At 44.0% G+C, this 72,089-nt stretch overlaps 1 long non-coding RNA gene across 2 annotated transcripts; it reads right to left on the reverse strand.

Annotated features, from left to right (window-relative positions):
* Positions 1 to 20,287: 20,287 nt before the first annotated feature.
* LOC134475586 (uncharacterized) lies at positions 20,288 to 52,764 on the reverse strand. 2 transcript variants are annotated; one of them, XR_010046761.1, is made up of 5 exons: positions 52,633 to 52,764; positions 51,062 to 51,165; positions 30,630 to 30,799; positions 30,422 to 30,513; positions 20,288 to 20,983 (listed from the first exon to the last, which is right to left on the reverse strand). It is a non-coding gene; the product is annotated as an uncharacterized LOC134475586 (long non-coding RNA). The 2 variants fall into 2 exon arrangements; XR_010046760.1 differs by lacking the exon at positions 20,288 to 20,983 and having other exon boundaries at positions 28,879 to 30,513.
* Between the last annotated feature and the right edge of the window lie 19,325 nt (positions 52,765 to 72,089).

The raw sequence follows: 72,089 nt of genomic DNA on the forward strand, positions 1-72,089 counted from the left end.
TTTGCTCACTTTTGGATCTGCTTTTGCTTTATATTTGTAATACTAATTTTCCAAAGATGCTTTTGTATTCTACACCCATACATTACTAACAGAATTAACTCTTTAAGAAAATTCTAAGAATAAAATCTGCATCCTTAAGGAGAAGCATATATTACCCTCATGCTGACTGAATGAAATTACAGTGTCCTTATATTTAAGATAAAACATTCTGTTTTGGGATAACTGAAACATTTTTGAACAGGCAATCCTGAAAGCCCTGTCTCAATTTGCTGTCAACGTAACTCATTAATTTGTGGTTTTATCTCCAAGAAGTAGACTGCAGTTTCCATGTGTGACATCTAGTAGACACAACTGTCATTGATAATTTTATTTCTGAGACCTCAATTCTGCAACAGGTAGAATGGGTGCATTTAGTTTAAAAAGTAGCTGGCTTTTTTCATGACTGGGTATCACTTTTTCAAGTGTCTGTAATACAACAGACTTAGGTGGGATAGCAGAAACTTTGACGATGGGAAGGAATAAAAATATGAAAAGGGTACAGAGCAATGAAGCAATGGCCGCACAAGTTTGCATTGCCAGGTCAAGCTGAGGAGCACCGCTAAATCTCCAAGCTGCAATCCAGTGACCCTCCTCCTCTCTGTGACAAAGGCCAGACTGCTATTCACTCCAAGGTCCCCTGGGGCCAGGCTTGGATTGAGGACTGAACTTGCTGTGACAGCTTCAAGCTGAGTTAGTTCACTAGAGTTCTGTGGTCACCAGAGGAAACTCAGTCTTGAAAGAATGGTACCCAGCACAAGTATGTCACTGAGGTGGGTGAGCAGGAAACAAAGAAATGGGAATCTTTGGAGGATGTGTCCACAGAAGGAGCAGAAGCAGGCCCATGGGAAGAAGCAGAAATGATCAGAGCATGAGGGATGGATTTCATCTGAGGACCATCTGTCTCAGGCCCAGTCCAAGAAAAGATATGGTTCAGCAGAGGCAGGGAGCCTGGGAAGGACCTAGAAAAAATGATCATCACACTCAGGATGTTGTTCTATTGTCCTACTTTTTTTTTTTTTTTTTTTTTTTGGTAGCTATTTTTGCTATTTTCCTATCCCTTCATTTCCTTCCTTTCCTGAACATACTTTGGCACACCAAAACATTTGCCCAGCAATCCAATCATTGTTCCAAGTAAGAACGTTGAAAATATTTTATTTTGGGAAGACAGCTGACTTCCTCGGTAAATGCCCTAGGGCAGGCTCAAGCATACTCGCAGCAGTGTCTCTGAAACAAACTCTTTTTTTCCCTCACAGGCCACCATATCTGCTTACTCAGAGGCTCTGAGTTGCAATCAGGGCCTTCAATTCCTACACACATCTCCCAAGATAGGCCCAGGGAACCCTGGGCTAGGAAAATAGAAAAGAAATCAAATAGAAAAAAAGAAGAAAGGGAAGGTGAGAATAGAAAAGCCATGCTGGGAAAGCAGATCTCTCTGGAAGTGGAAAGAAGATATGGGATCCCCAGAAATCCTTCTAGAACATTCCTTAACTTTCCCTCTTCTTCTTTCCCCATCATTTCAAATACTATATGAAGAGCCTGATCCAAAATAGTGATGTTGTAGTCCTCACTGCTGAATAACTTCACAGGAGAAAATCCTACACTTGCATAATGCCAACTACCATGAGTTATTTTACTTTGTGAATTAAAAGTGAGTTGGCCATAAAAAAGGTGTATTTGCCTCAGAGAAGGAACTACTCCAGCTCCCATTGGATCTGAGGAGAAACACTTGGATTTCTCATTCAAGAAAAGTGGTCTCTCTCTTCCATTTTCCCTTCTGTACTTCCAGGAACAGTTCTCAGACCTTTCTACAAGAAGGTACTTAAGCTCATCTGCCATGCTAAATGCAATCCTCTGACTAGATATTTTCCATGTTTAAGTGAGATGAGGTCGTTCCAAGAGAACACATCCCTGATTCTGCTTCCTATTCTTCCTTTGCGTCTTCCTCTGCGGATCTTTAAAGCACATCCAAGCCACATAAAAGCAGATTCCACAATCCTTGACTGATTCCCTTCAGCACCTCTACTTGAATTAAAAACAGAAGCTGTAGAATTCACAAAGCATTTATCTTCTGTACTCTAGGTGCTGTTACAGCTTTGATTCAGAGGTATCTAAAATATTTGATCTGGAAACATCTTGATGTTTCCAGATCATTCTGTGAACTGACTTCCTTGGACATCAGTCGGAGGAGGTGCAGGCACAGTACTGACCAGGTCACCACAGGACAAAGCCTTTCAGAGCCACAGGCAGCATCTCCTCTGCAGTCTGCGGTAAGACATCTTCCTTAATTGTGGTCATGAAACCATCTTCCTGAAGGCTGATGGCTTCGTGCATTGAATTCTTTCTTTTATTCATCTATGCATCCAATAAATATCATCCTCATTATTTTAATTAGATGACCTTGGAACAGCCCAACCAGTTTAAAAAGTATTCCCGTAGTACATGATGTACACAACTCTGTCTGCAAAACTTTGGCTAGAAAAAACAAAGAAAGAAAAGAAACAAAGAAATTTTTAGGTGACTTCTTTCTTTTTCGAAAACTAGGATATGCAGATGAATTTGAAATACAGTTGGGAGACAAGAGTGGAGCTGTAAGATAAAAGTAGGACAGACACACCAAGTGGAACATGGAATAAGGTGGTTTGTGGGGTGGAATCGAGTCCTTGGCAACATCCTTTCCTTTTCTGTACATGGTCCTCACCGCACCCAAGAAGGGGGTGCAGGTGCTCACTCACATCCTCCCCAACTCTGACTCAGAATCCATAAGACCCCAGGAGCATGCTCTTGTGCCTAGGAGGAAGCTGTCAAGCGAGCTCTGAGTTTTTATTTATGTATTTTATTTATTTGAAACCTACAGTTTGTTCTTTATATTCAGGCACTATATATATATATATATATATATATATACAATGGATGTCAACTGTTGAAAGAAATCGGAGACAGGAGATAACGTGAACATTTGAGTCTCAATTTCTACATCTCCGGACAGTCATCAAGCCAAATAATGTCCAGCTCCAAATGGCCAAGTGAAGAGCTGAAAAGCTCGGGAAATAAATGAACTGCCTGCTTTTCATTACCCTCCTGTCGCAGGATGGGGATACATCTGGTTTTCTGATTACGCTTTCCCGTAGTAAAGAAAATTCTAGCCTAGCAGGTCAAACCAGCTGATGGCTAGCCAGCTCCAATTACTGACCTGACCTGCCTCTAACCTCAACAGGAAAAAGAAAACCCTTTCTACTCATTCTTAGAAACGAAATATGGGTGTAGAAGGTAGTTGGGCTTTTTTTCTTGATTAATTAAAGTTGCTTATTCAAATTGTGCTTTGGTACATAGTCTTTAATTATAAACAAAATAATGCCTGACTTCCTCTATAAAACAACACTCAAAGGCCAAGAGAAAGAAAGACTAGACCCTTTTATTCTAGTAATAAAAAACAACAAAAGCACAGCACTTTCAATATGGCATTTGGAACTTGATTTGTTCTATTTAATGAATAAAAGATAATAGTATTTCTCAAAGCAGACAGTGTCTATTTAGATAAGGCTTTGTCAGAGTTTTCTAATGGCCTTCACTCTATGGGCCATTTCCAACTTCCAAACAAATGTCACCATGATTTTCAATGAACTTAGCTAAATAATACTTTAGACTTCATTGGTATAACCGGAAATACGTTTAGCTGATCTACTTGTAGCTGTCTCAAAAAATGTTCCATTGGGTCTCCATTATGAAGGGCTTGAACAATAATCTACCCTGTAGTCTGCCAACATTTTAAAGCAACAGAAAAAATACTGTTCTCTCTGTCAAGAGCAGGCCCTCGGTTCCCAGGAGAATAAGTATGATTCTACCATTCCTCTTCACAGCCTAACATTTGAAATGCCACTTCTTTCTTAGTGAATATCATTTTCATGTTATCTGGAGTCTTCTGCAACTGGCAAAATTTGGTTTCTACGACCTGTAAATGTTACTCCTTCAGATGGTTCAACCTAATTCTAAAAATGTACAGTAAGTGATGAAATCATTATAATCCATATATCTAAACAGTCATTTTAAAAAGAATTTGAGTAAGCTTACTGGTACATTTTAGGTATATGCAATGATCACATACATTTTGGGAATTTGTACCTGGGCATGACATACCTTGATTTGTCTTTTTCTTCAAAGAGCCATTTCTAAACCTGTGAGCACAGATGAAGTTTGGAAATGAATATTCTCCAACCACAAATGATGAATCACTAAGAGTGTTCCCACTCTCCCACTCTACCAAACCCTATCAACGTCAGTATTTCTCTAGTAATTTATAAAATAAGCAGGCATCACCTCCTGTTCCAAAAGAAATATTCAAATAGTAATTTTGATTTCTATTCTGTTCTATTCTTGGGAAGCTAATATTAGTTTGAGTGAGACAGTGTACCCAGGAAGAGAATGTAAGTAACAAGACAAGAATTGCCCCTTGAGTCTGTAACTGAATATGGTCCCAGAACCTGGATTTACTCTCCTTTGGAACATTTAAGTCACACCCAATAAATGCATACTGATTCTCTGGAAGCTTTTCATGACAATACACCTGAATAATTCATAGATACTTGCTTATTTATGATAGATTTTAATTAAGTTGCACCAGGAAAAGTACTAATTGTGCATTCATTGTATGATATCTGGATCTCCGTTTATTGGAGTAGATTTATTTCAGTTCCACTTCAACACGTATGCTGGTAAAGCGTTAGGTATCAAGGTCTCCAGTGACTGCTATGAAGTCTGAAAAGTTTTGGAGATCCAGAAAAGACTGCACTACCTGATCAGCACAGTGCAAGTCAGTAGAGGAACTCGGACAAAGATTGCCACACCCAGCAAGCCACGTGGTGCCATGGAAGGTTACTGAGGATGCATGCAGGACAGGGGTTACAGAGCACAGCTGATGAGGGTGAATCTCACCAGCCACTACTTCGGGTGAGGCTTCTGGCAGAGTGCCTGTCTGATCGCACTCCTACAGCCCCCAACTTCACAGCAGAAGCCTCCAGCCACCAAGGCCAAAGTCCCACGCTGGCTGCCCCCCTGCTTTTCATTCTGTTGTTTGTTGATCTGGAAACAACCTCCTTTCCATCCACTGCATGCTGTGTAATTCAGAGTACGCTCTTTGTTCCTTCAGGTCCCCCATGCAAAATGGACTGCTCCCACACCCCATTCGGATGCTTGTCCTGACCGTGAAGGACTTTCTCACCCAAGGTTCACCTCATCTAAAAAGAATGTCCCTTTCATGGTGAAGGCACTGAGAGATGGCATGTTTTCAATCAAGTCTACATCCTTTCATGCGCTGAGTATTACATCCAGCAGAGCCTGAAGATCCAACACAGTCTTAGGAACAATTACAATCACAAAAATAAAGTATCAACAATCACGAAAAAAACATAAGACAATGAAATATGGTTGGCCTTACTTAGCAACTTAGCAGCTAGGCATGCCTGCTCCAGTCCCGCTGTGAGTGGTGCCATGCACCTCTTGGTCGCTCTGGTGCCCGCCAAGTGTGTGTGGAGTGGGCCACACTTGGGTCCTCTTGGTCCCCCGGCTCCAGGCCTCCTTTCTTGCTACATCTTGCCCTCCCTGCCTTTGCTCTTCTCCCAGAGTTTCCCAGAAACCTCTCTGTCATCCTCTCCCATGGGCTCCCGTCCCCTCAGGCCTCAGTTTCCCCCACACATATCCCACCGTGCTGCCTCGGCTCTTATATGTTGATGTTCTCATGATTAAGGCCTCCAGATCTTCTGTCTCACCAATGTGTGAAGCTCACCTAGGCACTTGAAAGACCCTCACCTCACAGTGCCCTTTCATAGGACATCTTCATCCTGAGAAGGCCCCCACTGGCAGCTCCACTAGGGCCACCCCAGAGAAGGCCAATACCAATGCTGACTATGTCACCCAGACTCAGCATCTCAAGCCAAGAAGTGGTGGTTGTGGCCCCTCCCATCCCTTCTTCCCTCAGCCAAAGCTCGAATTACTCAGGTCTACCATCTCCACCACTAAACCTCCTGGGAGAGCCCCTGTCTGCTGGGGACCACCTGCTGGCCCAGGGCACACAGCAAGGCCATACCCCACACCACTGACCTAGGGCCTGAAGATATGAGGGGATGATGGGCTGTTCTGCTGGCCAGTCTGTGTCCTTCCCTAGCAGAGGGGCAGCCTGAGAGTATCATCAGGGGTGCCTCCACCATTTTATCCCTGACCAGCATCCAACATTATCTTGTTAATATTCGTTTACTTATTTTTGTTTATGTTTGTGGTACTGGGGATTAAACCCAAGGCCTCGGCACTGAGCTATATCCCCTGCCCTTTTTTCAAACGTTTTATTTGCTAAATCATTAAGCTGCCCAGGCTGGTCTTCAGTTTGCAGTTGTGCTGCTGGGATTACAAATGTGCATCACATCCTCTGTGACCTGTCCTGCAAGAACCTCGGGTCCAGCCCTGGCAACCCTCCCACCCCCCAGTGTCTCTGACTTCTGGGGGTGCATGGAGTAGCTTCACTCCATAGGAACCTCACCTCTTCCTTCATCAAGTGAACTCTTCAGCAGCATTCAATTATCCGAGACTCAGACGCATGGTCAGGAAGATGATTCCAGCTCTGGGTAGGAGCATGGGATGCATGTTAACTGCTTGCTCACGTTTATTTTATCAAACTGTAAAGCTGAATGTGTTCTTGCCCCAGAGCACTGGGGATGAAGGCTGGAAACATCCTGCTGTGACAGGGTGACACGCACCAGCATTTGTTTCCCTGAGCTCCATCCAGGGGATGCCACCTGCACCCTCTGCTCCTGTTGTCACCATTTGGTCTGTCACTGGATGCTGTGAGATGCCCCAGAACCACTGCCCGCCTTGAGAATGGGTGATCACACTGATAGGTTTCTCTCCACCAGCCCCTTCCTCCTCATCCCCATCCCCAGCACAGGGTGCAGCAATGCTAGTGCTGGGCACACGGTTATAACCTGACGTGATGAGGTGGTGTCCTCTGACTTAAGAATAGGCTGCTAAAAGCATAGATCACGTAGTGAAACCTTTGGATTCCTGTAAGCAGGCCCTTTTTCATATATAGCATTGTAGATCCATGAAAGGAAATAAAATCATGATGTTATTTTACTGGGTTTGCAAAGACTGACTTGGAGCAGAGTCTCTGCTCAAAGAGGACAATAACTCATCCTATAAACTAATAACAATAAAGAACATTGCTTTAGGAAAGTATGTTCTTTATTTCAGTGAGGAAAATGGGCAATTAGAATCAGCCTATTGCATTGTTTCCACTTCTATGCAAAGGAAAGAACACCTTAGCCAAGTGGATCATGTTTCCATTGATACTGTCCCCAGCATTAAGTGACATTAAATCTGGCTAAAGCCAGGGGCTCCAGATAATGCCTCACACCTGAAATCCATCCTCCCAGCTACATGATGGCCAGTCGCTGGCCGTGACCTTGGTGCTCTGTGAGATCTGTGCTTGATTAAAATGTGCATTTTAAACCCTAAATGAAACCGACCAATTTTAAATTTCTTTCCTCCTCATCCAAACCACACAACCAATTACATCTGCATTTTCCTTCAAAAGCCTCGTTTTCCAAAGAGCCCTGCTTGCCTTTATCCAAGGATTATGACGAGAGGCAAAGAAACATAAGCTTGATTCTCTGGGAAAGAACTGCTAAGTAATTAAAAGTTTCACTAGCAAAGTATCTATCCATCACTTTAGGACAAAGTTTGGCTTCAAGCAAAGAACCAAATTAAATTAAAACCCACAAGTAATTGGTTATAAATGGTATTTATTGAATCTTATCCCTGGTCTTTATTCTCTATGATCAGTGATAACATTCTTTTAAATTCTCTAAAGTAGATTATCCTACTAAACTAAGCCACCTCCCCTCTCTCACACACACACACACACACACACACACACACACACACACACACACACACAGGATTGTTTTTTCTTTTATTTTTTTTCTGGTTATTCAACCAAAAGTCTTATGAATAAAGTATTACACGGTCTGCTGGAACATGATACATAAAATGAAGCTCTCCCTTTTGATATTAGTAAAGCCCAACTTAGAGAAGATGAGAATGGTGATTTCAGGGCCCCTTGACCAGTGGAGAATGTGCCCAGCCACCTATGTCATTAGCCTCTCCAAGTTGGAGGTGTTTATGTTTTTAAAATCATGCATTCCTCTATAAAGAATAATTGCTTTTTATATTTGCGACCATAATGTTGCCTTTGAAAGTATTTTAAATGGTATGTTGAATTTCATTCAAATAAGGAGGAATCTTATAAAATGCTGAAAGTTCCCTTCCATGGGAATAACTCCTACACAGTGAGTACACAATCGTAAAGTACCAAAGCGCAGCTCTCGGGGGATAGAGGCATACGCAGTACAAGGTGAGGCAAACTGAAGGTTACAGACCCATAGCAGATGGAACAAAGGAACTGAAGAAAATCTACAAGTTGAGGTCTATTTTGTTTTGTTTTGTTTTGTTTTGTTTTGTTTTGTTTTGTTTTGTTTTGTTTTATCGTGTTTTTTGTTTCTTTGTCCTGGGGCTTGAACCCAGAGCCTTTGCACTGAACTACATCTCTAGGACTTTCAAAATATTTGAGAAAGGTCTTGCTTGGTACTAAATGGCCATGGTTGTCCTCAAAATTATGATCCTCCTGCCTCAGAGTGCTAAAAGTAGAGGCATGTGCCACCATGCCATATTTATTTAAAGAAAAAATAATAAAATGAAAGCGAATCATTTCACCTCTATATTTCAGAGGTAGTATCAGGATCCAGGAAGGCCCCAGAATCCAGGGCATCTTCCAGGGTCAGCATGCAGACCTCCTCAGCTGTGGGCCCTGCAGGGATCCTCACACTGGTGCTGTCCTTGGTCCACACCCTGTCCCCGCATGCGCCCATGGCAACGCCCTCATCTACTGCAGCCTTAGCCACTGTGCGCTCTTGAGCCAAACCTGAGACTCTACACCTAGCCAGCTTTGTGGAGCCCACATTCTGAGCAGCGCCCCTTTCCTGGGCAGTGGCTCACGTGACAGCCGGTCCCTCAGGTCTGTAGGCCTGGGCTCGCACCTCCTCTCCCGATGGGCCCCGCCATGTGCTCATTCTCTTCCTCCTCCTTTGTGCCAGGCAAAAGCCCAACCCAGCTTCTGCTCATGCTGGATTTTAGGTAGGACTGGAGGTGAATCCCACAGACCCATGCAGGTGATGGGCCTCTGCCCACCTGCACAGCCACCAAGCTCCAGGCCCAGGATGCTGCCAGTGAACCCCACAATTTCTCTGTCTGCCTCTGCCCCATCTTCTAAGAGACTATGCCCCACCTTCACTCTCCTCAGCATACAGCACTCACCGCCTCCCTCCCTGCTTCCAGGAAGCCCTGGATCCCTTTTTCAGGGAGGACAGCAAAGCATTCAGGAAGAACTGCCTGCCACTGTGCCCCACCGGCACTCATCACTCTCGTGCCCTGGGCTCCCCTGTTTTCCTAATAGCGCAGCCCCCTCCTAGTCTGGGAAAAGTCTGCTTCCATCACCTGTCACCCGTCTAGGAGCTTCCTAGTCCTCGCTTCTCCTGCTCATTTCTTTGTGTGACATCAGCAGGATGAATGGCCTGGGATCCTACCAATGCAAAGCCAAGCAAAGCCCGGCCCTCCTGTGGCATCTGCCTGGCTCTTATCCTTCCCCAGCAAATCCTTTGTTCTTCCTCTCCCGGAGGGATGTCTGAACACCTGCCTGCTGCCTTGCCTCCTCTGAGCTCCTCTTCCCCCGGCACTCACACTTCAGCCCCAGGGCTCCAGCTATGTTCCCCTCCATGGCCCCAATCCTCTTGTCTATGTGCCTCCTTCATGAGCTGGATGTGACCATAGAGTGCAAAGCCCCACTCCCACCAAAGACTGCTGTGTGTTTTCCTGTTGCCTGGGTTTATTTCTGGTCTTCCATAAATTCTCAGAGAGAAACCCACTGTCTTTAATTCACTGCTATTCAGAAGAACAAGTGGCAACAAATCCAGCACCCCTGGGTGAGCTGATGAACCCTTCAATGCAACTCTTCGATTCCTCTGATCCTCTGTGCATCGTCTTTCTCCAGTGCAGTCCATGCTTGTGATCAACCTATCGCTCTGTATTGTTGGCTCATATGTCACTGCGCAGACACTGTTGTTCCTTGTGACAGAGGTAGATAGAAGTGGACTTGGCCCATTCTTTTGGTTCCATAGGCATTGGGGTCCCTAAATGACAGAGCTTAACTGGTGGATTTTATTGAATTGAAGGCATCGATCAAGATACCAGGGCAGAGGGAAGAAAAGAGAGATGGACCCCGGCTGGTGAGTAGAGCTCACAGGGAAAAGGGTATCGAGGGAATGTAACTGCCGGCAATTCCCTCTGATTACACAAAATGGAGATGCTATTCTGCTCCACTTTTTGCCACTCAAACAATGTGCAAAAGGCTTTGTTCCAACTCTGGTTCTCCTGCTTTCTGGAAAATGTGACAACATACGGCACTTTGAGACAAACACAGCCAGGAGAGTGAAAGGGAGAAAACCCAAAGGGTTGGAGATCAGTTGAAAACGCTGAGGTTGAAAACTCAGGACTGCTTAGCCTCTGGGAGAGGAGCCCATGAAATCTCGTGTCTGCTGCCCTCCAGTACCTTTCCCAAGAAAGGCTGTGGGCTTTATGCTGTGGCAGAAATCAGCAGTCTGTAAAAATTATAGGGAGATAGGTTTTAGTTCCAGAACAGAAAACAATTTCTAGTGATGAGAGACACTAAAAACAGAATGAGCCATCACTGAAACACCAGAGATGCCCAGTCCCAGGAGTTTTCAAATGAGGCTGGGTGACACTATCCGGGCCCCCAGGAACAACCATCCTGAGCTTGACAGTCACCTGTCACCAGCTAGCTGGTGCCCTGCAAGATCCCCAGCGTGGGAGCACAAACCAGCCCGGGTTTGTGCATCTTTTCCCAGTTGGAAACAACCCTCCTGGAGGAAATAATCCCAATGGATCATCTTAAAACTAAGATCAAGAGAGAAAGAGGAAGAGCAAGAACAAATATGGCAGGGAAAAAAATCTCTGGATAAATGAAAAGTACAAATGGTTAAAAATGATGACTTGAAGAATGTTTGGTTTTCTAAAAAAATTTAGACACTGCCAGTCATGCAAGTGTCCTGGAGGAGGCTGAGGCAGGATCAAATCCTCGCTACACAACTTAGCAAGTTAGTAAAATCTTATGTCAAAACTTCAAAAATGCTGTAAAATTAAATAAAGGGCTGGGGATACAGCTCAGCACTAGAGTGGTTCTGTGTTTCATTCATCTGGGCTAAAAATGGAGGTTTACATGCTAACTATATGGATAGACAAAGAAAAAGCAGATGACAGAAAGGAAACGGATGCTGTCAACACCCCCATCCTAGGTCACAAGCTGAGGTCACCAGCTGAGGAGTAAAGGCCACCTCACAGACTTGGCCTCCAGCAACTTCAGAGTATGAATAGTGAGGACAGCCTGAAAAAAACCACCAGGGTGCTCACCATTGGGTTGTCCATGTCACAGCCCCAGGTGTCCACATTCAAGAGAGGTCTCTCCAGCCAGATGCTCACCTCCAGTCCAGTTTCTTTGAAGACATCTGGAAAGTTCTTCCTGGAAACCTTACCTTGCATTCAGACTCTAAAGTCCCTTCCTTCCACCCAGCACTCTTCCCGGCCACTTCCCCTCTGCTCCCCTTTACAAGAGACTTCCCTGGGTGACTTGTCTCCAAGCCCAGCCCCCATGCTCAGTTCTTGCTACTGGCACAATGACAGAACAAGGCCACTCTGCATGTTTAACCCCCGATGTTTTGCAGACACAGCCTTTTCTAGAAACTGTGAAAGAAGGCAATGCCTGAGGCCTCCACCCTTGAGGAAAGGGTAACATTGTCCTCTGCGTACAGGAAAAACCCATTGCTTGTCCAGCTGTCCCTGTGCCAGGAATGGGGCCGGCCCTTGCAGACTCTAACAGGCCTGCGATTTCTCCTCTCATTGAGTTTACAACCTGGTGCAGGTGATATAAAAGTATAATGGGGTAAATGTGTCCTCCGGAAAAGATAAGCCCAGTTTCACAGGTCCTGGTGAAAGTGTACTGATTAGGAAATTGCATTATGTGGGTGCAATTAAGATCAAATTATGATGAGGTCATACTCTCCAGGGAATGGGCCTCATCCAGTGACCAATGTCTTTCAAAGCTGGGTGAAATTTGGATATCAACCTCTGGAGAGGAAAACGCTGGGAGGACATAGACACACACAAGAGGGAAGACGCATGAATGGGGACTGAGGGCCTCTGGGGAAGACGGAGCCAGAGGCTGAAGTGAGGCATCCACAGGCCAGTCAATGACCAGGGTATCAGAAGTGAGAAGCAGCTGTGGAACGAATTCTCCCCAGCGCCTTCAGAGAGAGGCTGCCCCTGCCAACATCTTGATTTAGTACTTAGGACTTTGTCCCCAGAAATGGGAGCCAATAAATTCTCTCTGTTTAAAAAACTATAGTGCTGAGGATTAAACCCAGGGACTTTGCCCTGAGCTACATCTTTATATTTCCCCACCTTTTAAGACTGTGTGTGCCTAGGTTCCCCAGGCAGGGTTTGACCTTGCTATTCATACAGAGTACTGGGAGGACAGGCGTGCTCCATCCGGCCAGGCTGAGTTCTCTTTTTATGAGCCTTTGGTTTGTGCTATGTGAAACAGCTCTTGGAATCTCATACAACAGATAATGTGGTGACCAACTATGAAGCCTGGCAGTGCTGTGAGAGAAAGATTATAAGGACCCACAGAGGAAAACTCAGCTTTGGTGAAAAAAATCTGCTTTCAGGTGATAGAATCCAAAACAAACTGAATTAAGGGAGAAAAGAAACCGTCTCACCAGCTTCAAGTTCAAAGGGCAGAACAGTGTGCAGGATTTAAATAGTGACCTCAGGTCCCCAGCTCTCCCTTTGTCTCCTCCCACCTTCTTCCCAAGCATGCTTCCAGTCCAGAGAAGACTGGTCCCTGGCAGCTCCGGCTTCCCCTGTCCCTTCCTTACCCCACTAAGGACAGAGGCTGCCTCTCTTGGGGTCCATATCCAACCCTGTAGAATCGGCTCATCTATGCAGCTTTAAGAGGAGAAATGGGCCTTCGTGATTGCTATGGTTTAGATCTAAAATGTCCCCCTAACATGCCTCATGTGTGGAAGAGGACCAGACCATGGGGACAATATATTCAACTGCAGATTCATCCGTGAAAGACTCCATAGTTAACATCATCTTAGGAAATGGGCCCCAGGGCCAGTGCTTGGAAGGGTATATACTTTTCCCTCACCCCCTGCCTCTTTCTCTGCTTCCTGGCCACCAGGATATGAGTAAGCAACTTTTATCTGCATGCCTTTCTCTGATACCATTCTACTTTGAAGCCAAACAAGCATGAATCAACCCACTGAATCCATGAACCAAATAAACATCCCCATCTTTAAACTGAGGGTGAGTTCCGGGTATCTTATCCCAGCAACTGGGAAGTAACTATCACAGTAACATGCGTCCCCACCAGGCATGACTCAGGGAGCAGGTTAACTCACTAATGGGATGGACAAAAAAAATTACAATGGAATATTACTCAGAAAAAAAAATTGAAAAAACACTTGTAAAGTAAAAAAAAAAAAAAAAAAAAAAACAGGAAGTGGTGCTGGTCAGGTAAAACCAAAAGAGGTCCACAGCTGCTACCTCAATTCCCAGGAAGACCTGGGATTCATGGGAAGTTCCAGCTGCAGTCATAAGGATGCTAATAGTGGTCAGATGGAGGTTGAGGCGGACCTGTCCAAGCAGAAATTGAGAAATGTCCAAGAGGCCCTCGCCTGGGCCTTCACAGTGGCCCACACCTTCTTTACATCCCTGTGAGCAAAAATTCTACCCCCCACCCCGATCCCAGAAGAAGCTGCAGACCTGATTTTATTTTCCCCCTTGGAAATCTCACTCTGGACCTTTTATTTTTCAGTGGGCAGTTTTATCTTCAGCTTCTTAGGGAAATAAGCGGGAACAGACCAGCTTCCCACCGATAGATTCAACTCATTCCCGCTGCTGTTTTTCTCATAGTGAACGTTCCACCCTTCACCAACTCTCGAACTAAAAACGTGGTTCTCATGGTTCTCTTTATGACACTACCCTTTCTATGCCACACACACTTGCACACACTTGTGCACACACATACACATACATGCATGCACACATGTAATCATTCAACAAGTGGCTTTGATTCTGGTGAATTAGTTTCTTGAATCAGTCCATTCTCTCTTGAAAGCCTCCCAGCTACATGCAGACTTTGATCCTTTAAAAAGGTGCCCAAGAACAGTTCCCACACCCATATCTAGTCCCCCACACTCACTGCCTTAACTCTTCTGGCTCCCGGTGACCAAGAGGCTAAGAGGGACCCCAAAGTGGGGTACCAGGTGTCCTCCAAGGCTCTGCACTCGAAGCCTTTCCTGGGAACACTTTCCACCTGTGTTAGTTTTCTGGAACTGTTATGACAAATGCTTCAAACTCCAAGGCTTAAAATAGCAACCTAAATTTATTGTCCTGCTGTCCTGGAGATCAAATGTCTACGAAGGGAACCTCCCAGGAAGTTCAAGCCAAGGTACAGGCAGGGCTGAATTCCTATCTGGAAGCTCTAGCTTTTCTGGCATCCAGAGGACTCCGCTTTTCTAAGTTCACTGCTTCTCCACCTCCAGAGCTGCACATCCCAGGATGTGTCCTGGCACATGTGGCATTGACCCTGTGTCCCTTGTGGACAGCACAGAGTGTCAGACTGCTGCGGGTCCACCTGAATTCTCCTGGAGACTCTTCCAATCTGGGGTCTGTGATTACTTACACTGATTCCTGATCCCTCTCTGTCATGGAGCTGAACACAGTCAGATGGGTTTGGACTGTGTTCTGCCAACCAACACTTCACATCTGACTTCCCAGGAGTGTCTCTACTTCTCCCTCTCCGGTTTCTTTCACAACCCTTCCCGGAATATCCTTGTACAGACCACGGCACTTCAGGACCTGAGGTCCCCAGGACTCAATTCCACTCACACCCCATCTTGGGGAGCCTGTGCGTCTACACCAAGTCCCTTCTCCATCCCTTCAAGCCCTGCTTGCTCACCTGCCACACTGCATCTTTCCTGAGCATCACTGTGCGCTCTGTCTCAGTGTCACCAGCACAACCCTGCCACCGAGTAAGCCCTTAACTCTTCCAAAGAGACCTGGTCAGGTTGCTCGATTTCCAGATGAAGGATTAAGCCACACGTTAAGCTGGACTCTGAGGTTCATTAACTGCAGTCTTCTTTTGGTTTCCCATCTGTCATCAACCGCTTCTCATATCCCCGTCTTCCTTTTTCTTTTGTGAAAGCACAAGCATACACAGTAATGATTCCCTTCCTTGTAATTCAATGGGTTTTCTTACTAAGGAATCCACCTTCAGATGTTCCTTGTAGACTCCTAGCAGTAGCAGAGAAAGTTGCCAGGCAAGCCTTGCATGCTGTCAATATTTATTTACATCTAAGTTTTGTTGACTGAGTGATAGAGACTGTAAGCCTTTAGGGAAGAGTTCTTGTACAATGTGCTTTATTTATTTATTACTATGCCAGGAGCAGCCTACAAAGAGGTACAGTGATTACAATACGGTATTTGTACAAATCATCTCATGTCTTCATAATGATAACATTCATGGCAAGTTCGATTATTTGCCAAGACAGCTATCACTTAAATTTAACTTTGTAGAAAAAACACCAGACTATCAAGTTTCAGGATACAGTGTTAAACATGAGATTCAGTTGGGGATTATTCTTTCCTCAACTGCCAATATTGTAACACTTCACTGAACTCAATTTATTAATAATGGATGGATTAATAAAATTTGAGGATATAAATAATTAACATTAATGATTATATTAGCTTTATACTCCTCAAGGAATAACTATTAAGCATTTTAATAAAATAGAAGTTTATACAATCTGAAGAGAACCCAAAGTATTGGACTTATTAGTTCTCTAAAAATTGAGCATATATTATAAGATTTTTATAAAACTGTCAATATGTATCACATATTATAATATAATCCAAGAGCTAAATGCAATTAGTACTATCAGCCAGGTTTAAAGTGAACATACAGCTATAATCATGTGGAGGAAGACTGTGAATAACCTATTTAAAATAGAATTATATCCAGAAACGTTTCTTTTGGAAAAGTAAGCTCCTCAGAGAACATGACTGTGGAGCTGAACTGGGCATTACATTATTTAACAACCAGGAAGTAATGAGAAAAATAATTAACTCCATGAGTGAATTATATGTCTAATCTATAAAGGGGGGAAGTTCTCAGAACAACAGTGGGTATAATGGAGAACTTTGTTCAGAGTGAAATGTGAGATGTACTATTGGGGAGGTACATTGAAGAAGTCATGTGAAGCCGGTCATCTGGACCTCACAAGTCACTCAACATCCATGTGATGGACTAGCTACCATTGCATACAGCGGACCTGCCCACCGCTCTTTGAGCAGAGCTCCCTTCCAGTTCCACACCCAAGTGATATAAAGGGGTGAGATCCTCCCATGACTCACTCGCTTTCTCAAGGTTGAACATAGGACTTAACACTCAGTGCCATAAAGTTTTATCTTCCCATGTTTGATTTGTTGCTCACCTGTTCACAAGGTATTGCTGACAACTATAGTGGCTACTTAAAGTTTTTTGTAAATGACAGTGAAAGACACATTTCCTTAAACCCTCCTCAAAACATCCTTCTGCACTTTGAACACTTACTCTATCATCCTTCCACTTTCTGAAGCAACTACAGAAGTTCTCTTTCATGAATGTCTTTGACTAACACTATCTGGCTTCCTCAGTGTCCTGATTAGATTTAAAATCTTTACTTCCATGGTCATTTTGACTTTGGGGAGCAGCCAGAAATCTCACAGTGGTAGATCAGGTAAATGAACTAGATGAGGGCCTGCCCTCACATTTTCATAAGCCTGCCTTTCTGCTGATCTGCCCTTAGCAGAAGCATTCACTGTATTTTTCTTTCACAACCTGGAGACACCCTCAGGAAAGGGGACTTGCACAACTGCTACATGGCAAGAATAAGACAAGTGTGTTCAAGGCGAGAGGAGGATTTTGAAGGTGATCACTGGCAATGTGTCATTTATTATATTTTTTAATTTAAGTATTCACTGTATATTTTGACCACATCCTACATGCATCCTACCAGCCTCCTCCTTGGGCTGTCCATTGCATCTGTTATGCCCAGCTTTGTGCCTTTCCTCTCTGCACAGCAATCTGTGTACTTTGTAGCTTTGTAGATACAACTTGCTGGGTTTCATGCGGGTCATCAAGAGGGAGGTCAACTTGATCCTGGCAGGCTTAAACTTTGGCGCTCATCAGAAATGAAAAATGTACCATATCCACAGCAGAAGCCCTGGAAAACAACAGCGGGATCTTCTACCAGAGCAAACCAAAGAATCTGAGAAAGGTAGTGCATACTGGAGAAGGAAGTGAAAACCTTGCCCACCACAAGCACCTTCCATTTTTAAGAGTCAGTCAGCAGTCAGCACCAGCACCCTCTTCAGGGACTGCTACGTGCTTCCCAGGGACACTTAGCAGGCCAGCGGACTTCAGGCCCCATGGCAGCTCCAGCGCTCACGCACTTCCTCTCCAAGAAGCTGCAAAGGTCAGGAATGTGTTCTTGTGCAGTAGACTTCACCTTCCCTACAAGCTGTTGAGCTCAGATCTCAGCACACCAACTGTATTCTACCTGAAGGCATGTAACTACATAAGCACGGCTCTCAGAACAAAGCCTTAACGTAGTTCAAGTCTTGAGGAATTTCTGGATTTTCTTGTTCCTAGTCTATAGGATTAGTAACTGGTAACTCAAAAGCCCTTGGAAAGGTCTATGTTGGATTCTTTCTTTTTCTTGCAACTCCCACAATGCAGAGAAAGCTACAAAGTGCACAGAGAGCTACGCAGAGAGGAAAGGCAGAGAAACAACAGGTTACCTAAGTCCACATGGATCCATTGTGTCCCAAGGAGAATCTCAAGGATTTTCTCCAAGATTTCGCCAAATCTATAATATGCAAACTCAGCACATTAAAAATATCCTTTGCCTGCAGGCAAGACCCTGCCTAAGCTATTATTAAACATCTTCAGAAAGGCCTCTCCAGCTTTTTCAATAGCTGGGTTCAGTACTTAATAACCCTCACCATCAGCCAAGGTTTAAATCTCACTTAAGCCCTGCTTCCTGCTGTTTAAGCTGAGGAATATCCTTCTCTGAAGAAATTTTAAAGTTGGGAAGTAACTCATCAGCCCCGGTATCAGCCTAGTGCCAGACATGGAAATGTCTGAAGCCTGGTGCTTTCACAGACAGGTCAGCATCAGCCACAGCTTCTACAGAGACAGCCCCGGAGACTGCCGTGAAGCAGCAGTGCTGTAACCTGTCTTTCCTTTCCAGCTCTCGGCTCCAAGCCTGTGCTCTCTGCCAAGCAGCACCCACTTCCATTCGGCAAGCAGGGTTCAGAGAAGGTGGTCTGAGCTACAACACAGCGCATGCTGTGAATGACCTCATGCTCCCTAGAGTGGGGTGAGACACCCCGCACGGGGCTTGTCCAGGCACAGCGGAGCCTGCAAACTGTGGTCCTCCCCATTTCTCCTCAGAAACCACAGGAGTCACCTAGCTTTCCGCTAATCTAAGTTACCTTGTTCTGAAGAGTTTCATCTTTTGTGCTTTAAAATCCCCAGAAGTCAGCCAGACTGGCCTCCTGAGGTTGGCTTTTCTTCTGCTGAGATTTTGCTCAACCTTCACAATGCTCCAGAAGACCTCACATCTGCAAACCAATGTTGCTGTGTTACTCACCAAATATAAGGACCAACAAGTGATGCTAATAAATGAAGCGATGCACCCATATTAATGCAGGGCAGTTTTGTGCAAATCCTTTTAAAGGGGAGACCTCACCTACTTCCACACAAGCCTCAAAGAGAGCAAATTTAACAAATCCTTCCAATAGATGCTAAATACCATCAACACATGAATCATCTTTAAGTCATTTCCTTAACAATGATTGTATTTGGAATGGTACAAATTACTTGGCTATAAAAAAGGAGAGAAATGCCAGCATCGAGATAAACTCCTTGGCCCCATCAAAGTCAGTGTGGTTGTCACTTCATACACGCTCAGCAGGGGGACAGTGGAGAGAGAGGTCCTGTGAATGCTTATACCCATCACTAGTGAAAAATTGCTAGTCTACACTGCCAGGTCTGCTCACCAAGCAGAGGACCCCTTTCCTAAACCAAAGGCGTCCTCACTCCGAGAAGCCCTGTGAAAACGGTGTCCCCAAACTCTATCATTATCCATGGTTGGGGTGGCAGAAAATACTGCCCTCCCCGCAGTGGTGCCTCATTCGCAGAGTCCTTGAGGTGTGCATCATACAGCACACCTAGTGAAGTAAGGACTTTGAGATAGCAGAGTACCCTGGGTTACCTCAGCGCTACCACAGAGGTTCCCACAAGAGAGAGGCAGGGACCAGTGGTAGGGGAGATCTGACAGCGGAAGAAGTGTTGGGTGGACTGCTGGGAAGAAAGGGCATGAGGCAAGGGATGAGGCCACGAGCAATGCTGGGGAGTCAAGGGGACACTTCTTGCCCTGAAGCCCCAGGAAGCACCTAGCCCAGCACCTTGACTTTTGTCCAGTGTGAGTCTGGACCACCAGCATCACAGAGCAATAAAGTGTCACCTTAGAAACACCTCTAATGAGGTATAATTCACTTAGAACACGGTTCACCCACTGGAAGGTGCAATCTAATGGCTTTTACTTCATGGTGCAATCACCAGCACAGTCACTTCTAGAACTTTTTCTTCTTCCCAATATATGTTGTTAGGAGCCCATGTTTGCAGTACAGAATGAGCCCATTCATTGTGGGTATTTGGTCTATGTACATAACACATCTCAATTATTTTATGCCCCTTCTCTTCCTGTTGCTCTCTCCTCACCATCTCTTGGCTCCCTCCCATTTGTAAAACTTCTGTCAGTATGAAGGGAACCCTGAGGCAGCAGGTGGTCAATCGTCTGTCTGCTTCCTTCCCTCACTTTCTCCACGGCTCTCTCCTCCAGCCAGAGACTCACACCTCTCTCTCCATCTGCCTTCTGAAACCACTAACTTGGAGATTCTCCATTGTACCAGCACCAGGAAACTAAAGCAACTGTCATAAGGACTGTTCCAAAAAAAAAAAAAAAAAAAAAAAAAAAAACAGTGATTTATACAGAGAAGGGAAAGCTGTCTTTTGCAGAGAATTAAAGGTTTTCATGAGACCTCGCTTTTCTGTTGCATGCTACAACTTTTATTCTCTCTGTTTAGCGAAGTCATCATTCTGAGCTCTCAGATCTGCCCACAATGTCTGAAATAGCAATTTTCCCATCTCCTCACACTCCTGGAAATAGGAGGCACTAAAGCAGAATTCTATTCAAGGACATACCATCAAACTTTCTAGACAAAACATTGTATTAAATCTCTCCATTTGTCCAAAACTTAGAAATGCCAAAAGATAACCCCTGAGAGTCTAAGCTGGTGACCTGTAACTCACAGATGGGTTTTGCAAACAGCTTTCCCAGAACCCACTCCCACTCTTTACATCTTGTTGGGGTCCCCTTGGTGCTAAGTAGAGTTGAGTAATTGTGGCAGGGACAGTGTCTTCCATGACCCTGATTTTGTCTCACAAGTGTTTGTTATGGTTTATATCTGGATGTCCCGTGGAGCCCCCTGCATTCATAAGAGGAGCCTTCAGAAAGGGCCTGGATTGTGGGGTTTATAGAGGACTTGCTGCTTGGGGTGAGGCTTCTTCTGCAGACACCCGGGATGGTAGATTCCCCTCACACACACACCTCCTCTGACGACTCTGCTTCTTGATCATTATGCCATGAGGAGGCTATAAAAGTGGAGAAAATATCATACTTTTTATATTATACATAGTTTTAAAGCTATTTAGAAAATTGAACCATCAGATTATTTTTTAAATGGAAATAGACGTCTCTAGCATTTATTGTAGGTGCACAGTAACTGTTTTATATGGATGAGTAATCTGAATTTTCAAGCCCTGAAATGAAATCATGCAAACATTCAATTACATGGAGATCTTAGAAATCGCCCACTCCCCATCTATCCTGGTGCCTGAAATAGCAGAGCAAGGTCCAAGAAACTGCTCCAGGATCAGGAAGCCAGGCTGTCCAGGCAAGGACTGAGATGACAGCCAGGTCAGGGGCAGGAGAGCAGGTGACCTGGAGTCACTCCCTCCCTACGCCATGTAGTTTTTCAAAAGCTCAGAGAGACTAGGAAGGAGGCAGCCAGTCACATCAATGATATGTGGGGAAGCAACCACTTGTTTGAATTCCTGGTCTGAAGATCACGCTGAATTTTCCCAGCTCTCACATTTGGCATGACTGTTTAAGACTTCAGCCTTCCTTTTCTGTCTTTAAAGACAAGTAATTATTAGCTTACATTTGCTTTGGACTATCCTTACATGCAGGTTGGGACCCACACGTATGCGTGGCCCATTGTGATCATTTTATCCCCACCCCCACTTCACTTCTCCTCCTCCCTGTCACCCTCCCGTCTCCCCGGAGTGCATCCACCCTGTTCTTACCATAGCTCTTTTATTCTACTCTTTAAATTATTTATATTTTGAGTCTCTCTGGTAAAATAGTTCTTTCCATATTTGACCTCCTGTGTTTGATTTATCTCAGTGTTAGTTTTCAAAATCCATCCTTGTTCCTACAAATAGCTGAAATTTATTCTTTATGGTCCCATGGTGTATACTATCTCCATTGTGTACAGATACTGTATTTCCTTTAACCACCCTTCTCTTCACTTATCGGCCATTTCCATGGTTCAGCTATCATCAGCTGTGCTTCTATAAACACGGGTGTGCATTGCTGTTAATACAGTAACTTTAGCTCCTTTGCAAAGATACTCAGGAGACGTATAGCTGGGTCAAATGGAATTTCTATTTTTAGTTTTCTTGTTTGTTTGTTTGAGAAATCTCAATATCGATTTCCATTCCACTGGTTTACATTCCTACTAACAGTGTAGGAAAACTCCTTTTCTCCCCATAACCTTACCAATATTTATTATTTTTTGAGTTCTTGAGAATGACCCTTCTGAATGGAACAAGGTAGAATATCAGCATTGTTTTGATTTGCATTTCTCTACTGGCCAAAGATGCTGAAATTTTTTTTCATGTATTTATGGACCATTTGTATTTCTTCTGAGAAGTTAGACTTTATTCTTTCTACTGTAAATCAGGAAAATCAACTTTTCGTGTTTACTGAGCATTGACCTTGTCTCTTTCCAATATTTTGTTCTGCTTTTATCATTGTCTGGACATACCCTCAACTCTTAGCAGTGAACAGAGTTAACTGGCTCAGGGTCTGAGCAACCTGCTATTAATTCCACTCTAACTTTAGCTGAAATACTGAAACTGTGGAGTTGTAAGTAATAAATGAGATGGCGTATCATTTGAACAGCACTATTTTGCATGTCTGTTATTATTGGAAAAATTCTATGGTGGAAATTAAATGAGAGAACAAATGCAAACACTCTATAAATGCTAAAGGGTGATATAAATATTAGCTATTTCTATGTAGCAACATAAAGAGTAAAATTGATCACATTTTAGTAAGAGTCAAAAAGTCATATTAAAATTGCATTCTGCATGACAGCATTTCTCTTATTAGATAATGCCGGGTAAAATCCAAGGGCACATTAACTGGTAGCTAGGTAAATAATTATGTTATGGTTACACCATGGAATACAACTCAACAATATACAGGAACCCTAATAGATGCAATCTCATGGTGAAATCTCATAAATGTCATATAGAATGAATGAAGCTCAAAGGCCATGTGATGGGCAATTTGTCGTGTCCCCTTAGCTAGGCTGTGGGGCATAACCACCTGGCCAATTGCCACTCTACATGTGGCAGGGAAGTTGTTTTTAGATGTGGTTCCGTTTTCAGTGGACTTTAAATAGAGATGATTACCCGTGCTGAGGATAGTAGTCCACCATGCTGGGAGTAGACTTTTCCAAACATGTGAAAGCCTTAGTAGAAAACTCTAGCATCCCATAAGGAAGGAACTTCTGGCCTCCAGGTGACTTTGGGTCTCAAGAATGTACCAACAGTGCTTGCCAGAATTTCCAGTTGATGACTAAGGCCCCAGACACCTGTGAATCCTCCCTGTAAAAAAAGCTACACACATGCGTACATGGGTACACACACTTTCTATTGGCCCTACATCAGCAGATCTGTGACTCACAAGGTTACATGATATAATTCCATTTAAATTAAATCCTAAAAATGAAGACTACAGCGGTGGCAGAAAACCCAATAGAGGTTCCCCAGCCAGGAATAAAATTTCTGGTGTTACAGGAGTGTGCTATATATTTGTTTTGATGGTGCATGCATGATTATATTAATTACCAAAAATTATCAATCCATGCATACATATACATGCTTAAAATAGATGAACTTTATTATGTTTTGCATTAGCTTAATATTACTAAAGGGAGGAGTTATACTGTAAGCCATTTGGTAAATCAAATGTGAATCTTTTTATATCATGCATAAATTTAATTTCAAATTATTTCACATATATTTTATTTTTCATGAATATAGAAGTACCAGGGCCCATTGAATTGGGCTTGTTGATATTTATTAAACATTTTCAAGGTGAGCAAACCTGCCTAATATACCTGTCCAGACACCCGTGAGTAAATCACATATTCCTTATTACGAACAAGTTAATGAAAGGCATAATGCTAATAAATTACATCCACTATAGCTGGTATTTTACTCCTGATTTATCTACTGTCACTCTCTTGAGTAAATGGGAATTTTTATGTAACAATAAAAACTTAATAACTAATATATCAATCCACGGTAAACATCTGCCAAAGGCAAGTGACATGAGCACAGCCCCTAAAATACCAGGGAAGGACAGCAATCGCAGAAGTAAAAGTGTTTATAACTTCAGATGCAGCACCTGCATCCTCAGTTCCAACGCAGCCCTTTTATCTCTGGCTCTGAAAGTGTTTCAGGGTAGTTTGGAGTTATCATCAAGAAATCACATATTCAGGACAAAGTGTTTGACAAATGCATGGGTGCCAGAAAGAAAGAGCTAAAAGCCTTTGCTTGGAAGTCACCTCTGCTCTCTCAGTGCCCTTCTGTCTCAACAATTCCACGATAACAAATCGGTCTACCCTGGGTTTGCCACCAGATTTTCTAGATAACAGTCAACTGACAAAATCTCTAGACAGAGCCCTGAATAATGATCACTCTGCAAATGGGCAATTCATGAACCCTCTGCTTCCACTATGGCTGCATCCACCTGCCTCTGTGAAAAGCACCATTTTCCGCACCAGTATGTTTTATGACACACAACAACTCTTCTCACTGGCAATATGGAATGAGGCGGGAAAACAAGCTTTAGAGACAGATCTGGATTATTTGTTGATGTATTTCTATTAATGCATGCTTGCCTTCTGTACCTTTGTAAACATCAACACACTCTGCCCCAAGTTCTTCTGCTGACCCCTTTCCATTAAATGAAGACTTATCTCCCTCCTTAGCAATCTTTTATTTTGCTCTTTATGTATAATTCTCTCACATATGAGAAACCATGTGATATTTCACCTCATGTGTCTGATTTATTTTACCTAATATTATGTCTCAAGATGAATCTATTTTCCTGCAAACTATCCCAGTGGAGTAGGATTCCATTGTGTGCAAAGCAAGCATGGCACTTTTGGTCTGTGAACTCTCAGAGAAACGGTTCAGCCGTTCTCAAACTCAGGTTCTTAATTTGTGAGACATGAATCATTACACCAACCACGCATAGCTGTGTGAAGGCGTCAATGATGTACATAATGGCTCTATTTTTAATTCCCAACACACTGCAAGATCTCAACAAAAATGAAAGTTATTACTGTCATTCTTCTGTGTCTTAGCCCACCATTGCTGCTATAACAAATTGCTGGGAAATTTATAATGAAAGAATTTACTTCTCATAGTGCTAGAGGCTGGAAAATCCAAGACCAAGTCTCCAACAGATTCAGTGCCTCATGAATTTTTGCTCTATGCTTCCAACTGATTCCTGTATCATTCAGAGGATGTGAACACTGGGTCCTCACAAAGTAAAGAGCCAAAAAGAGACAGCATCACCCCCTCAGAACTCTTTAATAAGGGCACTAACCCCATTCATTAGGGCAGCATCCTCATAATTCACTTACCTGCCAAACACACCTCCCACATCATAATACCATCACTCCAGAGAGTAAGTCCCAGTATATGAACTCGGAAGGAACACACACCTGTAGCTTAGCATTCCCTTAAAAGCACTTTCTTTGGACTGACTCCTGGAATAATTGCATTCTCTTAAAATGGTAGTCCCAGACATTGTAGGTCCTAATACATTATAGTTATGGTCATTTGGAATAGAAGACCAATTTTTGATGGAGCTGTTCCATGTAACTAATGGTGTCTCTCTCCTCCAGGAGGCCAGAATCTACTTCCTGAAATGCAGATCTTTATTTTGGGTATATGATGCCCCATCTCATAGGCTTCTAATATGCCAATTTAAACCTTTATTTTCAGAGAGACTAAATTAACACCTGCCTGTGAAGGTTGCAAATGAGAGTACTCCTGGTGTAAGAAAATGTGAGAGGGCTGGCAGGTGTCAGTAGGGCTGATAGATTTTTAGATGTATTAAAAAAAGAGGCTGCAATTATACTGTCTCTGCTCATGTCTGGTAACAGTTCTGGCTTTCTTGTAATACAATTTGGAGATCATTTTGGTTGTTTGAGGTGACTGAATATTTTTCTTTTCTGTAGTTATTTTTTTCTCAACTAATACATCATTATTCCTCAGCTGAGAAAGGTTTTAACCTTATTTTTTTTCTCCTCCTCCTCCTCCTCTTCTTCCTCCTCCTCCTCTTCTTCTTTTTGTCCTGGAGAATAATCTTATTTTCCACACTGAAGTCCACTCTTTGAAAAAACACCATACCATGGGCATCATTTCAATCTCTATCATCCAGGATGTTGGATTTACCTGGCAAAAGCCCCAGTATTAGGACTAAAAGCTAATCATAATATCAAAAGTGTTCGTAAAGACACTAGGTTCTCTCATGTAGAGTCTTACATCTAAACGGATATATAATAACATAAATGTGACAACACACACACATTTCTATGGTGTTACTGCTTGGGTAACTAAAAATCCTATGTTGAATCCTAAACCTTAAGGGAATGCTATTAAAAAGTGTAATCTTTTTAGGTCATGAGAAGAGAACCCTCATAGATGGGATTCATGTTTTTACAAAAGTGGTCCCAAAAAAGCACCTCTCCTTCCCACTGTGCAAAGACACAATCAGAAGCTGCCATCCCAATATATGAACTCGGAAGGAACACACACCCATAGCTTAGCATTCCCAAGCTGCCATGAATCAGAAAGTTAGCTCACTAGATGCTAAACCTGAATTTTGGATTCTTGGACTCTGGCATTGTGCAAAACAGATTTCTTTTGCTTCTAAGCCATGCAGTAAGTGACATTTTATTATAGCAGACCAAGTAAACAAAGACATAAACATGCTGCAAGCTCTTTGAAAACCAGTGAATTCACTTTCTTTGGGTCCCAAGCACTGGGGAAATACCTGGTGTCTAATGGACACTTGATGAAAGAACATGTAAAAAAAAAGAAAAAAAAAAAAAAAAAAAAACAAAGAACATGCGAGCCATGTTTGACATAATCACCGAAGAATGACGTAACAGAAATAAGCCTCTTCTGTCAAAGAGAAGAGTTTGGAAGAATGTGCAATAGAAGGATCAATAACAAATGAGTATGTCACTGCTGGGCTCCTTTCTTATACTACAGTTTCTCTGAAGAGCTCCCAACTGCTTTGCAACTGGCGTGGGTCTCAGGACACTAAATTAATGGGCCAAAAAAAAAAAAAAAAAAAAAAAAAAAAAAACTAAAAAAATTTTTGAAGCAGTGGAAAATGAATAGTAATTGTTACCCTCTTTAAAAGCCAGGAGAAGGGTGGATTCAGTCTTTGATGTGATGGGTGTTCATCACCTTATTTTCAGGATAATTCTTCTGGTGGGTCTTCTATAAATTACCCGCACAGTGAAATTCACAAACACTGAAGTCATATGGAACTTAGAATTCTTTGATTTTCAACAGCCAAGTTATACCCATTTAGAAAGTTCTCCTCTTTCCCAGTGTTTTTTTAGGGCAAGCTGGATATAAGCAGCTGTGTCTAGGATGTGGTATTTTTAGCTCTTCTTGTGTTCAACCACTGTGATGTCTCAGGCTTGGTGTCACATAGACAAACACAGCTGAGTTTGCCTCATCTGGAGAAGAAAGAAAACCATCTTCTTCCACCAGGATGTACACTTTCATCTTGTGTCTTAACCAGTACCTTGCACGATGCCAAAGTAAGAGATCCTGATAAATCTAGGATATGGATGGAAGGACATGTAAAATTAAAACTACTTTTGTCTGGAGTCTTTGGTGTTTTGTAATTTATTTTAAAGGGTTTAGTGTAATTTTAAGGGCTAGTAATGAGGAAAGCAAATTCTCCTTGTTGCTATTCTATTATATATCCTCAACACCTTACTCTACATTATGGGTTTGACATACCAGGCCAACAAAAAGTTTGAAGACTAATCACAAAAACATGTGCAAAGTCCAAGAGACTAAGCATACATATAGAAAATGAATTAGAAAATGTTTTCATATGCAAATATTTGGGAGGTGGAATTTTATTTAATTAAGTCATTGTGGTTGTTGTTTCTAAGTAGGACTCTACAAAAAAAAAAAAAAAAAAACCCTGATATTTTGGAGGGACCCTTTGCTGGGAAGGGGCTTTGGGATAAAAGTTATCGCTATCTGATATTAATCAAATGTTATTTTAATGTGAAAGCAGCTGAGGAATTTCACCTCCAACATTTACTGGTTTTCTTCTTGCTAAAGCTGGAGCATTGCAGCACTGCAGCTTCAGTTTCCTGACATTGGCATCAGCAAACAGCAATGAAATATCATAGTCACTTGGGTCATTACAAAAATAAACCCTGTAATTTCAGTGTTTAGTCAGTAAATGAATTCAATAATACGCACACGATAGTTTTCAAGGGGGTCATTTGGACTGTTTTTCTAATAAAATAGAGCCAAACTGTTGGAAGAAGCTGAAGGCCGCCTTCCTTAGACTGCACTCCTGGGACAGTCGGTCCCATGGTGAACGGCATTCGGGTTCTGATTCCTAAACGCCTGAGGTATTTGTTTTAGAGCCAGACACCAATTTCATGCTTCTTTCCAATGTTCAAGAAGAAGGTGGCAGCAACTATTTCTGCATGTATTGTAGTGCTGGTCGCGTAGCTAACAAGTCTACTCATATGTGAAAATCCATCTTCAAAATTCCATTTGTGAGCTGCAGCTTGAGTTGGTTTTATTTCTCTTCCCCGCCCCCTCCAGAGGAACCTGCTCCACCAGTTTTTACTAAATCCTTGAAAGAATGTTTTGTGACACAAAGAGAAGATTGTGACACAGGACCAGATAGGCAATTATAAGATAAAAGGTAAGTTTGTCTTTGGTTGTAAAATTACATACAATAGAAATACAGTGTGTGGCTGGAGGTTCTCTTACCCTGGAACTCTTAGGAAAGCAGAGGGAGCCGCTCACCTCCGAGGGCACTGGAAACATGCTGGGCTTGTAACCCAAGCTAATGAAAACAAGGGAATTTACAGCCCAGGCTGCCTTCTAATACCTGGGCTCCGCGGGGTGTCTTCAGATCTGCTTCCTTTGGTGCCCTCTGAGTCTGTGGGTGGGGGGTCCACGTAAATGCCGAGCTTCCTTAATGCTAGTTTCTGTCACAACCTCGGTGTACTTTGAGTTGTACTTTGAGAGTTTCTTGTTAGTGCATTTAATTTCCTCTCTTTAACAACACTAGTATGACCCGAATGCCAGAAGCTGCCACAGTGGACACTCAATTATCGCCTGACAGACGAGACCCCAAGCTGGTCATGGCTTTGCCTTCATTTGCAGACACCACTTATCACCGTGAATCAAATTTTGGAGGCGACCTCTTCATGAAAGTTTTTTTTTTTCCTAATATTAATCAGCACACCATTTCTTTCATGGCATTAATGAAACTCTTTGAAGGCTTTTAAACTTTTTAGTTAATTGTTTTCAAAGCAAGGCCAAGAAAGATAGCTTCTGTGTCAGATGATTAACATGACTTACAAGCAAAGATCTCCTACTGGGGAAAGGGTGAAAAGGGCAGATTCTGGAGGCACAAGGAGAAACCAGGGCTGTCTTTCCTCACGACAGCCTTTCCCACCCGCTTTGTGTAGACAGATCTGGGTCCTGCGGTGATACCCCCACGGATCACATGATGGTCCAAGCTGCTCTGAGATAAGGAGTCTTCTAGCCCTCCATAGCAATAAGAATACATCAGTTTCAGCAGCCTAATTGTTCAAGCAATGTAATTGTTCACATCCTGAAGTTCTCTTAGAGTTAAGGCTTCTTTCCTCCTCGCTCCTGGTCCCAGCCTGGGATGGAAGCTGTATGGAGAGGGATTTGGCTTCTCTGCCACCTCAAAGCCCGCTACGTTCTCATGCCACCTCTGTCCTCACTCAGCTGCTCTCAGCTCCTCCCATCTTGGAGAGGATGGTGGAAGAGGAGGAGGGGAGTGGACCTCAGAGGTCTGTGTGCCTCTGACCTAGGGTTTAATCCAGGCTAAACTTCTTGATGTGGGAAATGTCTGGTGAGTTTTTTGGAGACACAACCTCAGTGGTGATGACTCCCTTTGGTTCCGCGAGTGAGATCACAACATTCTACTTCTGGCTGCTATCACTACAGACACCACTCTGCCCCTCCAAACTCTTTCTGCTGGCAGCAAGTACACCCTGAGGTGGTCACTACAACCACAGCCCCTGGGCTGGGTCCCTGCCCCCCTGCCTTGCCTCCGGTCTTCAGGCTTTCCTTGTAGGACTGGCTACCTAACTGGCAAGATTTGGTGCAAAATGAACTTGTAGAGTCTCCTCCTAAAACAAAATAGTTAAGTGTTTCAAGATAGTAGAATAGAGTATCCAGTCAATAGGCCTTTTCAAGTATGGGGCCACTGAGGGTCCACTCCTCACTGGCTCCACACGGGTACCTACAGCCCCTCAGCAACGAGGTCTCTCAGGTCTTCCACATCACCCCAACATTTCCTCAGACAGAAGTGGCTCCTCTGGGTCGTCTTGACCAAGAACAAGTGCAGGGTAGCCCCCAGCAGCCCTGCACTTGGGACAAAGGGAGGAGAAGGTGGACACTCACTGTGTCTAAGGAAGGCATCTCCATGTCAGTAGCAGCAGCAGTTATGCCAGCAGATGAAAGGGATCTCACACATCCAGGTTGATGACTGCAACCTGTAACACAAAATACTGGTAAGGAGAAAAATCATAACAAATGTATTTCATATAAACTTCACATGACACAGGAGCCTTCAGAAATGGAGACTCCAGACAAACACGGAAAGTCATACCTATTTGAAGGGAAGAGTGGACGGGTGGCAGAGCTGCAGCTGGACATGGTGTGGGCCAATGGCAGTAAACAAGGAGCTTGGCCAGGTTCACATGTGTACCTTCTTTGAGTCCTCACTCTTTCCTACTGGGATGGAGAAGACCTTTCTCAAACATGGACCTTGGAACCGCCCTAAAAAGAGGTCACATAATTATTTCATGGTCTAGTCCTTGCTAAATGCCACAGCTCATGTGGCCAGACAGAATGCCCTGAACCTTCTTTTACCCTCCAAGTTCTGGGAGTTTGTCAGAAATCTAGCAAACAAAGAGTCTGCAGCCCCAGAGTGCACAGAATCACCTCATGATGTCACTTAGAGCTCTCCCTGGGTGCAGACTACCTTCTCCAGGGTCACTGGGAGATGTGACCAGCCCTGAGCCAGGCAGCACCCCTCTTCATGGCCACAGATGGAGACAGCACCAAGAGTGTGGAAAGGAACCCCTGGACAGAAAACTCTTCTGTTCCCAGCAAGCAAGAGGGAAGTGAGGTCCACTTCAGAACCTGGTGGCCACCATCCAATGACCACAGAATGGAAGTTCAGGATGGAAGTATAGAGCCCGCCACCCAATCCCACCTGCAGAACCCTCGCATCCAGCCACTTCCACCATGTGGAGTAAATGAGCCCGGAGGCTTCCTTTCTGCCCAAGCTGATTTGACTTAGGTTTTCCATGACTTATAACCAACAGAGTCTTCACTGTCGAAGCTACACACTCACCATTGCTAGTGTAGCATTTCAGGTTTTTCTTAGCAATAATTAATACAAACACAAGCTTTAGGCAGTATTAATATGCTGTGCGTTTTCACTGTGATTCCACCTATGGTGTCCAGCTGTTTCATTATGTTTCAAGGCGAGGCAACCATATCATTCCTTCACAGTGGGCAAAAGGAAGCCCACACTGCTTACAGAACTGTCCAACTGTCCAACACAATGGTGACAAATACAGAATGTCACTGACCTTGTCGAATACACATCCAAGAAAATATCAATGAACTAACATGAATGATAATTATAATTCATCCCTGGATGCTGATAAACAAAGTGGCATCCTTTATGTAGCCTGTGATGTTCTCCTTTAGTAACATGCATAACTTTTTTTCAAAGAAGTGTTTATAATGGTTGTTTTTTTGTAAAATCAGGGCTTTGCATTAGAACTGCCTTTTTGAAAACATGTGAAAGATAAATGAAGAAAAAAAATTGTCAGCAAAAATAGCATAAAGGATATTTGAATGCTGGACCCTGAGTCTCCGGCCTCCCAGTGAACTCTTGTGTTTAAGGAGAAACTGAGGCAGAGCTTGGTCCGAGGTGCCTCCCCCCAGCGCACTGGTATTGGCATGTAATCTTCTCCTCACCCACGGGTGCACTTCTGCAGGTGGGAGCAAAGTGAAACCTTATAGAGGCAACAGACAAGGACGGGAACAGCAGAGCAGCATCACATCCGTCCTCTTCTGTGCCTGGAGATGCACTGCCCCTGCTGCTCTCAACCACAGGCCGATGTTTGCTTTTTGTTATTTTTTTAAAAAGAACTGGAGAAGACCACAGTAGTTTTGATAATATTTGAAGTGTTCTGCCGCTACATTCGCGAGCTGCACTTTCTTGGAAGTGCAGAATGAAGAGCAGGAGGATGTACCTTCAGGCACGGACGGCCTCAGAAGGCCGCCAGAGCAGGCTGCAACTGAAAACTTGCACATTTCTGAAGATGCCGACAGGTGATGTGGATAACACCCCCACTTGGGGCCAATTTCTCCTGCGGTCCATCCACAAGGAGTCTTCTGTGAAGTCTTTGAGGGAAGAGGGAGAAACATTGTTCCTGGATGATGGGCCAGAGGTGTCCTCAACAAAATGTTCCAGAAACAAACAAAAATGAAGGGATTGTGAATCACAAGGTTCCCGTGAAAGGTCTCTCAATGGCATTCTGATAACAGATTGATTGATAGATAAATATAGATAAAATGATAGAGTGATAAGATGGTAGAGTGATAGAATAATAGATAGATACATAGATGGGTAGTAGATAGAGTGACAGAGTGATAGAGATGGAGCTGTCCTCCAAACAAGGCAATGTGATTCTCACGAGTGGGACCACAGATTTGAAAACATCTGCTGAAAAAGCAAAAGAAAACGAACGCTTCAGTCTAGGTGCAGATTTGGCAGAGCTATAAAAAGTAGACTAATGTGACCACAATGGCAGGATCAACTGTCAAGTTAGCCAAGCAATCTCTGCCTGCAAGCCTGTCCCCTACACGCACAAGTTTCCAGAATATTAACTGGCCACTGCACAAGGCTAGCTGGTCACTCTACATGAGCCCCTTATGCCAGCAGAATGGAGGTTCAGTGTACAAAATTTATTCAGTCACACTCCATGTCTCTTCAACCTCATTTCCCCATGTGTCATATGCCATCCACACACACAGATTCATACAAATTCCTCTCCTCTCACAGTCCAGTTGAGCTGGAGAGCTTGCCCCTGGGCCTTTGCACATAACTTCTCCTCTATTCAGAGCTCAGCCAGTGTTTTCTATGAAGCAAGAGGCAAATATTTTTGGCTACTTGCTATTGAAGAACACAGGCTCTGTACCACTGCTGTTATTGGACATAATTTAGTCAGCATAGCTATGTCCCAAAAAATCTTATGAAAGCTGCAACTTGAGTTTCATGGAATTTAGATGTGCCATATTGTGCCATATTGTGTACTTTTTTTCTTTACCTCCACCATTTCACTATATAAAAACCATTTTTAACTCCTAGCCCACACAAATCAGGCAGTAGCAGCTGGCACACAGACCACCCTCATCCACCCCACTGCCACAGCCTGACATTGGCTCACCGATGTGGCCTGCAGGCCTGCTCTCCATGTGGTCCACAGGGCTTTTAGGGCTGAGTGAGCACCACCCTGGCCAGGGCAGCTTGTCTCACCAGTGACATTTACTTTAGTGCTTTGAGAAGTGTTTACCGTGCTTGCCCTGCACCAGGAGTTTTGTAACCCACCAATGCCAAATGAATAAATAACAGCATAAAGTGCAAAGAAATTATTTTTTCCTTTCCTATTTTTTCTTTTTGATTCTAATTTTTAATTAGTAACTTTTTGAAGTACATAATAGTTACATTTATCATGGGGCGTTGGTCCATGTACATGACAGATATTCATTCCTTTTTCATACCTTTCCCCAATCCTCGCCTCTCTCCCTAAAATGGTTTACATCTAGATGTCTGCCTAAACCTTATGCGGTTATAGGTGGAGCTTCAGGGAGTATGATACTGGTTTGGTCCACTGATAGGATTCCCATAGCTCTGGGTGTGACCTAGTAAATTTTTTGGAGAAGGAAACCTGCCCTGCACATGGGTGGCGCTAATTGATAACCTCATAAGCTGAGTAGGATAAAAAGGGAGAGAAGAAGAAAGGCTACTGCTTCCTGGCTTCCCTGACATGGACCATTCCTCCTCTGCATGCCTCTCTAGCAAGGCCCCCTGCCATGGAGCCAGCTGACTATGGACTAAAACCTCTACACACCGTGAGCTAAAACCTTTCTTCCTTTAACTTGTGGATTTCGGCTACAATGGTACCTCAGTTCACAAACTTAATTCACTCCACATTTGTGAGGAAGACAGTGGTAGCTGTGTTCATCACCCAGTGCAGAGTTCATGAACAGAAGCAAATTTTTGTCAAACACTTCAGTTTGCAGAATGAATTGTTCACAAACAGAAATGTTCATGAACCAAGCTATTATTATATTTTGTTTCAGCAACAAGGTGAGAAACTTCCCTCTATGTCTTGGTGTCCTTCCAATTTGCAAAAGATTTATCTCCCTATTCCTTGTTACATATGTTTCGCTTTGTTCTTTATTTTTTTGCATTTCTCATATAAGTGAAACCATGTGACATCTAAACTTGTGTCTCTGGTTTACACTTAATATTATGGTCTCCATATGCATCCACGTTCCTACGAATGTCTCAAGTTTACCCTTCTTTATGGCAGAGTAGTCCTCCACCATATGTCTTGTGAGTCATTCTTCACTGAATAAAAGGCACCAGCCACAGCTGGACTGGGAGACAGTCTGCCTGGGGAGCCGGGCGCTGCCCATGTGGAACTCAGGTTCTGTGTCCTTGATAATTGCCAATATAACCTGGATCCAGGTGTGGCCACAGGACTCATACTCCAAACATCCCACAACTGCTAGGTGTCAGGATTCCAGCTGGGAACGGGACAAAGATCCTCTTTTCCCCAGGGACCTTGCAGCCTGGTATAGAAGAAAGATTGCAACAGCTGGTCTGATGCAAAAGAAGACTGAGGTGATGGAGCCCTGAGCACAGGAAGCTGGGGGTGGGAGGCAGGGTGGTCCGGAAAGTGCCATGCACACAAGGCTCAAGTTGACCCCCAGACACAGAATAGGGCAAGGTGTCTCAGCAGGAGGAACAGCTTGTAGAAGGCTCAGAGGTGGCAGAGAGCGAGGGAAGATAGTTCAGCACCTCTCTATGAAAGCCACAGTGGGCCTCCCAGTGTCCCAGGCCCTAGCTTCAGCAGTGAACCGAGCCGGCACCAGCCCCTGCCAGCCACAGCCACCTCAGGTCTTCCCTTCAGCCCAGCTCCCTGCTCTGTGATTCCTGGATCACAGTGCTTTGCATTCAGTGAGCGTCAGTGGGAATTCCCACCTTTCCTTCCTTTAGCTCCACGCACTCTAAGGGCTTCACTCACTGCAGAACTGCTGGCTAAGCACCATGTGCCCGCTTTGTGTGAGGCATGGGGACCAGGTCACTATGAAAGAGACACAGAGCCTCACATTGCAGTCTTGCACAGCGAAGCAGGGGCAAGAAGAGGGGGCCCCACGCACAGGGATAGTGAAGGAGTTAGTGATGCCGGAGGCACTGTGAGGGGAAGGGGCGGTGGACAGCATCATAGGAACACAAGGTTGAGGCTGCGAAGGACTGGGGTGAGAGCACACCAGGAAGGTGACAGCAGAGGCGGGGGGCAGAGGGACCTGGCCACAGTGTCTCTAGGAAAAGGGGACAACCAATGTGTAAGCCATCAGGGGGCAGGGACTGTCACCCATTCCCTCAGCCAGGGTGGCATGGCAAAGCACAGTGAGAGACAGATCAGAAATGAGGAAGAGGGTCTTTGGGACCCTGACCCACTGCAACTTTGTTTCTGACTAGACAAAGGCATCAAGAGGGGAGGTTTTGAGAGGTTCACAGCCTAGCCTGCCAATGCCTTGAAGGAATTTGGGGCCTGGGGAGACACCAGACAGCATGGGGAATAGGACAGAGGCGAGGAGGCGAGAGAGGCATCCTGCTCAGTGACCCTGCAACTCAGGGCCAGTGCAGGAGGAGGCACCGCTGTGGTGGCTGCGTGACATCAGCCTCTCCGGAGTGTGCCTATGCGATTCAAGGATGGGAAGACAGGTGACACACAGAATACTTGCAGGTGGGGCCACCCTGGAGGGAGCAGCAAGAAGGTGGGTCACTGGGAAGCAAATGTCTCAGACTCCTAGACAGGGACAATGTCGGCCCTGAGAATATGTCTGTCACTCCAGAGAGCTCTCCGCTGCGGTGTAAACTTGGGCGACTTTGGTGTGTAAACAGAAGACAGAGGCACCAGACAGGTGAGGTCACCGAAGGGGATAAACCACGACAAGAGTGGAGGCCCCAGGATGGAGCCCAGAGCCTTTGACGTTAAGAGTGATTTATTGTCACTGTTGCTAAACTAACTGACTCACTGTCTGACTCGGGTAAGAGCAGCACAATTGTTCAATAATGCATTTGCAGCGAATGTCTTTACCTTTCTGATAGCTCAACAAACAACAATGCCTGTTATTGAGAGCTCATCTTGCGCTGAGAGAAAAAAAATATACAGCTTTCAGTAGTTACCCTGAACAGAGTGGTAGTCACAAACTCACATTCAAACACACACACACACACACACACACACACACACACACACAGTCTTTCATACCTGTGGGTTCTAAATCCAGGAATGCAACCAGCCTTGGACTGAAAATATTCTGAAACCAAAACTGCATTTATATTGAACACGCAAGCTTTTTTTTTTCTTTCCATAATACCTTAAACAATTCACAGTTAACAGCTATTTGCACAGAACTTGTACAAGGTTTTATATTTACCCTAGAGATATTTTAAAGTACACAGAAGGACAGGAACAGGTTATCTGCAGATATGAGGTCTTGTATCCAAGGGACTTGTTCCTGCTACCAATCGCCATGGACATGGAGAGAAGACTGTATTTTCAAAATATAACTATTTCACAAAATAATGGTGAAGGTTCTGTTCAGAATTTCAACTCTATTTACAGACTAATAAAGCAAGATACGTGGTACAAAAACAAAAGCTAAGTCTGAGAGGAAGGGTTGCTGCTTGAGGGACTTTGGGGGGCTTTGGAAGGGCATTGAAACCCATCTGCATTTGGAATCCAAATCTTGAAGTCTAGGAGGAGACAGAAGCACCCCCTCTCAGCATGGCATCACACTGTCTATGCCCAAGCCCACAGCACTTGTAATGATTTTAATCTAGTTTTTGAATATTTGAGAAAAATACATTTTGCACACTGAAACAAGGAACATCTGATAATGATGCAAAAGCACAAACACAAGTAACTGCCAAAGTATGAGTGTTTTACCCAGGCCAAAGAGTAGGCAGGATTGCAAAGTCATGCCCCACAGCTGCAGCTGGGATGCCCACACTCAAGGCCACATTCCCTCTCACCACCTTGCTGCAAGGCCACCTCCTGTGACAGGGTCCAGAATCCAGAGAGGAAGGGGACAGACAGAGGGATGTCTGAGAGTCTGCAGGAATTCCAGGAAATTCCCTGGGACTTCAGAAAAAACCTGCAGCAGTGCATAGGCTCAAGGAGCCCTAAAACCTCCTCCAGTCCTCACCATTTTGAACCAAGTCTCCTTGCTTTTCCTTCCCCCTCTCCCTTCCTTCCTGTCAAATTGCAGCCCCACAGCTTTTACTGCAGCTGAAGATTCTTCTTACCAGAAGACAAGATGGGCTCTTTTTTGATTGGAGAGCAGAATGCTCTTCGACAAGAAATTAGAAGCTAAATCCTCAGACTGTGCTCTGCCCCGTGGCTGCGGTCATGGGGAGCTCCACATCTGGGGACCCACGCATACATACAGTAAGTGGATCCTCCTCCTGAAGCCCTGTGGGAATGTCGCTGTCCTGTCCACGATGACAGTGCCAAGAAGCCCAGTGTGGTTTCCACCGAGATCATAATGTTAAGTGAAGTAAATCGAACACACATGCTTAAATATTTCATGGTTTCTCTTAGGTACAAACCTCAACATATAAATAACTTAAAGTGCAAGATAAAAGACATCACAGGACACAGGAAACAGAACTTTTGCAAGTGGGAAGGGCACCAAGAGCTGGAGGGAGGGGGGAGAGCAGGGAGGCTGAGGGGACGAACAAGGAATTGAGGTGCGTTAGTACGCATAACAAGTCCCCACAATGGACATGATCCTTACATAGTGCAAATGTGTACTAATAAAATAAAATGGAACAGCCAGGGGTGGTAGTGCATGCCTGTAATCCCAGCACTTAGGAGGTTGAGGCAAGAGGAGCATTGCCAGTTCAAGACCAGCCTGAGCTATAAAGTGAGTTAGTTCAAGGCCAGCCCGAACTGTATACCAAGACCTTGTTTCAAAAAGACAAAAAGTAAATAAAATAAAATGGAAGAAAAAGTAAATAATGATAATAATAATAATGTCAAAAGTATAGTGGAAAAGAAAATCTCCTGAGGTGAAGAAGGCATGTTACCTCTGGAAATAAAGGTTTAGAGAACACGCACGAGGTCCTGAGTTTGAAGTGCACACAGCAAGCAAGACGAACATGTTAGAGAATGTTGAAACTGCTCACCTCTTAGCTTGCACCATAGATTTTAAAGGTCTGTGTTGTTACAGTTTGGGGAAAAGAGGAGAACCAGCCAGGTTCAGGGCACTCCTTTCCTCCAATGAGAGGAGTGTTGTCAGGACAGTCCTTAGACTCAGCCACTCACTGGCAGAATTTCTTGATACCCATTGCTGAGTCACAGCCTCAGCCCCTCCTGCCTTTTGTGACAGTCACTGTTTTCACAAATGTGAGCGCATTTCTCCTATCTATGAAATACACTCTGGCCACACAACCACGCACTAGGATTCCCGTTTCAATCAGATGCAGATAAACTAGGATTGGGGCATGGGGATCTTCTAGGGTGCCTTCCCCATGGTCCACAGCAGGAAGTTGGCTGTGGACTGTTCTTGGGTGTTCCTGGGATGAGGCCAGCTTGGAAACCACAAGTCTTGCACGGCTTCCCCACACATTCTACTTTACATGCTTGCTGGGATGGCAAGTGCTGTTTCCTTCTTTAAGGTGTGAATTAAAAATTAGCAATTGTAAATTAACCTAATAAATTTTCCCCATGATGTAGCTTCCTCCATAATTCTCAGGCATAACTACGACATTTACTTTATTGAATTCCTTCAACATTGGATAATTAACTGGTGCTATTTTTAATAAATGTCTTGCCATAAATGCAATCTGCATTGTAAATTTTGAAAACACTTCGATTTAAAAGCATGAGCTAGTTTGGATTTTTCTATCTAATCTCTTTAGTATAAAATGTCTGTTCCTAAATCTCCTCTCTATATAATAGTCAATAAATAGCATAGAAAATATATTTCATTGACTCCTTTTGTGCTTGGATGTTTTTCTTTACTTTTTAATATCTTCTTACTCATTTTGGAGCAAAGAGAAATTTTCAGAGTCAAAGACACAGCCTTTAATTTTAAAGAAATGTTCCTTGCTTACAAATCTCATGTCACAGTTGTAGAGAAAGGACAAGACAGCTTGGTTTTCTGTGCTTTATCCTGACCACAGTAACTTCTGAAATTTTACTTTGGGGGCCCTTCCCCATATATCAGGGAGTCCTCTGGAGCTGGGGGCTGGGACACCCGCCCCAGGATCCTGCGGCCAGGCCAGCTGGAGGTTGCTACAAAGAGCAGTAAACCCTGATTACAACATGCTCGGTGAACATTTTCCCTCTGACACCTCAGGGCTGTCTAATAAAACTCCCCCAGCGAGGTGCAAGAGGCTCTGCTGATGCAGGCACCGCCTGGGTGAGTCACCCCACACGAGGTGCAATCTGCTGCCCCTGAGCGTGGTGGTGCCACCTGGGCCCGATTGCCACTTCCAAATACGGAAGGTTACTGTTCCCTTCCTCTAGCAAAGCTTTGCTTCTGATGGAGAGCAGGGTGTGAATCCTGGCTTCCCTGACACCACCTCGTGAATCCCAGCCACAGAAACTCCAAGGGCTCTGGTCCTGGGTCGTGGTGGCTTTTGGGGTTGAGGTGGGAAGACTGACCCTGGGGCGCCCGCTGCTGCTTGGTCCCCCCCAGCCTGTTCACCTCGGGGCCCCCTCTACTGTCTGCTCCTTGCTGGCCAGTTTGAAAGCCACTCAGGTATCCTTGGGCCCAATGTGACAGGCGCTGCTAAAACTTCCAAGGTAACTGCCTCTTACCTCACACTGCCTTTCTGAGAGCAAGCAGTTTATTCTCAAAGCATGCTTAGGCCTTGACAGCCCATCCGAAAACTTTTTATCACTAAAGTTATCTTTTATCCCCATGGAGATCTCCTCTCTTCTATTTTATTTTTACTTTTTTTTTTTTTTTTTATCTTTTTGAGACAGGGTCTCCCTGTGTAGTTCAGGCTGAATTCACTTTGTAGCACAGGCTGGCCTTGAATTCACAGCAAATCTACTGCCTCAGCCTCCTGAATGCTGGGATTACAGGTCTGTGCCACTCCGACCTCATCTTCAGTTTTTACACTGCCAGGCGTCAGATGTTATTTTTGCTTCATGTTCTCAGTTTCATCCCAATAGTTAGCTATACAAGACTTCCTTCCTAATCTTTACTGCAATTCACTCATCTTTGCAATCTAACAGCCCTGAGTCTATGGAAGTAGAGAGCTGAGTGCTGTCCACAGAGGCAGGAGGGCAGAGGAGAGGGGTAGAGAGAGTGTTGATGGCTACAGAGTCAAGCCACACCGCTGGAGTCTGTTCCAGAGGCTGCCGTGGTCAGATCTGCTATATTGCATACTTCAAAACGGCTACAGAGAGGATTCTGAATGTTCTCGTCACAAAGAAATGACGACTGTCTGAGATGAAAGATAACCTTAGTGTTCTGGGCTGACCAACACACAGGAGCAAAAGTACCCAAACTGCCCACTCTAGCCCACCTACCAGAGCTGTAGAATTATCTGTCAACATTTTAGTGACAACAGCATGCCATTTAAATAAATCACCTATGCATTCACATTCCTGCCATGCTGGTGCTCCCTGCTGTGTGGCACAGAACTGTTTTTGGGAACCAGGGTATCCACATCTGTGTTTTCATCCAAACTCTTTTCTTGCTGACCCCATCTGCAGTGCAGAGTCTAGTTCTGGGCCAGAGAAGCTGGATTTGGGAAGAAGTGCCAGAAGTTTCTTCCTTGCGTGAAGACTTTTGTGTTTTCTGGGGACAGGTTTCAAACATCTGCACAGACCTGGAGCTTTTGCTATGCTGCGCCTTTCTGACACATGCATCAAGCATGGAAATACTTCTTTAGCAACTTCTGTAACCAAGGGCATGTCCTCCATATGGAAAAAAGTGATGGGCAGGAATGGGAACTCTGTGAGATGTCTGTGGCGGGAGGTGCCCTGAGGCCCAGCCCTACACATGCCATTTATTGTCCTTTCCACATCTTCTGCCAACTGCCCAATCTTCCTGAAATGTCTTTTCTTAAACTCTCCTTATGAGTTTGTGGGCAGCTTATTTCAACTTCCCAGCCTTGCGTTTCTTTCTATACAATCAAGCAGTTGATATGTGAGAGCATTAAATATGGGCTACCTGGAACCATAGCCATCAAACGCTTTTCATCTTAGGCAAATTAGCGTCTCTCTCTCTCATTGCTGAGACCCAGTACCTGACATGTACCCCTCAAGGAGAGGCTGGTTGTGGCTCACTGTTTGCACCAGTTTTAGTCTGTACTCAGCTGGATCAGAGACAGGACAGCAGAACAGCTGCCCCTTCCTGGAAGACCAGAAGTAGAAAAACAAAGGTGGAAATCAGGTGAAGCAAAACTCTTCCAAGTCACACCTCTAGAGGCCTGCCTCCTTGACCAGAGGCTACCTCCAGCACAAAGCTCTGACCCCTCAAATCTACCCTCCAAAGGTCCCGTGAAGCTTTTGTGGGACATGTAGGTGCAAGCCATAACCAAAAGCCCACATGACCACATCTAACATCCAATGCTAAATCATCAGTGTACTTCCAGAACAATCCACAGGGGAGAAACATTGTACAATCACAGTTCTCTGGGCTTTTGTGTTTTGCTAGAGCCGACTCATGGTACCTTCTTGGATCTTATAATTCGGTTTTCATACACACACTCATGTGTTCTGAATGCCCATCTCATCTCTCACCTTTTACTTGCACCAAGAAATGATGACCAATAATTCAGTCAGCTCTGTAAAAATCAAGAGGAGGAAATCTTCTTGGGGAAGAGGATCTTCAGAAACAGAAAGTACTGTATAACCTAGCATGAGTATGTTTGTCACAGTGCTCTGAACCAAAATTTGTAATGCGTCGAACAGTTGAAAATGTGCTAACCCATGATTTGAACCAGTGCATCACATGATATGCTTGGAAATCCACAAGGAAGCATGTGCCGCCCTGTGCACTGTGGTATCTTCTGCAGTGGTCCTAGCCACGCTTGACCAGTCAGAGGGGAGCATCTAGGTAAAACATGGGACAAACACAGTGTGCCACTGTCTGATACGTAGCATATGTAAGAGCTTGTGTTCTTATGGTATGGTGGGAAATGGAAACTGACCCCCCCCCAAAAAAAAAAAAAAAAAAAAAAAAAAAAAAGAAATGGAAACTGACATCAGGGTAATCCTGGAATTTGACACTGAACCACGTGGGAGCCACACTGCATCCCATCTTTGGACATGGGTGTGCAGGTCGCATTGGAGGAGCTCTCCCCAAACTCATGAAGGTGGATACCGCGTTTCTACGAGGAAAAGAAAGAAGGACAGCACAGGGGCAGCTAGAGAGAGTGCACTTTCATGGAGAAGCCTGCTCTTTGGTCCTGTCTTTTCTTTTGTGAAGAGGGTCGATGCATTCATCTTTTTCTTTTTTTGACATTCTCCTTCTGGAAATGCACAAACACAGCTGTGTGGCTCTTTTTCTTCCCATGAAAAGTCTTTATTACCTAAGTTTCTCTGTACTATAAATCACCACAGATACTTTGTTTTTGTTGGTATGCGTTTCTGCTTCATAATGTTTACATTCCATGTGTGGAGTTGGTATCTCACACCACACACCTTCACTTGTTTTTTAATCTCCCTCTTGTCTTCTGTCTCCCCTTTCCTCCATCTCTTGATCCCCTTGCCATTTGAAAAAAAGAATTTTCTCTCTACGTCCTATTATTTATCTTTTATTTTGCTTTCTACTTATAATTTGGGCTTACTCGTGTAAAAGAAACTATGTGGTCTCTAAGCATGTGTGTTTCATTTCTGGCACTTAACATTAAGCTCTCAGGGTGCTTCCATTTCCCCACAAATGACTCAAGTTTATCCTTCTTTATGGCAAAGTATTGCTTCATGGTGTATGGATACCACATTGCCTCCACCCACTCATCTGCTGATGGGCATAAAGCGGCTTCCAAGATTTAGCTACTGTAAGTTGTGCTTTTATCAACACAGGTGAACATGTATCACTGAAACATGATGTCAAGTCTTTAGAAGGGGCAGAGCTGGGGGAAAATGGAATTTCTGGTTTTAATGCTTTGAGAGATCTTTATACTGATTTCCACAGTGGTTATACTAGTGTACATTTCCACCCACCATATGGAAGAGTCCCTTTTCCCTGGGGCCTCACCAGCATCTGTTATTATATGACTTCTTGACTCTGACCGTTCTTTCTGGGGTGAGATGGAATCTCAGTGCTTGCATTTCCCTAATGAACACAGATGTTGAACATTTCTTCATGATTTTATTTCCTGTTTGTACTTCTTCAGGGAAATTTCCGTTTTGTTCATTTGCCCACATTTTTAAGTGGGATTTTTATTTTGGCAAGTTACCTTTTTGAGTCCTTTCCATATTCTAGATATTTGTCCTGTGTGTGAGGAATCGCAAGTGGAAGTTTTTCTTTTTTTTCCGTTCTGTAGGTTGTCTCTTCATGCTGTTGGTTGTTTCTTTGGAATTAAACAATTTAAAAAGAAGCTTTTTAATTTAATAAAGTCCTATTTGTTGACTTGGCACTATTTCCTCTGCAACTGGAATTCTGTTCAGAAAGTCCTTGCCTAGGGCTATGACTACAAGTGTTTTACCTATTTTATCTTCCAGGAGGTCAAGAATTTCTGTTTTAACCTTTGGTTCCTTGATCTATTCTGTATTTAGTTTACTACACAGTGAGAGATAGGGCCTACATGCAGTCTTCTGCATGTGAATAGCCCATTTACCTATGGGTATTGAGAGGTGTTTTTTGTTGTTATTGCTTGTGCCTGATGTCCCTGAAAGGCTCATGAAGCCATAAGCAGGCCTTCTTAGAGTTGGCTAGATCTAGAGTTTCTGCTGCTGGGACCCAGGGTGTGGTGTAGGGTCATTTCACAGTGTATAGCTAGGGCTAAGTTTGTGAATGCTACCTGGCCTGAGCGTGGGAAGCCTGGGTAAGGAAGAAGGGACAGAAAGGACTGTGGTCATGTCTTGTCACTTGCTGATTGCTACTTCATTGCTGGCTACCTTCTGCCTGCCCTGCTTTGCCATGAGCTGTTGTCCTCTGTGATGTCCCTCTGCTGTGCCACCCTGCCTTAGAGCCAACCAACTATGAACTGAAACCTCCACAACATGAGCCAAATAAACCTTCCCTCTAACTCTGAGTGTTGGCTGTTTGGTCTCAGCAATAAGAAAAGTTACTAGGGCAGTAGTTATAGTATCCTTTAATATTTTTTGCACTTTAAAAATCTCTCCAGGTCAGAAAAATAAAAAAGCCTATAGAACAAAGCAACCAACATTGTCGTCTCTGTCAGACACGCACACACACACACACACACACACACACACACACACACACACCACTACCACCACCACCACCTCTGCCACCATCCAGTTCCCCAGCTGTGAGGTCACTTAAGCTCTGAACAGTGGGGTCTTTCTGCAGTGGAGAAACCCCTTCCCCACCTGGGAGCCGCTAGCTGAGCTGCCCCAATGCTTCAGTTCCTGATGCTAAGGTATTAGCTTTACTGCTGCTCCAGACACACAGTGAAAATCTCACCACAAGTCCACCCACCTGTGGCTTGATTACTTGCCACGTGACATGTTCACCTACAGCCTGGACATACAGCCTTGTCCTCCCCAACAGGTGAACAGCTTCTGCTTAGGGGCCAGTAAGGCTGTTCCTACTGGACCCTGACACCAGGGACCCCAGAAGAGGACCAAGAAAAAGCCCTCTCCCCTAACCCAGGCGGGGGCATGACAGCCAGGACAGTGGGAAGCCAAACAGACAGAAACCAAGGGGAGGTGTGGACGAGACCAGGAGACCGGGAACCAGTCAGCATCAGAGGTGACACAGAGACCCACAGAAATGCAGACGTCAGGAAAGGGAGGTCAAGCCAGAAAAAACACGATTTTCTGGACAGACATTCCAGCAAGGATGTCATTCCTGGATGTGAACACGCAGCTGTAATAAAAGGAGCGCGACAAGTCAGCCTGAGCAGCAGAGATAAGAACCATCCAAAGCCCACAGGCGCTGCTCCTGCTGGCAGCGACCACCCCTCCCACCCCTCCCACTCCACCCCTACCCCAGCATCTGCACAACCTGTGCATCCAGACGCCAGGCCACCGCCAGCTGCCCAGGTACCCAGGACCGCGCCTGCAGCTTCTCTGCAGCCTGCATTCCTCCTTCCCTCGGCACCTCGCTTCCCCTTCCAGAGACCCAATGCCACCAACCTCCTGGGTGCCATGATTAAACCCCAGCTGGGAAGATCAGTTCCTAAGCAAGGGAACACCTTTGGGATTTTTCCCCTTCCTTTCAGGGAGTGTGAAAAAAACATGAAACAATCACTTTTCACCACAAGCATTATTTTTGGAGGGGGAAGGGATATCTTCTTTTATATACCCTTGATACATCCCCATCTCACGGTTTCTTACAAAGCAAAGCGCTCCTCTTCCCGCACCCCAAGCAGGTGCACTGGCTGAATGTCCAGTACGAATTTCCATCTCCTAGAAGCCAGTGGTACAGTCAGCGGTGCCTCAGAAAACTATTTCTCAGCCAAAGCTCTGGCAAGCTATCTCGGGCAGCCAGCACTGCGCATATAATATGCATCGGTAAGGAGGAGACAGAGTTATTTCAGCAGATCCCAGGTGAGCGGGCTGCGGGGCTGTGAGAAGTGGAATTTCACAACATGGGGATTTAGCTCCCTGTGCTGACATTTCTGCACTGATTTCGAAGTCCCTTCTCCAGATGTGAGCTGAACTACACAGAGATGGACCATTTTCATAGACGTAATTTTTCTTTCAATTCTCAAATTCCATCATAAAATGGGAAGAGAAATCCACAGGCTGTTTCTCTGCTTAGAATTTCATATGCAAGATAGAGGATTTTTTTTCCCCTTCTGGAAAAATGTGAGTCGACATTGTTCCAGCAGTTGGAAAATTATTTCTTGTGTGCCAAACCTATAACAGGGTAATAAAATCAGTGGCACTTGGGTGGAGCTCCCCAGATTCCAGAAGTCTGTGAAATTCAGAGGCCCCCAAGTTTAAAAAATAAAAGGTCCGTTTATTTTGTTCTTAACACATTCTAATTTGTTTTTCCAGATTGCTGTTCAGTAACAAGGGAAAGCTATTTTTGTATTGTTGCCAAGGGACTTCAGAACCCAACAGCCTGATGAAAATAATAACTTCCTGTAATGAACAGTCTTGCTGGTTCAAAGATATTTAATTCTAAATTTTTTTTCCCCAAAATGTAAATTCTGGATTTTTAGCACCGGGGACCTAACCTAGCAGCTTTTGGAAACTTGCACTCAATCAGCCTGCTGTATATTCATTGCTTTCCCAAGCCAGGCAAAGAACAGCGCTTTTCTCTTTGAAACACTATAGCACTTGTAAAGACACTGACAGATTTATGCATTAGTTATAAACACCCTTTGCTCAAAGCTTCTTTAAAATGATAGGCTAACAAAAACTGTAATGCAAAAAAAACACACAAAAAATTACCTGGACACACTGACAGAGCAGTATGACTTACAGCCAATCTGAAAAGCTTAAAATGTCTTTGTTCCTCCACTTTTTTCCTGAAACTTCACAGGCATGAGATAGGAAATAACTTACCAGTGAAAGAAGCTGGGTTACTATTACTACCTTTTTCATAGAGCGATTTATACAAATGTATTTTTGTTTTTGTTGTTGTTTTGAACTGACTTGAAGGATCCGGGTCTTTTAATAATGTAGGCATTACCTTGTGAGATACAATCATGTAGTATCACTATTGTAACTATTGTATGATAAAGCACCAAAGATACTTGTTATAAAATCTCTTTTATATCCATATGCACTAATTTTGTGTGTTGTTTGTTTTCAGCACTAGGAATGTGAGGCCTTTCTCTAATAATGTGTAGCAGGGCTCCTTGTGTGTGCTTCTGTATCATGCTGTTGTAATGATAAATTCTATTGAGAGAGCTCTAATGACACTTTGAATGAAATCTTCATTTTAATATCCATATGCCCTAATTCTGTGCAGGGTTTTACAATAGATGCCTCCATTTCTTTGAAGTACACGCATCAGTTTGGTCTAAGCTGGAGGCCATAGTTATGAGGTACGAGAGAACGCCTGTGCAGGTATTTTAATGTCTAAGGGTACATTAAATGGTAAGTCAGAGTAAGTACACACTGTAGTCCAGGGCTGATACAACCTGAACATGCAATGATATTAGTGGAGGAATTTTATAACTTCAGAAATGATTAACCTAAAAATACCAAGTGATTAAAATGAAACAAAAACTTACTTGTTTCTCTCCTGGACAGTCCCTGCTACCTGTGCCCACTTTGATAGTAAAGCAAAAAGGAACTTTCACCCAAAGTATTTTTAAAATTACAGAAAAGTACTGTCATTAGAGCACGAAGAAATAATTGAATTCCTTTTTTTTTTTTTAATCCAAGAATCCCTTTCATTCAGGGGTTCTTTTTATTATGGATTCAGTGAAAATAAATCCTCGAACATTCATACTCCTATTTCTGTCTTTTGTCAGCTTATTTTATGAAAAGACAATTTTGTAGTCTGGATTAGACTGTGTCCTTCCCCTGCCTGTGAAATCAGAGCTGATGGCTGTGTCTCCTCACCTCATTTTCTCTAAGATATTCCCTTCCTAAATCAAGAGGCCACAGCAAAAACTTCTGGCAAAGTGTCACTATCTTAGAGGACTGCGTAGCTGAACCGGGACGTGGTCCTGGAGGAACAATTCTGTGCCCGAGAGTTCTGCCGTTGTTCTTACATCCAGAAGGATAACCCTCACCCCTTGTCACCCTCAAGACATCGTGATTGCTTGGTTGCTGTAGTTACTATATACTTAAATAAGAAAAAATTCAGTACAGGGCAGCCTTTCATTTTTAAAAAATTTTAAAATGGATATGTAATCAAAAAGTCATCTAAAATATTGGAAGCATCAAAATCAATAAGGAAGACAAACTATTTGGAAACAAAATATATTGAACTTATTTCCCATTATAGAGCAAAATTAATTATAGATGGATGGAAGGGTTTCATATGGCATACATTAATAAAAAATGTAAAAATGTAGTACTTTTTCTGGTCTATGCTGAAGAAGTGGGTAACTAAGCACAAACCAAATGCACAAAATTTTAAATTTCTAACATTTTAAAGTAAACTTCAAAAATGAGATTAACAAAACTCAAAGTCAAGTTTATAAACTGGTTTCTAAGACACAATCAATGTACATAAAATGCATTAATATCTTCAATTTTTAATGAACATCTAAAAGTCATTAAGAGAGGCAGTAAGGCCTTCATGGAAAAATACATGTTAGAAGCATGAAAACTGCAAAGGAGGAAACGTGAATGATGACAGTTCTATACAAGCAAATGTTCAATTCACTAATGGCCCAAGGAATGGGAATTAGGCTCTAAACCATCTTGTTCATATCCAGTTAAGAAGCAAAGAGTTTATTTGGATAAAGATTCCAAGCAACACTGCTGATCATTTGCTGAAAAATGCAATGTGAGGGTGTCTTTGGTCAGATGAGAGTTAACCCAGTTGCTTAATGGCTTAGAATGCTTCTGATCAGGCAAGATGGATGCAGACCACAGTGGTGGAGAAGAGTTTGGGGAAGTGGGCTCAGGTCCTGGCCTGGAGGGCTTCCCTGGAGAGTTCGGTGCACTGCCCGTGAAAGCGGGTCTTCCTCCAGAGCTCTGTCCTGTTCAGTACAGACTAGTTTGGTGTTTCAGTAATAAAGATGGCTATGTCACTGGGTCATCACAGAAAACCAATTCAACTATGCATTTGCTGAAAGGAATAAATGCAAAAACTAAAAACAAAATGCTAGTTTAATTTTGCACCTAGGCATCCAACACTAGGTTTCTGCTGGTGACAAAGGTGACACAGATTTACAACATTTGCATGACAGAGTGAGGATTAGACCATGGTGCAGGTAGACCTACAATGAACTTTCTCCACCGAGACATGGGTTCTGAGCACCACGCACAGATCATCTAACGCTAACCCTGCAAAATAAGTTTATTGTTGCACACAGTTTTAGATGGGGAAAGTGAGGGACAGGCGTGGAAGTAGCTTGCACTGAGACACAAGGTGTAGGTGAAAGAGCTAGAAGACAAAGCATGACCCACTGCTGATGGTAACACTGAGATGCATGGGAATTAGTCAGTGTCAGAGCTCCTTAAACAACAGTGGTGATAACTCCTGCACTCCTGCACTGCACTGGCCCACTTGGATTTTCATTTCCTGGCCGCATTTACTAGGGCTGCCTCCCCTCACATCCTCTTGGGCCTTTCTCACACGTGGTCTAATAGCTTTTATCAAGAGGGAGCATTATTCTTCAGCTATGCATGACACGGTGATGATCCAAGCTATCTGCCTGCCATAATGCATTTTGCTTGTTCCCAAGATGATGATAATTGGGCTGCTTTTAGGTTCATAATTAAAAGCATCAGAAAGGTTGGGCTCATGAAAAGCTGTAGCTCAGGCGTCGTAATTTCAGGCACTCTCTGAAGCTGCGTTTTCAAGGCTGCCATCACAGCATGCCTCTTTAAGCCCAGGGTGGGATGGGTACATGTTTGTGTCACCTGCTCAGGCCATCACCAGGATTCCCAAAGCAGAGCAATGATGGGATGTAAAGTTATCCCCTCTCCAAGCTCCCACATACTCCACCTGCTTCTCTCTGAGCTGACCGCAGCCCCTGACACTGAATTGAATCCAACACTCAGTACCCAATGCCGCACTTGCTAAGGGGTCTGCACTTCTCAGTCCCAGTAGCCTCTGGCTTACATCTGGATCCCAAAACACCAGGCCTTGGGAAGCCAGCGTGTTCCTATCCCTGTACCTCCACACCACTGGGTCTTCTGGTTATCAGAGCTAACTGGTCACAGGGTCAGACCCCAGCAGGGCTGGCACAGGGTGAATTGTGTCCCTTTGAGATGTCCTTGTCACCCCACGTGGGTGGGATCACAGACACCCAACCTCAGCCCAGGCTGAGCTAGCTAGGACTTGAGTTGGTGACTTCTCTGTGTTACTCATTCACTTCTGAAAGAAACTTTCCAGGCCATGCTAACTCCAATAGTCTTTCTAAGTTTGTCCTTGTATTTTGGTGAAAAGAGGAGGAAGGGAACAAGGAGGGAGAGAGAGAGAAGAGTAGGGGGGAGGGGAAGGGAGTAGAAAGAAGGAAAGGGGAGAGGGAGGGAAGGGGGAAAGAAGATGGAAGAGGAGGAAGGAGAGAGAAGAGGAGGAAGCCGGAGAGGGAGGGAAGGGGAAGAACAGAATTTCTTTTGCATGTGGCTCAGGACCAGAAACTGTCACATTAGCAGGCAGGGAAAACCTCACCTCCCTGGGAGGTCAGGGTGAGGCAGAGGGGCTCAGGAAAGGAAGACTTGATGCTGGAATGGTTGGAAGGACCCTGTGGAGTTTGCAAAGCCAGAGATGTCCCCCTCCCCCAGGGCTGCGGGGAGAAGAGGGAAGCTGGCGTAATGGAGCTTCGTTTGCAGCAAAAGTGCACAAGCGGTGAGTTAGGAAGCAGTTTCAGCCTTCAGGCAGGAAGTGGTGGAAATAAAGGATGATTTTCTATTGTTTTCAATAGAGAGGGGGAGGACGACAAGCAGCACAGTAACACGTAACATTCTGCCTGCTTACCCAACTGTGTCGGAACTGCTCCCTCCACACCTGGATCCTGGTCCTTGCTGAAGAAAGCATCTGAATCCCCTGGGTGTTTCTCGGTTACCACGCACCCAGCATCCCTGCAAAATGTTTGGGGGGGAGAAAACATTTAGCTGTGTTTCTTTTTAGCCCGTCTTGTCCCCAGTCATTTAGGATTCCCTTTTTACTCGAAGCAGTTGACTTATCTTAATGTAGAAATGAACACAGGCTGGACAGATGTCACATGCAGAAGAGAGATGAAAGCAGAGGTAACTCTTTGAGCTATGGCACTGGGCACATTATAACCTGTAAATCCTAGCAGAAATATATATACAAACAATAACAATAACAATAGCACAACCATTTCAAAGCGGCTTCCACGCATGCCTAGGATAGCTTTGGGATGTCTGCAGTAATCCCCGAGACTCCCAGCACATAGCCCAGATTTTGTAAGATATTACTGAAACATTCTACCACCGTCCAGAGTTTCCTGATATTGTAGCGAGCAAATTTGCAGAATGATGACCAGCACTAAACATCAAGGCTGCTGGCCAGGAATCCATACCAGTTGCAGCTTTGGAGGCTGTGTGTTTTTCTGTACTTTTTGCCAGAAACTTATTTTTAATATCTTCCTAACAGAGAGGAAAAGATAGAAACCTGAAATAATAGTCAAAATTATGGGGAACTGCTCTGTCAGCAACCCCGGGCCCTTCCTACCCTCCCTATCAGCAGATGGACATTAAATGAGTTTGTTTTCCCTCAGACAACTTGAAAGTGTTGAGCTGGTTCCTTGTTTTTGAGCCTGGGCGTATTTGCATTCTTGGGCATTCAGGTTTGGAAGCAGATGTAATCTCGCTCCCTCCAAGAGCTCTTCCAAGCCTCTCACCCTCTGCCCACTGCACAGGACCCTGTGGCATCCCCAGCAGCCAGAATTCACAAATATCTAATTTACTTCTGGGTAGCAGGAGCATTTGTGTTATGATTCTTTTCAAGATATTCATCTTTTCTTCTACACGATCTTAATCCAGAAAACTGTAAATTGTTTAGACTAAGAATTTCCGTATAAACTGCTTCCAAAATAAAAGCTGAGACACAGCACTTAAGGGTTCTGCTCTCTCTCTCTCTCTCTCTCTCTCTCTCTCTCTCTCTCTCTTGCTCTTTCTCTCCTTTTGTCTTTTCATTCAGAGACTTAAAACAACTTGAAAAATTGTATTAAATAAAAGCAATGTAATCACTTCAAACGACATAACATAATTGACATCAAAGATAGACACAAATAAGATACGGATTGCTGTCATTGGAGAACATGAAAGCATGCAGGCTTGCATTTGGAGTTTGTTTTACATGCACAGGCAACACACAACAGATTTGCTTATTAGAGTCAGATGCGGGTCTTGGCAAATTAACTCCTAACATTTTAGGTGGCCTGCTTATAAAGAAGTAAGAACATTTGCCTCATATGCCGAGATTCAGTTTATGTGAGGATCAACTGTGTTGTCTTTCTTCTGGTAAAAAGATTTCCAGCCCCGTGGAATGCCCAAAGCTTTCACTTTATACAGATTTCCCACCTGCTAGTAGAGAGGGAGTCGAGTGTGCTGAATCAGAAATCCAGAGCAGGAATAGCAAAGTGCAAACACGGGTGTAGACAGTAGTGAGCCAGGGCTTGGGGACAGGTCTTCACCACATTTCAGAAGATCTAGAGTCACAGGCTACTCATGACTACTGGCTGGTGCCCTGGAAACACACAGCAGGTAGGGGCCAGGGTCTTAGAAACCCCCAGATATGCCAGCCTTCCCTGCTGGAATGTTTACTCCTCATTATCAAATTTCCAAGGGCAGAACCCTGGAGATTTGCATTCCAAAGCAATGAGGCTGAGCCAAAATTCTGTCACACTTGATGGCTTCCACAGTGCAGAGAGATCAAAGCAAGAGGACTCAGGCTGGTGCAACAGGTGGACGTGAGTGAGTCTGGATCCACGGAGAAGACTGTGCGACCCAGGCAGGCTGAACTGCAGAGCACCAGGTGTGGCTTGCAGGTGGGATCAAAGAATTGCTGGGATGTGATTTGGACAAAACCAGTCGGCGCATTTGTGAGTGTGGGACTCTGGTGCCTCCAAGCCATGCCTTAATCATCGCTTCCTGGGAATGCAGTCTGCAGGACGTAGGCGGCACAGGGGCAAGCTCCTAATTGCAGCTTGTCTCTCTTGAACTACAGGCCAGAGCCTTTTCCCACAAGCCACCTCTGAGATAACCCATCTGCCCTGGCTCCATTTAAGTAAGTGCTGCGGGTGGCGATTCTGAGTCTTTTCCCATCAGAAGAAGGGAGCTGAGAGACAGCGATTTGTGGGCTTAATGCCCCACGCCCCTGCATAGAACAGAGAGTCCTACAACCAAACCATGGCATGTTGCTTTAGGTTTCAATGAAAGATGAGCAGACAAAGGAAACTTTGTATACTTTCTAAACAAAACTAGGAAGGTAATGGGAGGTGTGAGGATGAGAAGCAGTGTTCCCAGAGATCGCTTGCTCAGTAGTTCAGCAGGTGATACTTGGCAGAGATGGCAGCTTCGTTCCTGTATTCTCAGAGGCCTCTGTGGCTCCCAAAGGGGAGGATGTGTCCTGAGTAGGTAAAACGTGATTCATCTGCAGCCTAGGGTGGAAATGGCCCTGAATAGTGCCAAGACCTTGTTCCAGAAAGCAGTGACGATCCAGGAAGGAATCGTTGTTTTGGTAAGGTGTTGCCCATGTTCCATTCTCTCCACATTCTCTCCTAGTGCCAAACAGAAGTCAGGCAAATAAAACAAGATAAGAAGAACACTGGCGCTCAGGGACTCTCCATCCCCAGGGCGAGACAGCGCACCTGTGCCCTAGCCCAGCCTCCTGCACACAGCCGCCCCAGAATCTGTAGCAATGTGGAAGCCTGGGACCCAGAGCTATAGCCCTAGAATACTTCTGAGTGACTGTTATGTGTCCACTCTGTAATACGTGGGTGCAAGGAATATGCTCTAACCCTGCTCTGGAGGACCAGGAGCTGCGGAGACACCGAAGGGCTGTCCTCACATTGAAAAACAAAACAGAGATTGTAGCAAAGGAAAAAAGAGACATATTTCTCTTCAGAGAAGTTTAGCTCATAACTGCTGGATCTTAGTCCAGTGGCCTATAGTTCAACAACAGAGTACTCCTGCACTATAGAGGAGGATTAATTTGATGCATTGGTAGAAAAAAATGGATAACCCTAGCACCATAATGTTAAGTAAAATAAATCAAACATGCAAGTTAACTGTTGCATGGCTTCTTTCAGAAGATAAACCCCAAGTGTAAATAAATTAACAAGCAAATAAAAAGGTGACAATATGAAACGAGAAGATTGATGTTTTGCAAAATGGGGGGGGGGGGGACCCAGAGACGGAACATGTGTGCACAGAAAGAACTCAAGGGTGAGGTGTGTGTGCACCAGCTCCCCACTATGAATGGGGCCACTCTGCACCACAACTACGGATTGATAAAATATAAACTAGATTGTAAAAGGTAGATGTGTTAAGGCAGCATGGAAAAGAGCACAGGTTAGCAAACGGTTAAGGGCCAGAGCTTGAAGGAAGTGAGAGAAGAAGCAAAGCCCCTCGGATAAGAGGAAGAAGGTTGCCTCTGTCCCTGTTCCTGGCTTGGAATCCTCTCTCCCTCTCGGAGTCCAAATTCTCCTTCTCCTTGGCAAGACCCAGGGCCCTGCTGTCACGGAGTGGCCTCAGACAGCCGTTTGCTGACCTTCCCTGACCACCTCAGAGAAATCCCACCCTCTGTCACCTGCAGACCTGTTTCCTTGATCGTGGTGGGGGGTGACCTGGACAGCTGAGATTGCCCTGAGTCGCCCTTCCTGTCACTTGTTTGTGTCAGATGGCCAGTTCCACAAGGGAAGGCACCGGGCTTCTCTGTTCATCTCCACCACCGTCCAGTAACTATCAGGATAATTAATAGGGAAACCAGCCCTCCTCTATTGGTCTGTTTTTCATAGGCAATTTGTTCTAATTACTGAGAAAAATAAAGCGAAATTATCTACCCCCCTCCCCATAAGCAAAGAAAGCTTCAATTTTTTGCATTTGGGGCTGTTTGATCTCACTCTTACATATTAATTACAGCAGCATGCAAGTTTTGATTTAATTCCAAGTTTTAAAAAAAACTGAAATCGGGGAGGTACTTTCATCTTCTCCAACGTGCTCACAGCGAAGGGCAGCCTCCCGCACAATTCCACTGATGAAAATTACAGCCTGAATAGTTTTATAGTCAATATTTTATTTTTAAACTTAATATCATTTTACAGTGGGAAAATCTTTATTTTTCCTACAGACTTAGGAAATGTTTCGCACTTGGAGTGGCTTTTACTGCATCATCTCCTTGCAGCTGGAAACCAAAAGGTTCTAGTTCATGCCGCTGTGCTGCTGTTTCGTTGCCACAGATGCTGAGCCAGGGGTCGGCTCTGCCTCAGTCTCCCCCGCTGCACAATTAGGGTGGTGATATCACTGCGCTGTCTCACAGAGATGCTAAGAGGATTAAAAAGCATCGCCTTCTTAATTAGTGTGGAACACACCGATTCTAAGGAAAGTGTGACATTCACACGGAGAGGACTCCTGCTTTCCCCAGGAGCTGTTAGATGCGCAGCTGCTCCCGGAACTACGCCAGCGAAGCCTGCGTGACCGTGGGGCTGGGTGGAATCAGTGATAATAGTACACACGTTGGACCGGGCCTGACTGTCCTTTCAAAGGAGTCAAGTAATTTATAAATAGTATCTCTTTCGTCCCCATACACACCCTCTCTGCCTTCAGATGGACAGCTAAATAGAGAAACGCAGGGTCCGTCCAAAGGCCCCGTGGACTGCTCAGGAAGATGGCCTTTGATGGACAGAATCACTCCCTCACGGGGTCTGTCCCTCACTGCTTTAGCAGGAACTGGTGAGAGTCCACTCTGGGTCTGACTCTGCCCTCAGGGCTTGGGGAGGAAAGAGGGATAAAGGAACCCTGTCAAGGCATGGACCCCAGATCCAGCACCACAGGGAGATGAGAATAAAAGGCACCCGGTGCTAATTGTTGCACACATAGTAAAAACGCCAGGCAGCTCTCAAACATGAGGAGGGTGTGCTTATGATTACGTATTTACAAATGCATTTTTTTGAGATGGACAGACCAAGCATCTAGTATCTATTATCAAGTAAAACTCACTTTAAAAATATGCATAAGGCTGAGTTTGGTGCATATCTTCCTGGTAAACGTGTGTTTGTGCGTGCATCAGATGCAAAAATAAAGCAAATCTGATGGTACTAACATAAGATGTGTTGGCACACAGAATTATGGATCTTCTCATTTTATATTTTAATGAATATTTTCTGTAACTATATGTTGTTTTTAATGAAAATACATTTTAAATAAATCTATTAATATATATGTAACCAAATTCTGACCGTTTCTTTCTTACTTTCATTTTTCAAGTTTAATCAGCACTGTTCACCCCTGGGTATCTATATTTTGGAACTTATCAGATTATTTCATGAGAAGTATTATCTGAGACAAGGCCCAACTAGAAGCTGTTGGTGATCTTAGGATGGAACCTAGCCAAGCTCCCTGAGATTATCTTATTATAGAGGTTTTTCCCTCATTATAGAAGGAAAAACCCCCTTATTATAGAGGTTTTAGGAAGAGACATAATTTAGGTCTGTCTGTTCTGTAACATTACTCTGGCAAATGGGTGAGTGAGTTAATCTGATCTAGGAGAGTGTCCAGTGTCTTGGACACTCATCAAACCATCAACCTTAGTCAAGTGTTTGATTGTTCTGTTCTCTTGGGGTAGCTGTCCATAGAGTTTAAGGCAAAAAATACACAGCTAGCAAGGGGCAGGGAAGCAATGATTGGGGTAAGCAGCTCGAAAAGACACAAAAATCAAGGGGAAAAGGTATGGCACAATTGTGTGAACGATGTCCTCAGGCTTCAGTCATGCGTGAACTGGTCAACATCCAGAGTGACCAGGCAGGACTTTGGCTGCGTTGTCTCTTCAGAGGGAGCCTCAGAGGAGCTGTCCAGGTAAATATTTCAGCAGATTTAAAGCTGGATTTCTGAAACTTCTCAAGCTGATGCAGACATCTTTCTCTACGGGAACAATCAAGATTGAAAGTGTAGGGTCAAAAGAGGGGGAGGCTGAGTAGCTTGGTGCAAAGGAGATGCCCTTCCTTGCTGTAGGCTTGTGTCTGGCAGATGGGGTGAGAGACAGGAGTCCGTACTGACCCAGTGATGGTAACTTGTTGTCAGAGGAAACTTTTGAAGGCAGAGAGTTCTGTTCCACAGTTTTGCAGGAAAGTCACAGTTTTGCCCCCAACTTTTGCAATGACTGCTCAATTTGTTAGAGCTCTGCATGTCCTGCCTATAAGATACTAAACATTCCAACACTTGTTCCTTTGACCCCGGGCTTAACAACAAGAATTGATCAAATTCTTTTGCTGCTCAAATTGAGCAGGACTGACAGACAGACTAACTGGAATGTCCCTGGGGGCCTTATTGAAATCACACAGGCAGGCAGACAGACAACCAGATTGCATCCTCCTCTCTTTCAGATCAGATGTGAGCCACTATAGCAGTGCCAGAATGGGGGATTCCAGACGTCTGGGGGGACTCAAGAAATCTCAAGGGCACACCCTCCCATGTGGATGTAAAGGGGTCTTATCCCCTTCCCTGAAAGCCACAACCAGTGACCAAAGAGCTCAGCATGGTCAGTCTTCCTGGCTGTTGTACCAGATGCAACAGCAAACAGAAACACCAAAATGGTACCCAGAGTTTGGGCTTCAATGGGCACTGATAGGGATAATTCCCAGAGTATTGAGCCCTGATATTTGGTGGTCTAGGGCTTAAGTGGGGTAAGCAAGCAGGAAGTACAGAAGCAGAATGCTTGTCAGTTGGAGATTGGTTTATATAATGTGCCTCACAGTGACCAGCTATGCATTGTAATGACCAGCCATTTCTAAGAAACAAAGGCAATCAGAACTGGAACAGGAACTGTTACTGGGGCAACTAAGTAACTACAATATACTGGCTGCAGAAGGTGGATCATTTTCTCTTACATTAAAAGAACGTCAGCATCCATTTCCGGTAGTTTTGAACCACTGCTATTGAAAGTGAGCCACTATTCTATGTGAAAACCCAAGCCACACAGAATAGACCCTGAGATTCCTCCCACAAAGAGTTCAGCTGCCAGTTTATGCTTCCCTGGACACCCTGTCCAGTTTAGTGTCTGACAATGTTGAGTCCAGCTGTTGACTACAATGTCCTACCGGAGACCCAACCCAGTGATCCCTGGAAAGGAAAAACTGTGTGAGAGATGATCACTGTAGTAGTAAACCATTACATTCTAGTGGGGGGGGGTGTTCTTTTGGTTATTTGTTTTTTTATTTTTTGTTTGTTGCTTTTTTGGAAAGCAGCAAAGACAAATGAAACACAATTGGCACCAAGTCCGGAGTTATAGAGTACCACCCTAACAAATTGTCACACATGTCATGTTTGCTCTGGGACCTGCGGAATGGAGGAAGGACATTTTGAGGATGCTACTGGTGAGAGTGAAAACATGACATTGGAGGCTGGAGAAAGTGGCCCCAATTCCACAGCAGAGTAAAGTTGGACAACACCATCACCATGAAAAATTAAAAACTCTTCTAAGGAACTGGCAGTTTTGGTTGAGGACATTCCTATTCAGAATGCTGAATGAGTCAACTGTTTTTATTATCTTAATCATGTATGTAAAGGACAGATAGTAGAGCCACTAAAAACACAAAATGACTTGTTTAATTTTCAAGTTGAATTTCAAGAGGAAATTGAAGACAGTGTTTACTGGGATAGAAGAAGAAACAATTTCTCACCCCTGGCTGTGCCAGATGGCAGAAGATTCTCAAAATAAGAAATCGTTTGGGGACCAATATAAAATCCAGAGTGCAGTCAATCATGCCTGGTTTGAGGGTAATGATGCCAATAGTAGCTTTGAACTTGAGATGAGGCCTCGAATGTCTAAATGTGTACCTAGGAGCTTCCCAGGATCATAAGGCTGCTACCTGGTACAGGCTTCAAAGACACTTCCATCTCAAGAGTAAGGCTCCTGAGAATCTTAGGGTGCTGCTCCATAGCACTTCAACTGATAGTACAAATAAAGAGCATGGCATGGCTTTTGTCTAAAGAGGTATAATGTGATACACAAGGCATCTATGAAGTTTTTAAAAGAAATGTATCAGTTTGTGTTGAAGGGGTCATAGTTTTAAAAAAAACATTTTTAGTACTCCTGCCTTCCTCCAAAATATAAATGAGCAATAACAAAGCAGAGGAAATATGAAGATGCAAATTATATATATATATATATATATATATTTGGAAAAACAGAGCTAGCTTGAAGGAAGAAATAAGAAACTGGGGCAGGAAGCCAAGAACCATGAAGAACAGTTCCCAGGGAAGAAAATAATTCAAATAATTGGCAATATGTGCCCAGATGGATTTCATAATTGCTATGGACCAATGACTGCCATGTGTCTCCCATTTCCCCCACTTTTGAATGGGAATGTCATTTGTGGTTTTTCTTTGCTTGTTTGATACTGTATGTATGCCGTGTGTGTGTACATATGTGTGTGTGTGTTTGCATGCATGTAGATAATTTGGCTCTTTGGTTTGCAGGTCTTCAGACAGACAATACCCACACCCAAGGAACCTCACCCTCACCAGGAACTGCTGCTCTAGATGATAAATCCATGGACCTTGAACCTGAAGCTACAATGTGGGAGGTGAGAGGAAGTGAGGCAGGGACAGGAAAGTAAATTTTGCATGTGGAAAATGGTGAATAATATATGGTAAGAAGATGGGCTGTGGAGGATTAAAGGAGGCCAAAGTATTTTTAGCTGTTTCGTGGTCATATTCTCCGTTAAGTTAGGGCTGGCTCTCTAGCACCTGAGGGCCGTAGAATCATAGTGGAAGTGATGCCACACCACTTTCCATGCCCAGAATTTAGAATTCTGGCAGTTTCTGCACCCCAGCCCTTGGAACACCCACTCCTACAAACCAGAGAGGCTATGTGCAGATGTTTCTGGTCATACACTTCGCCAGGGGAGCCCCAGCAGAGCTCCACAGAGAAATAACTAGGGACCCGCACCACAAGGAGGTGCCTGTGTGGACAGTAGGCCCAGAAAAGACTTTTCCTGACTGTTCCGGAGGTACTGGGGGCCACAACTTTATGGGACACAGAGCAAGGACTGCACATCTGTGTGCCATTGTCCTTAGGTGGATGGGAGGTAATTCCTTGCTCATGGGCTACCTAATCCCCAGGGTAGTTTGTACCCAACAATGGAGACTTGGTTGGATATGCATATATACATACGTATGTATATACATGCAGACACAAACATAGGTGTGCACGTCTCTGGGTGTGGTATATGTGTATCAGGAAAAAATGATACCTCAATATGTAGATAGTTGCTGTAAAGTCAATAAAAGAGAGGACGGAAAGGGATAAAAACCATGGGCCAGGAGTATGGAAAGGCAATTCAGAGGAAAACATACAAATAATAAGCAAGCTCACAAACTGTCAGGGAGTTACAAATTAAAGCAGGGAGACAACTGCTTTCTTCCATCTGATTGGCAAAGCATTAAAATGACTGATAAATCTCCTTTCAGGAAATGCTCAGGAAAATCAATAGTCTTTATCAACTACTGGTATTAAAGAGTGTATTGTTTTACACTTTAGTGAAGCAATTCGTGTGATTTCAAATTTTAATTCAAATGCTCTTCCATCTAAGAATTTTATTCATAGGACTCCAGCCTATAGAAATATGTACACATTTATATGCACACTCACATATGGGCACGTATGAACAAACATGTTCACTGCAGCATTGTTTGTGACAACAATGAAAACAAGCTCAACTTCATCAGTCAATACTCATATGTATAATACATCCGTTCTCCAGAAGAACTTGAAGGAGGAGGGAAATAAGCATTATTGATATGAAAAGTTATTTTAAAAAAGATAGTTGCCGACAATACATAGAAAATGATCCTGTTTTTTTAGTTTGTGTACATTCATACACATCTAAATATATTCACAGGAAAGCATGAAAGAAACTTTCAGAGTGAACCCCTGAAAATATTGCTGAGAGCAGACAACTTCTGGTTGGAGGATGAAGGGTGTGTGCACTCTAAGGATTTTTACAAGGATCAGAGAGAAAGGTGAAGATTGTCTCTGGATTTCTAACTGTCCTCTCTCAGCACAACCATATTCACAAACACACACACACACTCACATGCATGCATGCACACTCACACACCCACATATTCATACAAATACCTTCCCCTGCAAACACTCACACATACATCTGCACAGTCACAACACGTGTGCACACCCATAAACATATATACAGCCTCACTGGCAGGCAAAGGAGTGTGCACAGCCTGGAAGCTGCATTGCAAGGAAAGGAAGGAGAAAGGAGGGAAGAGAAGAATCAAGTCATAAGGAAAAGTGTGCAAGTGAGTGCTCTCCAGGCTGAGTGTCGGTGCAGAAAGACCGACACAGTAGGAGGAAGTAGGAGGCAGAGTGGATGCTGGAGCTGCCTCTTATGAGAAGAGGGCACAGAGCCTGAGGAGAAAAAGGCCAGCTGCCCGACACAGGGCTCGACCCCAGGCGGTGGTCAGTGCAAGCCCCTTCCACAGGAGGCATCTGGCCAGTGGAAACCCAGAAGCTGGAATCTGCTCTGTGCTAGTCACCTCTCCCACTCTCTCCCCCACAAATCAGCACCTTTGGCTGGGGGTCTGTTGGCAGATAAAGCACACTCTAGGTATTGTCTCCGCAAATTTACAAAACACCCAGTCACTGACAAAACTCCCTTTTGGCCACTGCCAAAACATTGACCTCTCAGAGCTCTGTCCCCCAGCATCTCTGTGTACCCCAAATCCAGGCCCGAGAGCTCTGGTCGTCACAACAGATAAGAAGCAGAGGAAGGAACAGGCTTGGATGTTCCAGATGTCCCTTGTGCCACAAAGAGGAATGGAGCACCAGGACCAGCGTTTGTCCTTAGTGCCACTGGACCTCCAGCCTTTGAGTCCTCCCTCTGTCCCTGCATGTCCTTCTTGCCTTGAAGTTGAGTACTGAGGTTTGCCCTTTCCACCTCGGGGCACCCCATACAGACCAGCCTCTGCTCCATACGAGAGCACACCGTTATGTCCTAGAGCTCTGGCCCAGGGTGGTCTACAGGGCCAGCTGGCACCTCCTGCTTCCTTTGTCCTATAACCTCTTTATCCAGCACAGTTCTCACAGCACGAAAACCCAGAGGCAGCACCTTCTGGCTCCAGAAGGCAGAACTGTCTTCGTGTCTCTGGCTTCACAGACAGATGCGCTGCTCTTTGGCAGGAAGAACCATGTCCCCTGCCCTGTACCGCTGGCTGTCCCTCTGCTCCCCAGGGGCTATGGCACCAGTTTCCGCTGCCTTGCACTCATCCGGTCCCTCTCCAGTGTACACGGGGGATAGCTGCCAGCTCCTCTCTCCACAAAACTGTCACAAAGCCTTCATTGGCTGTGACAAATGTGACTTCTCCCTGGCTACCATACGGCCTGCTCAGGCAATGACTATTTTTAGGCAGCGGTTCTGGTCCCTGGGTCGATTCCCACAGCCGTCTTCTGCTTTCATGCTCCATTTGGCTCCAAGAACCAAACCAGGCCCATAGACTCCCCACAGAGTTTTTGCTGAAAGGCAAATATACTCCCACTTCTGAATTCCTGGACCCTCACACTGTCAGCTTTAGCTGAGTGGATTGTGCCTTGCTGTGTATTTTCACACCCAAGACAGAAAGTCATACAAAGGTAACTTAATTCAGCAGTGACCTTTAAATTCCCCGCTTGGCAGTATAGTAAATAAATCTTATGCAGCAGCAGGTTTATTCCTTTATCAGCAATTTCCAAGGCAGGCTTTCACCTTCCGAGTGGCACTGACTTAAAATGGCTGCAAAAATGTTACCAGTGTCGAAAATAGCTGATAATCATTGCTTTTTATGAAGCTTGGTAGTGACTTATTCCTATTCACTCCCCAAATTTAACATTTTACTAGACCATCTTTCAAAAAGATTGTATCCCCTTGATATGTAATATTTCAAGCAACCAGAAAGAGAAAAAATGTCTTTTCTCTTCACTCAGGGTCTTTTTGCTGTTGTTATTGTTGTTATATTCCTTCTAAGCCTCAAAAGCTACCAAATGTAGAACTTTCCTTTATTTTCAAACTTTTCTCCCTCCTATGTCTTAAATCTTCACACTTACCGATCCTCACCCCAAGATTAAATGCAAACCGGCTGGAGGAGTTTGAAATTTAAAAGAAAAAAATATCTCCAAAATGGATTTGGTTTATTTTTACAGGGCTTCGTGGTCAGATAGAATCTAAAATGAAGCAGTAAATTTGAAAATTATTCCACCATCCCACAGTCTGTGGGCACACATAGTTCATCACTTGCTCTCTGCCGAGTATCAGGTAAACTCGAGCAAGACATTTTCCCTACTATTAAGTAGGTTCCAGTTCATGGAAGAGACCATCAAGTTTCAGAAAGTCACAATACTTTTAATAGAGAAAATGGCAAAAGTGTGTCATGTGTCTGGGGAACAACAGGAGAGGCCAGAGGAAGGCTCAGCTCACATTGCTGTCTGTCCAGGAATCTCCCTGGTCCACAAATGCTTCCCTAGCTGAACTCCAAACTCAGCTCTTCCTTCCATCCTTTACAGGCAGCCATGTAACCCAAGAATGACCAATCAGAAGGCCTGAAACCTCATAGGCCCTACTGATTGGCCCAGGATGAGCACCTGACCCAAGGTGAGCCAATTAGATTCACTTGTTGAGATTTTTTTCCCCACAAAGGTTGAGAGAGAAAATTTCCACTGTTACAAATACATGTACTTTCTCACTTAAGTCTATTTGAGTTGGGTTTTGCTCAAGTCCTACCATGTGAGGAGAATAACTGTAACAGGAAGAATGTGGCAAGTATAAGAGACAGACATTGATAGCACTATTTCCACATCTTTCATGTTAGTCTGGTGTTTTAATGTTGCTGTTTTAATCCTGTGGCTTGCTCTACATTCTGAAAAAAAAAAGGAGAAAAGGGAGAAGAGAAGGAGGAGGAGAAAAAAAGACTCTGTGTATATGATAAAGAAAAGGACAAGGCATTCACAAAAGTAGATTATTCTGGTTCAGGGTGTAGCTCAAGAGTAATGCACTGGACAACATGTCATGTCCTGGGCTGGGTCTCCAGCACTGTGACAGAAAAACAGAAGGAGACAGAGAGACAGAGAAACAGAGAGACAGAGAGACAGAGAGACAGAAAGACAGAGACAGAGAGACAGAGAGACAGAGAGACAGAGAAACAGAGAGACAGAGAAGGGAGGGAAGAAAAAAGGAAAGGAAAGAAACACAACAGATCACTCTGACCATTGTGGACTCTCTGGAAGTACCAGAGACAGTGACTTACTCTATTTTCTTGAATTAAATGAGCATTCATGTAAAACGTTTTTTATCCAATTCACAAGAAAGAATAAGGCATTGAAAATTATAAAGAACGAACTCCAATAGAGGCTAAAACCTAGACATGCTGAAATTTTAATCCAAAAACTTTCTCAAATAAAATAGAGTTGGTAGAAATGAAAGGAACAATGTAAATCTTAAAACTGAAAACAAGTGGATGAGAAACCTTAATTTTATGAAAGGATATATTTGATATTATGATAGTGATGCTTATAAATAGAAAATCAGCATGCAAAACAGTTTTCCCAGTGAGATTATTTCAGTACAATTTAAAAATGCCTGTCAGGCTGCATAGAACTCATTTATGCTATGTGAACATTCAGACAAGCAGTTAGGTTTCCTGCATTAGGTAGACCAAGGGTTCCCCTGACAAACACGTGTCTGAAGCCTAACTCAGCAGGATTAGCACATATCGGTTCCATATGTGCCTCCATTTGCCAGAATGTACCCTGCAAGGGACAGGGTGTCAGAAATCAAAGCACGGGAGTAGGAGGAGGAGACTGTAGATCAAGAAGGATCAAGCCTGCCATGATGAAGGCTTTGAGCTTTATCCCAAAGAAATCTGTGAATCACTGTAAGGAAGGAGTGTCCCTATCAAATCAAATCCTCCCAGTAGCTCCTTGGAGAGGGAACTACAGAAAATCTGGTCCTAGGCCAGGAGGTAAGCTGAGAACTGGGCAGCAGTGCAGGTGTGGCAGCATGACCCTGTCCCTGCCCAGGGCTGAGGGGCAGGAAGGAGGGGAGAGGGTGGGAGATACTGGGTCAGGAAGGCAAGGAGAGAGTGGCAGTCACTCTCAGGACCCTGCTGGCACATCCGGCTGAGAAGGAAAATGAAAGAAGCATCAGGATTCGCAGAAAAGATGATGAATTCACTGGGGATGGATGAGCCCCAGGCCAAGGGAACTGGAGCCTGTTGCGCGGGAGAGGACTGTGGCCCAGGATGGGCTGATGAGGTGCCTCAGCAAGAAGAGGACAGGAGAAGTCATGAGAGAGAATAAGCTTCCCCAGAAAGGGACGTGGCAGAGAGAACCGAAGGGAAGGGGAAATTTCGCTCCACCTGCCCAAGGTTAGCAGCTTTGCAGAGATGTGCATGCTTCAGTTTTTGCTTTGCCCAGTCCTTGCATGAGAGCAGTGTGTCCCCATCACTGCTTTTACAGTTGAAGAAACTGAGAGCCATGAAGGGTCGTATTCTGCCCAGAGCAACACAAAGCAAACACCACATCTCATGGAGTTTGGACTCAGGTCAGGACCACTGGAATGGTCTGCCCTGGTGTGTGCTAAGAGCCACAAAGATGTAAGAGAGAGCAGGATAAAACACAGGCACAGATAGGGCAGTGGGGAGGCAGAGGGCATGTAAACAGGGAGACAGGGAGAAGGGATGGTGTTTTCAGAGTGACCCAGATGCCATGGACAGCCAGGAGTAGTGGCTGCAGAGTGCTCATAGGTGACCCCTGAGGTCTGTTTTGTGGGAAGGGTTGGAGACAGAAGCTGCAAGCAGAGACAGAGGGGAGTGGAGGAGGCTGGTGAGGGTCCTGGGCTGCGTCCTTCCCTTCTCAGCTGGGCTCACGTGTCCACAGGGGAACAGGAGAAAGAGGAAACCACAGCTGCTTCACCTACAAGGGATGCCTTGAGCAACCCGGAAGAGGCACTACAGGTTCTATGGGCCCACAGCAACCCCAGCTCACACACGCTGTGTTGGTGATGGGGTTCCCGCCTCTCAGCTCTGGGACAGAACACCTGACATGCACGGCTTAAAGGAGAAGTTGGTTTTAGCTCTGTGTCGGATGCTTCTGTCTATGGTAGGCTTGTTCCAAAACAGGAGCATTATGGTGGAAAGGATGTGTTGCAAAGCCATAGAGAGGAAGCCAGAGAGAGAGAATGAATGAAGGATGCAGGACAAGAGACTCTTCAAGTCATGCTTCCTCCAGCGAGGCACCACCTCCTCACAGCCATCCAGCTAATGAACTCATTAACAGATTAACTCACTTGGTGAAGTTAGAGGCCTCCTGATCTAATTACTTTGCAAAAAGCTCATCAGCCTGGACACCATGAGCCTTTTGGGGGACATTTTGGATCTCAACCATAGAGTGCCATTCCTTCTCTTTCAGTAGGGTCACTATTTCGAGGCTATGATAATTTTAATAGTAGGAAGGGGTTATAATCACAGTTATTTTCTGACTTTTACCAGGGATGAGGTCTGTTATATACAGTAAAATCTCAGGGAGTATTGATAGGAGATAGCTTACTGAATGTCAAACTATTAATTATTTAAATATATGAACTGTGCAACTCACAACTGATAGGACCACCAATCCTTTGATTTTTAAAGAAATTTAGAAGAGCAAAATTTGATATACTCCAAGCAAATGTATGTGAGCCTATGGTCTATATATTGTGTTTTGATTTTATTATTTTTATGGCTGGTATACTTTGTTTTTCAATCCTTCCACTTCTACTGCCACTTTTGATATTGTATTCAATGCCTATGATTTGAGAAATATTTAAAATCTTTTCAGAAACAAGAGGCTCTTTTCAGTTTTTCATGGTTTTTTGGTTTTTCTTTAAAATAGCAAGCAAGACCGCCTCAAATGTGGAGACTTGAAAAAATCAGGTGAGATGTTTCTATTGTTTCATGTTTCAGCAGGTCTTTAGAATTTGTTCATGAAAGACAGACCAGGTAACTGAAATCTGAGCTTCGTGATTCAGAACAGTAACAAAGTTAGGACCGTGATGTGATTCTGGGATTCCAGGGGCAGAGGCCGAGCTGAGAGGGGAGCTACTCAGATCCAATCGCCTTTCTACCAACTGCCCTTTGTTCTTTTTCCCTGGTTTATTGGGGAAAGTGCATTCCTCTCACTCTCCTAGGGCAGAGGGTAGAGGAAAAGTGATCTCTGCCTTTTCACTTAGGCAGAGATTGGTTCCTCAGGGATTTAGGAAGTGAGGGGTCTTCTAGATGCCTTCCTGGAAGGAATTCCTCCCTATTGCAAAGGGAGGCTGAGGAGAACGCCCCCTCAGAGGAATCTCCCTCTGTTAACACCCAGTGGCTTCCTGCCTTGACATGCCTGCTGCTCTGAGACCATCAGGAGATGCCTGCCAGAGACTCAGAACTTCCTCAGAAGCCAGCTTAAGGTAAGCACTCCCCTCTGCTCATGGGAAGCAGAGTGAGGAGTCACTGTTCTCTACTTGTCCCGGTCAGGCCTGGTGACCTGGAGCTGAACACACTTGGTGAGATGCGCATTCACTTGAAATACAAAACCCAACCCCATCCCCAGGAGTTGGTGGTCACCTTGGTGAGAGCACTGAAGAAATGAATGTCATCTCCTGTGCTGACATCCCCTCCTTGCCGGGTGACTATTCTAAAGAAGAAACACTTTTCTTAGAAATTTAAAATTGAAATGCTTTCTTCCAAGAACTCACTCACATAAAGGAACTACAAGCAAGATGACACCCTTGGTGGTAGGATTATGAATGCATTTAACTTTCTTTTTGCCTTCCTCCATGGCCAGTTTGTTGACTCCTCAAGAAAATACTGCTTTCACAATCAGAAAATAAGACAAACATTATTTCTGAAACAAAAAGATAGTTCTCATATTATCATTTTGGCACCAATCAAGAACCAAAAGCAAGATGGCACCGGCCAGCAAACTTTCAATGAGAGGGTGTTTTCCCAGCTTCCGGGTCAGACCAGGTGGGTGACAGATATGCACCTGCCCAGCACACTTCCAACAGCAGCCGCAGCTTGAAAACTCCACCTGTCACCCTTCTCCCTCCAGTTTTGTTTGGTTTCCACATCTGAGATTATCTTCCTTTCTCCATCAGTAGCATGCTTTGCTCATCAATGCACAAAATTCATGCAAATTCCTAATGTCCATTAATGTGTTAGTGAATAATAAAAAATAGTTTATTTCAACATTATTTTATAAAAAGCCATATCCATTGAATAGGAGTCAAGTTTTTTCATATGAAAACCTTGTGCCAATAGCTCATATTTCAGTTGGCTTCTTCCCATTTATTCACATTCAGACTTCTAAAATATACAAAATAAGAATCTGACTTTAATACACTGAATTGATAATGGAATCACAATATAGCTTCATTTGAAGGCTCATTAGATGATATTGCCTCAGGAATTTTGTTCTGACTATAATTTTAGAACCAGAATATATGGTTCAAATAAGATCTAAGGACCCTTAGGGTTTTACTGCCCTTTCATCTGCAATTTCCTTAAAGCAGCCACTTTTGGAACTTTGCATCCCACGTGTTTAGTGATGGTCTGTCTATAAAACCTGTAGGCTGAAAATAACACTCCTCCAATGAATGCGCAGGAAATCAGTAAAATTTCACATTACTGACTGACCATATAGTTGCTTTGATGCTCTTAACGTTATAATATTCAGTAACAAGGACAGAACACAGCACAGGAGCATCTTCCCATTAAACTGGTGCTGGAGCTTTGAAGTTGCTCCCAACATCATGGCTGATACTTGAAGCACTTTTTTGAGTGGATTCTGCTCCAATTGAGTATTTGACCAATCCAGTTAACCTTGATGTCACATGACTACATGATGGAAACAATTAGTTGCATCTTCCAAAGTGCGCCAGACCCTCAACCAGTATGGAAATTAGGGACAAAGATCATGGAATTGGTGAATGAACTTCAAGATCAAGGGCAGCTCTCCATTATGAGTTTTGTTATTTTTTCTTTCTTTTTTTTTCTTTCTGTTTTTCTTTCTTTCTTTCTTTCTTTCTCTCTCTCTCTCTCTCTCTCTCTCTCTCTCTCTCTCTCTCTCTCTCTCTGTAAAATTTCTGTTTGCAATACTTGAAAGCAAACACAAGCTTTCATGTTCAAAATGCCTGTAAGTTGATCTGCTTTCTCTTTGCTGGGGTAGAACATGCACCACTCACAATGTGAAGGGGGAGGAGTTTATTTTGACTCACAGTTTCCAGGCTTTAGTCCACGGTTTGCTGGCACAGGAGGATTAGCCTGAGTAAAGCTGCCCACTTCATAGCAGCAGGGCATGAGGGAAGAGACTCTGAGAGGAATTGGCCAGGGAGCAGGGAAACTCCCCAGAGTCCCTCGCATGACCCACCAGGCACCCACAAGGGTGTGCTTCCAGGCTAGGTATCTCTCCTGCCACTCAAGTTGACAGGCTTAACTGTCCCACTCAGTAAGAGACACAGTAACTGTCATATTCATTAATTACAGGATAATTTGCACATGAAACATCTATCAGTAAACCAGTTCAACCCTCTGAGCTGAGGTTTTGAATGCATTTAATTTTGAGTTTCCCCTCAGTATGTCACATCAATATTTGTTGACAGTTTGTCCAATTTCAGTTGTTTATTATAACATTTCAGGGCATGAAAACCAATTTTACCATAGCTTCAGTCCATTTTCAATGGCGCCAGGAGCCACAGGCAAAGCACATTCCCATAGAATGTTAACATCTGATTAAAAACTGAAATTGTCCTCAAATGGTTCACTGAATTTCAGAATCCAATTGTATTCTCTTTGGAAAGGTTTCTTTCAATTAGCCTAAAACAGGAAAGTCCATGTTTGGTTTACTGTGTAACTAACTCTGTCAAAGAAATCCAAATTAAGAGCGCATATTAGAAATTTGGAAGTAAAACGGAACTGTCAAGAAATGAAGAGTGTGAAAATTAACCTACTTTCTGTGCTATCAGCATCCTTCCAAACACCACAGCTACCAAGCAGTCACAGATCCAGCAGTCAATACTAAATCCCCCCACAGTTGTGCCATGGCACTTTATATTCCACAGATAGAAACAACTTGTAAAATGTGCTGATTAAAATGTTATAAGAGGACTCACTAATATTTAATACCTATGCGTTCCGAAGGGTGTGTTTTAAAGTTTCGATCATAATGCAATCTGCTCAAAGCTGTTAAAGTATGGATAATTTCACTCAATTTTCCAGCAGGCATCTGCTTTGAATAAGTAAATAGTGGGTAATGGTTTGTGTCAAAGTCCTCGCAACACTCCATTAAACACAGAGCACGACAGTCTGATCAGACATCTCTTTCATAGTCAAAGTTTGACTTGGAACTCTGTGAGTTATTCAGTTATTGCAGATCACATCAAAAATCTCTTCTCTTCTTCCCTAAACTCCTGATGGTTTCCCATTTGATATATTCCAAATCTTGGCATGGTGACTTCACTCTCTGACCTGTACTTGAGATAGTCTAAGGGCTGCCACTGAAACAATACTAAACTATGATTTAAACTGCTGAGTGAACAAGCAAATTGAACAGGCAATAGTGGAATTTTAATTCTTTTATATTATTGTCTAGAAATGTCTAGTCCAAATAAATCATGTCCGTGCCTAGGCTTAAAATCAAATCATCAAAAATTTGAATCAACTGTTCAACCCAAGGAGATAAATTAATTTAATGTTTGACTAAATATTTGACTATCTACACTTGTCCCAAATCTCATGCACATCAAATTAGTCACACCATCATAAATTCTGCATCAAATAACTGGATGTTCAACTTAGGCACAATTCAGCCTAAAGTTTTGGAAGTTCCTTGCTGATATTAAAATTCAACCAATAGTTTGGCATTGAATTAAAATGCATTCTATATTACGCTGATGGTAACACTGGATTTTTATTAGGTATTAAACCAATTGTATAAATGTTGGTAATTCCTTGAATGCTCAATGATGGCTGAATTTTCTGAGATTTTAAATCTTCGCTTCATATTCATGCTTTCACACATATTTGTTTGAAGATTACTTACTGCAAGGTTTATAACACATAGAGAGTTACTGCTGACTTTCTTCACAAGACTGGGAACCAGAGGTGTGTGAATATAATGCTCTTTTTGGCATAGGTCAGCCCAAGACTCAAGTCAATTACATTGGAGCTTCTCAAACAAAGCCCCCAAATAACCTTAATGTTCCCCAGTGTACACCAATCACCAAAGAACCAGAGACTTTTAGAATTAGACATCTATGGATTTTAACCTCCATCTCTCCCTGAATACTCTGCTGACTGCTGCATAACAAATGTATACTCCCACTTCTGACATCAAATGTTCCAGGGTTTTCCACACCATCAACCAGCTCTCTACCTCTCTGAATGCCATCCTGGTACCCAGCAACACAGTGCAGTGCTGACAACCTGGAGCAAGCATGGTCCCCACATGTTAGCTGACACCCGATTCTATAGCAAGGGGTCCTTGAACTCCTTTTCGAGTGGATATTCTGCAAAAGACAGCTCACAGCATTCAGGAAGAGACTTGCCTTGTGTTTTCAAGTTAGTTACAAAGGCCCCCACTCAGAAACAGGCAGGAAAAGACATACATGATGGGGCCCAAACACTGAGCTGTGACTGTGTTCCCAGGCACACCCACATCACAACAGCTTCACGTGTCACCTAACTGGAGCTTTCCAAATCCCATCACTTTGGAGTTTTTATAGAGGTTCCATTATGGAGGAAATACTGAT

The sequence above is a fragment of the Cavia porcellus genome, unplaced genomic scaffold (genome assembly GCF_034190915.1).
Source record: "Cavia porcellus strain 051 isolate PalLab524CR breed Dunkin Hartley unplaced genomic scaffold, mCavPor4.1 scaffold_4, whole genome shotgun sequence".
NCBI classification, from domain to species: Eukaryota; Metazoa; Chordata; class Mammalia; order Rodentia; family Caviidae; genus Cavia; species Cavia porcellus.